The 69,491-nt window shown below is 32.1% G+C and overlaps 5 protein-coding genes and 1 long non-coding RNA gene across 10 annotated transcripts; 4 read left to right on the top strand and 2 right to left on the bottom strand.

Annotated features, from left to right (window-relative positions):
- Positions 1 to 10,159: 10,159 nt before the first annotated feature.
- LOC141688947 (uncharacterized) lies at positions 10,160 to 11,590 on the bottom strand. Its single transcript, XR_012562197.1, has 3 exons — positions 11,462 to 11,590; positions 10,856 to 10,977; positions 10,160 to 10,706 (listed from the first exon to the last, which is right to left on the bottom strand). It is a non-coding gene; the product is annotated as an uncharacterized LOC141688947 (long non-coding RNA).
- A 5,107-nt stretch (positions 11,591 to 16,697) lies between these two features.
- LOC141690119 (protein REVEILLE 8) lies at positions 16,698 to 20,748 on the top strand. The gene is made up of 8 exons (XM_074494769.1): positions 16,698 to 16,984; positions 17,242 to 17,299; positions 17,755 to 17,878; positions 17,968 to 18,078; positions 18,257 to 18,382; positions 18,780 to 18,889; positions 19,177 to 19,236; positions 20,533 to 20,748. Exons 1-8 carry the CDS (start codon positions 16,854 to 16,856, stop codon positions 20,614 to 20,616), a joined length of 804 nt encoding a protein of 267 aa, XP_074350870.1. The 5' UTR covers positions 16,698 to 16,853; the 3' UTR covers positions 20,617 to 20,748.
- A 1,584-nt stretch (positions 20,749 to 22,332) lies between these two features.
- LOC141693197 (heat shock factor protein HSF8-like) lies at positions 22,333 to 32,506 on the top strand. Of its 4 annotated transcripts, none has more exons than XR_012563032.1 (5): positions 22,333 to 22,633; positions 22,751 to 22,785; positions 30,489 to 30,748; positions 31,031 to 31,268; positions 31,356 to 32,506. XR_012563032.1 is itself a non-coding variant. In XM_074498217.1 (5 exons), exons 3-5 carry the CDS (start codon positions 30,584 to 30,586, stop codon positions 31,941 to 31,943), a joined length of 666 nt encoding a protein of 221 aa, XP_074354318.1. In that variant the 5' UTR covers positions 22,367 to 22,633; positions 22,751 to 22,785; positions 30,489 to 30,583; the 3' UTR covers positions 31,944 to 32,501. The 4 variants fall into 4 exon arrangements, 3 of the variants coding, with proteins under 3 accessions (XP_074354318.1, XP_074354316.1, XP_074354317.1); XM_074498217.1 differs by lacking the exon at positions 31,031 to 31,268 and having other exon boundaries at positions 22,367 to 22,633; positions 31,356 to 31,779; positions 31,867 to 32,501; XM_074498215.1 differs by lacking the exon at positions 31,031 to 31,268 and having other exon boundaries at positions 22,371 to 22,633; positions 31,356 to 32,498.
- Positions 32,507 to 32,877: 371 nt separating this feature from the next.
- On the top strand, positions 32,878 to 34,785 carry LOC141691726 (uncharacterized). Its single transcript, XM_074496481.1, has 3 exons — positions 32,878 to 32,955; positions 33,306 to 33,356; positions 33,775 to 34,785. The coding sequence occupies exons 1-3, from the start codon at positions 32,878 to 32,880 to the stop codon at positions 34,783 to 34,785; spliced, it is 1,140 nt and encodes a 379-aa protein (XP_074352582.1).
- A 6,305-nt stretch (positions 34,786 to 41,090) lies between these two features.
- On the top strand, positions 41,091 to 53,728 carry LOC141689407 (putative LRR receptor-like serine/threonine-protein kinase At1g67720). Its single transcript, XM_074493686.1, has 15 exons — positions 41,091 to 41,774; positions 43,105 to 43,636; positions 44,377 to 44,882; positions 45,164 to 45,296; positions 45,471 to 45,542; positions 45,649 to 45,717; positions 45,793 to 45,864; positions 46,154 to 46,222; positions 48,533 to 48,687; positions 48,772 to 49,007; positions 50,590 to 50,716; positions 50,788 to 50,856; positions 50,985 to 51,171; positions 51,666 to 51,801; positions 52,865 to 53,728. Exons 1-15 carry the CDS (start codon positions 41,699 to 41,701, stop codon positions 53,198 to 53,200), a joined length of 2,775 nt encoding a protein of 924 aa, XP_074349787.1. The 5' UTR covers positions 41,091 to 41,698; the 3' UTR covers positions 53,201 to 53,728.
- A 1,431-nt stretch (positions 53,729 to 55,159) lies between these two features.
- LOC141689061 (putative DNA helicase MCM8) lies at positions 55,160 to 66,262 on the bottom strand. Of its 2 annotated transcripts, XM_074493236.1 has the most exons (17): positions 65,990 to 66,262; positions 64,820 to 64,960; positions 64,610 to 64,727; positions 64,286 to 64,508; positions 64,027 to 64,190; positions 62,542 to 62,805; positions 61,383 to 61,478; positions 61,073 to 61,225; positions 60,603 to 60,673; positions 60,405 to 60,523; positions 59,782 to 59,911; positions 58,725 to 58,776; positions 58,491 to 58,647; positions 58,227 to 58,401; positions 57,106 to 57,276; positions 56,920 to 57,033; positions 55,160 to 55,423 (listed from the first exon to the last, which is right to left on the bottom strand). In XM_074493236.1, the coding sequence occupies exons 1-17, from the start codon at positions 66,203 to 66,205 to the stop codon at positions 55,382 to 55,384; spliced, it is 2,406 nt and encodes an 801-aa protein (XP_074349337.1). In that variant the 5' UTR covers positions 66,206 to 66,262; the 3' UTR covers positions 55,160 to 55,381. The 2 variants fall into 2 exon arrangements, with proteins under 2 accessions (XP_074349337.1, XP_074349336.1); XM_074493235.1 differs by having other exon boundaries at positions 56,920 to 57,276.
- Between the last annotated feature and the right edge of the window lie 3,229 nt (positions 66,263 to 69,491).

The following is a 69,491-nucleotide window of genomic DNA, read 5'->3' as shown; positions in this document are numbered from 1 at the left end:
AAAAAAGTTGAGTGCGATAGAATAGAAATCAAGTAGGATTATCATTCAAAGAATTTGTAATTATATCAAATACATGATTTTTTTTAATAGAATATATTTACTTTAACTTTGTTTTTGAAAGTGTTAACAACCATTTTAGGAAGGCATTAACTAACCACCGGCCAAACGAATCCATGTTTCGTTTATAATATTATAGTATAGATAGATATAGATCACATCTAGGTGTCAGGTACTTGACAATTTCAGATAATATGTAAAAATTATTGCACTATAATCTTGTATATCCCTAGCACAAATTATATATATAAAAAAATTGGTTGGCTATATTTCTCAAATCAAGAAAATCCTCATGTATAATATTATATTATCAAACCCTTGGTTAAAATTTTACAAAATAATCCTAGTCAATCATTTTATATTTTAATATTGGAGATACTCTTGTATTAAACGAAATTGATGATAGATGCTCCCTAAATTCAAACCAAATACATATTTTGTATGTGTATTACTTATAGAATCGATTTAAGCTTTTCTTAAAAGTTTTTTTTTTCTAAATGAGATGACACACGAAAAGTTTTGATTTCGAAAATAACCAATTATATATGTGACACATGTTGAGAAAATTTTTGAGACAATTTTAAGAGTGTGTAATAATTTTCGAAAATATATGAACTTCAATGTCACTTAAAATTAAAATTGAAAAATTCAACTACCACGGTAGCCACTTGATAATGTTTCCATAAAAAAATTTAAATTATAGAGCTCCTTTTACTGATGAGCGGGGAAGGTCATACCGTTTACTAAGGATGAGCGTGGTTCGGTTTCGACCGGCAACCAAAATGTAACCAAATTTATGTGGTTTATTGAATCAAAATTCAAACCAAATCGAACATCGTTGGTGCGGTTTCGATTTTATAATTACGATTTTGGTTTGAAATGATTTGGTTTCGGTTTTATAACCAAACTAAAAAAAATAATTCTCTATTTAATTTTAGATACATGTTAAAATTTAGAAAAAAAATATGTGCAAAGAAATAAAATTTTGCAAAATAGCATAGTATAAAAAAAAGCAGCAGTAGATTAAAAAAATAATAACAATAGACATGAACATTTCAGTTGTTGATGACTAATATTGTGTCCTTCACGGGCCTGTGTATCTTAAGTGTTACCATGTATGATTGTTGTACCGAGTCCGGTTATCAAATTTTACTTTCAGGCCAGCTCTTTACGACATCATTAAAATGGTTTTTGGACTTGCAAAATAGCTGGTTCTTAAGTTATTTTTTTACAATAAAATTGTTTTTATTTAAAATCACAATATTCATAACAGAGTAAAATCAATAAAAAATATATTTAGCAAGAGCCGGAGACCGCAAACATGGGGGCTCCCGGTTGAACCTAGAAAATGATTATTATTATTATTATTATTATTATTATTTTAAAAATATATAACTAAATTTATTCGGTTCGATTCGGTTTGTATTCGGTTAAAAAAAATAAATTTAAATCACAACCATATTAATGGTTCGATTTTATTCAGTTTATTATTAATTGGTTGAATTTTTAATAATGCGATTTCATTTGATTTTTTGCGATTTTGATTTTAGTTTCGATTTTCGATTTAGTTTTGCTCATGCCTACCATTTACAACTTACTTATAAATTACGACTAATTATAAAATTTAAGACCTAAAACTTGCTGATAATGACAACAATTATGGAAAAAGTAGACAAAAAAAACAGGTAGGCAATGTTGATGCAACAAGGAGTTGCAATTTGCATTCGGTTGTTACTATTATCATCTTTTCGTTTCAGGCCCAATGACTACCTAAATAGTGCAACAAAAATTGACATCTTAAATATGCGGCTAGTATCTCACCACGTGTCAAACGATGCTTACTCCAAGAGTTGGCAAAAGGTCAGTGGGCCTGGCCCGTAACAGTTATCCACCGCTAAAAATTGGATAAACTCCTTGTAGCGCTGGCTGGTTTATGTGATCCACTAAATATTTGGTAAAACAGGAAAGGAACAACTACGGCCGGCCCCCAAAACTGGTGGACTAAATAATCTGGCACGTATTATCACCAAATTGAGGGCATGTGATTCAGCACGCTTTTTTAAAACCAAGTTGACGTTTAGTCTTCCCCGGAATTTATACCCTCCCTAATCCTATTTCTCTTTTTAAGGCCGAATTTTTACCACTTTCAAATTTTAAAATTCAGCGGAGCTTATTTGACTACTCATATTATGTATAGCAAAATATTGAATTAAAACTAAAATCGATCCGCATTCAGAGAGATCAGAGAAAATCGAGTCGAGAAAAAATCGATTTGAAACCGAGATTGTAAAATAAAAAATCCAACCGATCTAAATAACTCGGTTCCGATTATACGTTTCAACCGAATCGATAAAATCGAACTGAACTGATTATTAATATTAATAAATAAATGTACCTAACTTAAAACTCGTGCGATGCACGGATTTTATATTATATATTTTTTTGTAATGTTAATTTAAATTGAATACTTAAATTTTTTAAATTTTATGATTTCATGATATATATATATATATATTAATACATATATATTATATACATTATTTTTTTATTAGAGATATTTTAAAAAGATAATATAATTGAATGAACGATATAACTTTATTAATATTTTTATGTGTGTTCACAAAAAAATATTATGATTTAAGTAAAAATTAAGTTTAATTTAGATTAATAGAATAGAAATTATGATTAGTCTTATATTAATTTTATTTTATTCTAGATCAATAGTTTATATTATTGTGATTTATCCCGGATCAGGAGTTTACATTAATTTGTTTTAATGAAGACCATAATCGATACTTTACATTATTATGTTTTAACCCAAGACATGTTACACTAACCAAATTCAACTAATTACATTTTGTTTAATTATAATTTTTTAAATCCCGATTAATAGGATAACTTTGATTTCATATGAATAAATAGTATATATGATGTTGTTTTAGTTGGTTGAATTATATTTTGATTTTAATTTTTTAGTTTGGATCTATTGTATAATATTTTTTTAGCCTGCATGAATTGGTTATGGTATTTTGTTTAAACATAGTTCAATATTTCTTTTAGCCACATCAGTAGTTTTTATTATTTTATCTTATCTCGATATATATTAGTTTCAACCAAATATAACTATTTATATTTAGTTTACTTTTAAATTTTATTATATCTCTGATCAATAATTTAATTTTATTTTAACCCGTATGAAAAATATAAATTATTTTATTTTATTTTGAGACAATAATTATTTATAGAAATATTAATTAAATCGGTTGTTATGATAAAGTTTTTTTAGAAATTACTTAAATAAAAATTAAACTTGAATAAGTTGATTTAAACATCGATAACTATAATAATATATAGCTGTGTATGAGTTAGAATTTAAATTGGTAGAATAAGTTGATTTAAACATCAATTACAATAATATAAAGTTTAATATAAATTAGAATTTAAATTGTCAGAGAAAAATTTCAATATAAAATAGGATTAGAATTGACCGATCGACCAATGAAACTATTAATGTTTTGTCTATTCAAATATAAATTAGTTTAAAATTCGAACGATGCACAAATTTTATATTTTATTTTTTTTGGTAAAAAATTATTTGAATTAAATACTTAAATTTGTTCACTTAATATTGTAAAAAATAATAAATATAAGTTGTTGAATTAAATTTAAACTAGTTTTGTTTTTTTATAACTAGATGGCAGAATAAGCGCATATCGACTAATTCTACAAACGGTTAACCTATTTGAAATCAAATCTAGACTCCTAGCCGATTTAAAACCGAAACCAAATTAAAGCCGAAAAAATTCGAAAAAAAACCGAGCCAAAACTAAATCGAAAAATAAAAAGCTGAACCGATTTAAATGGCTCGGATTCGGTTATGCCTTCAAACCGAACCGATAAAAACTAAACCCATTGCTAATATTATTATTAATAAATAATTATTATATTTTATATATATAATTAATATATTATTTCAGAATTTTTTAAAATTTATAGTTGTATAACTTGGATGGAAAACAAGTATTGTTGTTATTTGTTAATGCACCGTCCCTCAATTTTATTAATGCCTGTTCCTAAATTATTCTATATTTTTCTTACAGGTACTTTTAATGTCTTTCTCATTAGATAGCAATGTAAGAGGCAGTTGAGTCTTTTCAAAATTTCTTAAATAGTACAAGTATTAAGTTATTTGTACTTTTTCATTATGTTGAACATTTATCATAAAGTTAAATCAGTTTTTGGTTAATTATATGTTTGTTATGATTTTGGAGAGGACTTTCTTATCCCCAGGTCCTGCAAATAATTTATGTTTGAAGTAGAATCAGTTTTTAGTTAATTATATGTCCGTTAGTTATAAATTTGGGGTACACTGCAATCTCGTATTATTTAAATTGTATTTAAAAATAAATTTGGGGTACACTGCAATCTCATATTATTTAAATTGTATTTAGCAGTTTTATAATCGGAACTGAATGATTACAATTGAACCGAAATTTTTTAAACAAAAACCTAGTTCAAATGGGTTATTGCAATTATTAATTTTAAAAATCAAATATATATATATATATATATATTTTTGCGGTTCCGGTTTAATCCTACGATTAGACAGAACCAGAGCGTGCTCCCATACCACAAGGTGAACTACTAAAATTACGGGTTCTAACAAGCTGATATATATTAAGGGGTTGTTTGGTTTAAGATGTGATATCGGGTTGCAATTAGGAATCAGGTTATTATGGGATGAGGATCATGTATCATATCTCATATCATGTGTTTGATTGAGTGATTGAATCAATATTTTAAGTCAATAATTTTAATTTAATTATAAATATTAATTTAATTATAATTTTAATATATTTTTGGTTCATACATTGATTTTAGTATAAAACATTTATATTTAATTACTAAAATACAAATTAAAATAGTTGATTTAAAATTGATATTTATACCACTCACTCATATCTACCTTCCTACTTGGGTTGGGTATAGGTTTAAGAATGAGTATCAAATTCATTTTTAGTGAAACAAACACTAGGTATGGGGTTACGTATTAGACTTGAATGGTTAAAACTCATATCTGACTCTAAAATTTGGCGAATCAAACTACCCGTAAATGGGTGCCCAATACAATTTTTAGTATTCAATTTTTAATAAGAAAGATATCCAATTTTTAATTTCAAAAATCTTATTCTATATCAAAGGGTATTAGTCACCTTTTTATGGAGAAAATTTGAATAAATTTAAGTACTTATGAGTACTATTTTTTTATTGTTTCAAAAAAAATATAGTTAAACTGTATTAAATTAATATATTTGGGATCAAAATAAAATATTTTTAATGTATTTATTATTTCATTAGAATTAAAAATATACCGTGACCTCTACATTGGGACCTAAAAAAATTATTTTTTAACGAGTTTATTATTTTTACGAATTTTATTTTATCGAGGTACAAATGTAATACTTATAACTACTCACTCCATCTCATTCATTTAATATGTTAATTTAAACATTAATTATAGTAATTTTATTTAAATATTATATTTTTAATAGCTAATTTATTTAATGTGATCGAATAAAACTTGGAGATGCGATTGTTTAATGTGATGGAATAAAAGTTGGAGGCGTGATTCACGACGAAATGTATAGCACCGGATGATTATGTTACTCTCGCCGCCTCCTTTTAATTACCACATTTAATTTTTTATAAAATTAAATTGATCAAAATTTGATCGACGTTTATTAATATATTATACGTAAAAAGATAAAAAAAATATATGCTTGAAAAGAATATTTGATTTATTTTAATATAAAATTTTCAGTTTTTTTAAAAAAAAATATATAATTAATATTTAATCAAAAACTAATTAATTTAACTGATAAAAAATAATGTGATAACTAAAAAAAGAAGGAGGAAGTACTTATTATTTAAAATTAGGGACATTTTGCCTGCGCTACGCACGCTCCAAATTTCTTCAATTTTTAATTTTTTCTCGATGTTTGTCTTTTTTATAACATAAACGGTTATCTTCTAGTTTTATTTAATTTATTTATTACAGTTATTTAGGTTCCGTTTATTTTGAAATATAAAATTGATATTATAGTTTAACGTTAAATCTCATTATTTTATTTTAGTTTTCTTTCTCTCACATTTTAATCAATTAAAAGTCACTTAACTCATATTTTAATAATTATCTTTTACCTTTTTAATAGTCAATATTTTAATAATATGTACAACAAAACTGAGTAATTTTTTTTTAATTAAATACTTTTTAAAAAAATCCAGTAAATATTACATAACATGCAATTTATTGCAATATTTTATTTTAAAATCAAAATAATACAAAAACCCACTTATATTAAAACATAATATATAACACTATTTTGTAAAAATCGTTTTTTTTAAATTATAAAAAAGGAGAAAATATCAAAAGAATTAAAAAACCCAAACAACTCAAATAAGTTGACTTTGAGATATGTTAAACTCCTATCTTAAAAGAAGCCCACATAAAATCAAAGTCATGTCTTATAAAAAGCCCAGATAAGAAAACTACTACTACTCTGACTTTGGATTCTCAACTTCTTCAAGCAAAAAGTAACTTCTTTTCACCAACGAGACAACACTCTCGGTAGAATCAAACTCTTTCTCTACAATGGAGGTATGAATCGATTTTTTGTCTATAGTGTATATTTTACAGCGTTAATTTATATAGTGTCAAATTTATGTTTATTTTTAAATGTATTTGATTTAATGGTACTTGATCAGAGAGTGCCAGAGGATTTTAAAAGTTTTTGTGATGGAAGAATTCCAACTGGCTTGAAGATATATTGTAAAACACATAAATGGCGTGCTCGATATGATTCAGAAATCGGAAAAATATGTGGTCTTGCTCGCTTTATGGAGTTTTATGGAATTACGATATATGATCTTATTTTATTTGATTATCATGGAAATGGGGTCTTTAATGTCAAGATATATAAGGAAGCGACAATTGAGATAAACTACTCGACGATAGAACCAAATGAGTGGATGTTAAATAAACCGGAATGTAAAGACGAAGAATTCATGGTTTTCTATGGAAACATTCAGTTTCAGAAATCTGTCGCTTTGTTATATGATGGTTTCCTGAACAAAACTGAAGTTTACCGTATTAGCGTAAATTATGCAGACTTGCAAGGTGATGGGATTGATCTGGTAAGAATTTATTTGCAATTGTTTTCCATATCAGGTCGCATTCATACTTTAATACCAGTGTGTATATGCTGGATACCTGAACAATTTTTTGCATATATGATAGACAATGAAGTCAGGAACAGAGAATTTCTACAAAAACTTCAAACATGGAAACTCTGTCAGTCTGAGGTTCACCACTAAGGAATGGAAATGTGAGGTGGAAAGGGTTGGAGGCCATTGCAGATTTAGGAAAGGCTGGTCTGATTTTGTATCAGACACGGGACTTGGAATTGATGATTCTATAGTGATGTACAGGATGCATAATGATATAGAAAATGTGAATAATGTGAATGTTTGCATCTATAGACATGATGTTTATGAGAAAGATCTTGATAGAGATAATGTGATAAATTAACTACTTTAAATTCTATATTTAAATTGATTTAATTACGGATATTCTATAATATTACAAACTTATAAATTATTTTATTTTTTGTGGTAAGAAATTTATTAGCGCCAAAATCATTTTTGAAAATCGTCTCTAAAGATACTCTGACATGTGGAGGTTTTGTAAGTATTGTTGTGTATTGATTGGATGAAAAATTAATTGTTATTCATAAATGATGTATAGCTGTATTGTTAGATGAATATGGACTACATAGTGGTTAAAAAGATATTTAGCGGGAATGCTTAGTAATCATGCATAGTAATATGTCAACAAATAATAATTGATCTCATTTAAATTAATAATTAGGCATATGTATTATTGATCTTGTTAATCATATAATTTATAATTAAAAAACACACTTAATACAAATAGATATAACACGGGCTATATAAAATAGTAAAATTAAGATAAAAAAATTACGTGAACTAATCATATAATTTTTCTTTTAAATAACCAAAACTAATGCAAAACCCTTGATTTATATTTAAAAAATAGTTAACTGCTAATAAATATGTTTTCTACAAAAATAAAAATTAAAACAAATGATTACTTAAGTTCAAAATATAATTTTTTTAAAAATTAAACAAACACCATATACACACCAGAATAACAATTATACCTTAGATTAATAATAAGTAAGATTCAGGTTCTATACATTGTAGGACCTGATTTTTTTTACAATTAATCGGTTAAATACGTTTAATCCCAACTTAACCGAAAATATAAAATTGTAAGGACTTTATTTTTAAAAAATGGATGATTAAAAATTTATAAGACTAATTTTTAAAACATAACTGTTGCAAATAATACTTGAAGCTTATCAACCTCATTAAAAAACAATATTTTAAAAATATTATGTTAAAATATACTAAAGTTATAATGAGCTTTGTTTATACTACTATATTTATTATTGCAACAGTATACCTCTACCGAATTTAGAGATTTTAAGTTATGATAAAATGACAATTGTAAAAACTCTATAATTTAATAAACTTTAAATGTAATGAAGATATATTTATAAAAAAAATTATCTTAAAATAAAATAAAATTGTATGAATTGAAAAAGATTTAATAACAGTACATATTTTAGTTATTCTTAATACTTAATAGTTTATGGACTAAACATTTATATTAAAAAAGAATAATAATTATTTTATTATACAATTTACTTTCTATTAAAATATTTATTCTTCATTTGCAAATTACTCCACCTTAATTACTTAAATATAGTATTTTAGGAAAATAAAACTATTTTTTACGATTTACTAAATAATTTACCATTCTTTAAAATTTAAAAATATTTTGATGTGTATTGATATATGTTGTGCTTGTAAAGGTATAAACAAATTCTATTCAACTTCATAATTTAAGGCTAATAAAAATGCAAAGGCGGTTTATCTATTTAAAATCTGTACCTACTAAACTAACAATAATATCATATTTATGGGGAAATACGCTATTAAAAATATAGATAACTTGAATTTCTACCGGTATAAAGAATTTATTCGACTTCTTTTATTAGTTTTAATCAACATGATTCACTGTATAATAAGAACAACATGATTCACCCAATGTTGAGTTTGCAGCTTATATACTGGAATTTGCAGCCTTAGCACCATTTAAAGCTAATAAGTGGATAAAACAACTTGTTTGTCAATATTGTAGATAATCTTTCTTCCTGGAAACAGAGAGTTATATATTTGATGCCTCTTCGAAGAAATACAAGCTGAGTTAATTAAGGGTATTGCACTTAGAAGATAACCGTTTATATTATAAAAATTACAAACTTCATGAAAAAAAAATCAAAATTGAAGAAATTTAGAGCGCGCGTAGCGCGGGCAAAAAAATTCCGTAGTACTTTGAAATGGGTGCAATGGGTACTAACATGGTCGTAACAACGGGATCAGAACTAAGTGGTCTATGTGTCAATTATATATTAATCGATAAATCAAAAATCAAATATTAATCAGAATAAATATTAATATTTTAATAAAATTTAATATATTAACATCAATATTGAATAAATAATTCATATATATTGATTGGAGTTCAAAAATCGAATGAATTAAATATTTTATAAGAATTAATCGGAGATTTTTTGAATCTCGAATATTAATAGTTAACGTTTTACTTTTTACATATTGTCTCTTTACAGATTAATATTAAAACTAAAATAAGTAATTAACTAATAACTATTTAGTAACATATATTTCTTTTGGAGTTAAATCGGGATATAGACACCAACATATGTAAACTTTAATATATCCTCCTGATGCAATATTACTATGTAATTTGGAAATCAAAAATATAAAATTAAAAGATAAAAGAATAAATAATGCTAAGTACCTAAATAAGAAAGTAATAAACACAAAATTTTTGTCACTGCAAAATTGACAATATTGAGTTGCATACATACACATATTAGTTTCCTTAGCCAATTCTTAAGCAAAGAATATTCTAATTATAGAAAAGTTATTACAATTAAAGAACAAAATAATTATCAAGAATCATTTCTAAGAGGCAACTTGTGCTATGGAAATGGACATCAAACTGGACAATTCTTTGTGCAGGTTGAGCATAAATGTACTTTTAGACTTGTTCCACTTAAGATAAAATGATCAAAACTTACCATGGATCAAGAAGCTCCCGGACAAAAGTAAAAGCACTGTGTGGTTTCCTAACATTTAAACTTTCAGTAAAGCCTTGCTCTTAAAAAGCTATTCTCATACATCAAGTCTGATAGCTATAAGTAAGGTATGGACCTTTTAACACCTTTCTGCAGCTTTGCAGCTACCGCAGTAAGAAAAAGGTCTCTGTTTGTTGGATGATGTAAACGCCTTTTAGATTGCAAGACCACAATCATATCTACCTATTACGCACCACAGTATAACCACTAATCCTTTTGCGTAGATCAAACAGTGAAGTCTTCCTTCTGAACTATTATCGAGTATCATGTCCTCTCCAAGTCGAGGTTCTCGATGATGTTTCCAAGAACATGAAGACCAACCACGCATGTTCCATCTAGCAGCTGTCCAATAAATTTATGAATGACACACAAATTTTCAAGTTTTCTAATTTTCAGAACAAATAGGAGTTTGCTACCATGACCATGAAAAGCAAATACAGCATCCATGACATGCCTAACAGCGATAGGTGAAATTAAAAACAGTATTTTACCTTCAACAATATTGCATTTCAGACTCTGGCAATGCAAATTCAAGGCCACATGCTGAAAGATTGCACGGGTGGTCTGGACAACACTAATGATAACACTGAGTCCTGATCTGCAAGCACAATATCTGAAACCCAAAAATCAGTTTGCTATTTGACAACTCGTAGCCCGCAAAGCTCTAAATCACATTAAAAAGATATATTATTAGCAAAAAAAGATACTAATGATTCTTAATAAAAAAAATGAAACTGCATATTTACATCTATAAAAGTTTTATATCAACTAGACCCATATAAACATATAACCATATGTAATTTTAAAATTGCTACCACAAACAGAGAGGGAATTTTTCAATCTGATATTTTAAATAGAAACAAATATAGAGATGAGAATTACACAACCATTATTTCGGAATGATATCATTGCACATACAAAGAACATTACTAATATACATACATGACTTAGGTGAAAAGGGTGATAACTGGTTGGAAGCAGGCCTCCGCTAGACACATACAACATGTTTGAAAATTATAATACAAAAACTGAACAATACATATATAATGAGAAAAAATAACTTTTCATGAACAAAAATGATATGAAATATTCTTAACCTGATTTACTTTTAGATGCTGCTGAAGTATCAACATTTTCTCCATATACGATGATATCCATCAAAAATATAATGATTCACACTATTGAATATAGACATTGGTATATTAAGAGAAAGAAGACAACAAAATTAGAAACTACCTGAATTCCATTAAGCATCACATATATATATATATATGAAATAAATGAATAATAAACGAGGTTGCAGGAATTTTGCAATGCCGCACAAAAACATACCTGAGAGTGGACTGAAAAAAACTAAGAGCTGGCATTTCCTAATATAATTTTGATTCAATATAACAATAATAATCCTGAGCAGACAATAAAAATCTAATTCTGTATATCAGAATGGTGAACCACAACTTATTTTTAACGGGAAACATAGAACGTTTAACATTAATCAGAACCTCTGTATTAATAATTTTGTGATATATAAATACTGAACTTGGAAAAATAATCAGGAATCATTACAAAATCAACACAATAATCCATATGACACATAAATAAATTACTCTGATAATAAAAAGTTAAACATGACTATCAAACAGGTCTGAATAACAAATGAGGTTGCATGAATATTGCAATGCCATACAAAAATATACCTGAGAGTAGACTAAATGAAAAAAACTGATTGCTACATTACAAAACATACTGGGCCTATCATTGTAGTTTATCAAATTGATCAACAAAAAATATATTAAAATAGCAAAACATTTATTATAAACCAACGCTTGATTGAAATAGCTCTTTGTGAGAAAGTCTCGGTAACATCCGATTCTGTTTCATCTGTTGAGAATCAACATACGAATCGAATTCCAGAATAGACAGGTAAAAAAACACAAATTTACCTGATCGATCCATCTGATCCTTATCATGAAATACCTCTAAGATTCATCAATACATCATCATCTCCTGCTGAAACCAAAACAAATATATGTAAATAATAAATATACAAACATATTAAAGTAATACAAACAACAATGCTATAATCACAAAAAAGGGAGATTAAAAAGACGAAGAGTAATATAAATATGCTTTTCTGCAACTCCTTTTGATTAACACCGGCCAAAACACACATTCGATGAAAGATCTTGGATTTAAAATGGCCATTAACAGATACAAACCAAACCAAAATGGAGTTTATCTATTAATTGCCTCAACAATTTAAAGATGTTTATCCATTAATAGCCTGCAAACACCATACGATTGTCGATAAAATTTATACATATATGAATATGGAGATTTAAGAAAGTAGTATAACTAACCAATTCGATACAGAGAGGAGAGATCTTTGGTATATGAAATTCCCAAATATTGAAAACATAATTGAATTGATATAATTCAAGATTAATAATAATTTCAAGAATTGAAAGATGTTTATCAATTAATGGTCTGCAAACACAATACGATTGTTAACGAAATTCGAAATCCTGAGAAAATAGTATAACTAACCACTTCGATACAGAGATATGAAATTCGAAATCATGCATCATTGATCAAAAACAGGTTAGACACACATACAATGAATTCACCACGATTTTGTAAACACTACTCTAAATTTTATCAACACATCATCATCTTCTTCCAAAACCAAAACAAATATAAGTAAACAATAAGCATATAAACGTATAAAATAAATACAATTAACAATACTAAAATCACGAAACACGGAGATTGAAAAGATGAAGGAAAAGAAGATGAGATGAGACATAGATACTAACCCAGATTCATTGTGTTGCATTCATAGATTAAATATAATAAAGATAAATATTTGTATAGCACATATAACCTGCAAAAAGAGAGAGAAAAATGAGATTCAAAGATTAGAAATTTGTATAAAGAAGAAAATCGATTCATTCATCATGATGAAACTGGGTACGTGTTTATATCTATATATCTATCTAATTCAAATGAAAGGAAAAATTAAGGAATATATTAATTAGTGATTATTTTGATAAGAAATTTGAAATTCAAAATATAACCAATAAGGATTAGTAAATTGCTTGATTAGTTGCCTAAATAGTGGATCTGGAATAAGTAGAGTAGTGTGCACACTTGGTTAGTAAATGGATATATCTATGAATATATAGATTTTATATTTAATATGGGTCATGGGTAAATTTATTTACCCATCAGGTAAATTTTGTGGATATATGCATGGATCTAGTGATTTTATACTTAATATGGGTTATGGGTACCCATTTGAAAAATGGGTAAATTAAGGAGTAGTCATTAAGAATATATAGATAACACCAACGACAACAACATCAGGGATGACAAATTAATCCGACTAGAGGGAGAAAGAATGCTTAGAATACACTATTTTTCACCTTCAACTGCCCAAAGTACTCAGATGCGCGTAAACCGCCTAAAATACCCACGAAATACGCATTTAAGGGATGCGTAGTCAACCTTGTAAAATTTAATAAAGAATACGGATGTTGAACATGCGTATTCAAAAAAAAAAGTGGATACGCATGTTGAACATGCTATTCTTTATTAAAATTTTAAAATCTAAATATGCATCTCTCACGTGCGTATTAAGTGGTTAAAAAAGGCGGAACATCGCGCCAATAAGCAATTTGGGCAAATCTCCCAAAATGGTGGGTATTTTGGTTTTTCACCTTCAGATGGATAATTGATCCGAAAACTAAATATTGAATATACCGAATTTTGAATTTGGATTTTAATATTATCGAACCGATACCCCATTCCAAAATCCAAAACCCAATCCAAACTTAATTCAAACCCGAAATTTGATAAAACCCGATACATAAAATGGTATACAATATTTCCATAATGTATTATATATAATATTTTAGATGTAAGACATATAATTTACATATTTTTATTTTATTATATTAGTAGTAATTGATTGATGTCAAGAATGTTAAGACTTATTTACTCAATTATAACCTTTTTTAATCTTAACTTTTTATTTTTTAAGATGTACTTTTTATCATTTACAAAGTAATACTAGATATTATGTTATTAAAATATCTTAGATTTTACTCAACGTGTCAACCTGTGCGGTATAGTTCTTTTAACTACTTAATAATTTATTTATTTTAATTTTAGTAATTATGTAAATGTAAATAATGGCGTTGTCATGTATCCATTATATTAAATTTTAATGCATTATTGGTAATTTTGGATACCCAAAAAATATTCGTTTCGATCCAAAACCCGATAAATTTGAATTTAAATAAGCTTAAATACGGTTTACCTTGGTTCACGTGATTTGAAGGTTATTGCGTGAGCCCGTAGGGTTTAGCCAGTGCGCACCCGAAAGATAGCGGTTGCGGGTTACCTTTGATAAAAAAATAACATGAAAATACTTGAATTTAAATTTAATAATATCGATTCGAATCCGACTGGTTACTCGTGAATATCTGAATTATGTAACATATATGAAGTTATCTTCTAAAACTAACGAACTTATTTTGTATATACTGTATAAGAATATCTTTAACCATCGCCACATGTTAGCTGGCACAGTTATTGGCACAGTTATAAACATATTAGCCAAAAAATAGAGTACTATGCATCTTCTATATTTGTGGATCATGTATTCATTAACTAGACCTAGCGAACTTATTTTGTATATGTAATAATATCTCCAACCATCGCCACATGTTAGCTGACACGTTTATAAGCATATTAGCCAAAAAATAGAGTACTATGCATCTTCTATATTTGTTGATCTTGTAGCCATTAACTAAAACATCCACATCACATTTCTTCTAACTTTCTGCCTTTTTTAATCTAACTTTGCCCATCGTATTACATATACTTATATTATATTATATTTATATTCAATATATATATGTTTAAAATTTTTATTTTATATTTATTATTTTAACATTACGTTATATTAAGTATCAAAATATGATTTTCTTATTAACCAGTTTTATTAATTATTTTAATAAACATTACATATTTATAAAAATACTAATAAATCTGGTTTAATCTAATATAATAAAATGTAATATACTATAAATATAAACTTTTATAATACAATATATGTGTTTTAACATATATAAGTGTCTTATTATAAGTATATAATTATATGTTCAATATTTTTTCATTAAATTAATTTTTTATTGTTACTTGTATTTAATTAAATATTTAAATTTATTTTAACATGTGAAATTTCCAATATATAAAATAATTAAAAAACATATAACATAATATATTTGAATATAGATAATCAATATATGTATATTACTAGAACAATAAGATTATAGATTATACCAATTTAAGATGATGATAATTTAACTATTATGGTTAGAGATGCACAAAAAGCCCGAACCCAAAAATCTGGCCCGACCCGATCCGGTCAAAACCCAGCTCGGGCTTCGGGCCACGACGGACCCTATATTTTTAAGCAAAACCCGGCCCATCCCGGCCCGGCCCGGTTAAAAACCCGGGTTTCGTCCCGGCCCGGCCCGATTAAAAACCCGAAAAAACCCGGTTATAATCTGATTATTCTAATATATTTTCTTATATATTTATAAATTCACATTTACTATAAATATAAATAATACTTTAAACACATATATATTTACATGTTTGTGATTAATAATATTATTTATATATACTTCGTTGCATAAATAATGAATGAATATATAATAAGTACACTATATATAATATTTGGATATCATTGTTATAACAATGATAAAACATATTATTCTATAAACATGTTTATTTTTTGCCGAAATTATATGTTTTCAACGAAGTAATGTTTTCATAAAATATTCCAGGTAAACTAATATACTTTTACGATGATCTAGTCGCTAACATATGTATTCCTGAGAATCTCTAATAATACTCGATCCGATTTAAATTAGAAAAAAGCTCGGCCCAATCCGATCCGTCCCGAAAAAAAACCCGGTTAGGCCGCATCGAGGGCCCAAACGGGTTCTGATATTTTTGGAAAGTCCGGTCCGGCCCGACCCAGTCAAAGTCAAAGCCCTAAAATTCCGGTCCGGCCCGGTTCGGTCCGATCCGGTCAAAGCCCGAATTTTTTAAGGTCCGGTCAAAACCCGACTCGGTGGGCCTTTTGTACATCTTTAATTATGGTTGAAGATGTTCTGACTATACTAATTCAAGATTAAATTTTGTAAATTTTAAATTAATTTCAAATAAATTTTACTTATTTTTAGTTAAGAAAACGGAGAAAGCACCGGGGTCCACAAATGTTGGGCAAACGCGAATAATTCGGGGTTAGGGAGTTGGAAGTGTGCAAAGTAGGACGATAAATTGTGTGGTTACGAATTAGAGGAGGCCGCCACACATACATACATACATACATACAGTAGAAAAGCCTACGGCGGGCGGGAAGAAGCAACCGCTTATTTCGAATTCTCCATTATTTTATTTGGTTATGCTACTATGTCTCACTCATCATCATCTTCTCCAGCTGACGCCTCCAATAAAAAGGTCCGCAAACCATATACTATTACCAAGTCCAGAGAAAGCTGGACCGACGAAGAGCATGACAAGTTCCTCGAAGCTCTTCAACTGTACGTCCTCTCTCTCTCTCTCTCTCGATCTCGATCATGTAATCATTTAACTCTTTATATTAACACGACAAGCGTTTGTATGATCAAACTATTTTTTTACTTTGCTGTGTAAATTTCTCTCCAGCTTAATTGGACGTCAGTATAACGTATACTTTGCTATTTCTGTATTTGTACGGTGTACGCATGTATGTATTAGTTTTTGCTGTTTTTCCCCAAGCAATATGTAGCAGATAAAATTTTTGTGTCAATTCGATCAGGTTTGACCGTGATTGGAAGAAAATCGAAGATTTTGTTGGTTCCAAGACCGTTATTCAGGTGCCTGCCCTAGATCATTGTTCTTAACTTAACCTTTTATATTCACAATTAATTAAAATGAAAGATAATCAAAACAACCACCAGGCAGCGATTACTCGATTAGTTGTAATAGAATTGCATCTGTGGCGTGTACACTTGTATCGACTTTAATACATTTCTATGCTACAGAGTTAAGTTTTGTATTTCTGATCTATCTTCTAGCTGGTGATGTCAATTTTTTTTATGTTTTTATGTAATTTACTTACTTGAATTTTTGCTGCAACGAGTTTGAGCGATTTTTTTAAGTAACATATTACATTTCTCACCTCTTGACTATTTCCATATGGACAGTTATTTATACCATACTTTACTGATACTATTTTTGCTTATCTCAAAATGATAGCATATTATTTGTTCAATGTATTAGCTCCTGTTTAACTTGAAGCTTCAAATTTATTCCTAAAAATAAATTACAGATTCGTAGTCATGCCCAGAAATACTTTTTGAAAGTCCAAAAGAATGGAACAACTGCACATGTCCCACCGCCTCGCCCCAAACGCAAAGCTGCTCATCCTTACCCACAAAAGGCACCTAAAAATGGTTCGTCACATATTAAAATAATTTCTTAGTAATTTTTATACTTGAATTTAAGTGTCGTGACATTTTATTTCTGTGTTAAAATTTGTCAGGCTTGCTGCCGCTGCAGGCATCCATGGGATTTCCTTCTTCATTGAATTCTTTTGGACCTGGATATTCTCCATGGGACGACTCTTCCATGCTCATAAATACACAGTCAAATGGTATTACTTCATAAGATGAATATCATCTTCATGGAGCTGAAGGCATGCATAAGTTTAATATGATGTTTCTCATAAATGTGTGTTGATATCATATTTTATACTATAATATTATAATTATGTATGTGACATATGGAGACTAGAATTACGAAACTTAATATAATTCAAAATTACTGTTCAGCTGATATTGGATCAGACGATGCGTCAAAAATGGGAGTCAGCTGTCTTAGTGGCAGAGCAAGCTCAAGTCAAACTCTACCTAATTCGGAGTTGATAGAGGAAGGGAAACAAAGTTCTGTTGCTCATGGTATTATTTTGATCAAAAATTTGCTTCACTAACAATTTGTTACTGTAATTTTTAGCTGCAGGGTCGAATCTGTTGAGTACAGTAGCATGCTTAATGTTTTTGTCAGCGTGCTAAAAATTTTGCTATTCATTATAAATAATATAATAAAATATCCTAAACACAGAAGTGCTGAAATTTTGAAATCAGAATTCACAGGAGAACAAAAACTGTTTTTGAATCAAAATTCCAAAATACTTGTGGCTTCAGAACTTAAGAATTACTGGTCTGTTGTCATCTTTCTGTTATCCAGCCATTGTGCACACAGCAGAGTAAATGTAATTAATCATCGTTATTAACGGACTTGCTTACGTAATCATGAAAAATAAATTGATGGTTCAATTTCGATATGAATTTCCAGGAATACCAGATTTCGCAGAGGTCTATGGCTTCATTGGGAGTGTCTTCGATCCAGATACCAGCGGTCATGTGGATAAACTCAAGGAAATGGATCCTATAAATTTTGAAACGGTGAGTTTGCTGCAACTTTTTACTTAGCTGTGCTCTAAAGTAAAGTACTGTGAACTCGTAATTAGATTTTGTGAAATATGGAATTTAATAGGTCAGTGAAGATTCGACTAAGAAGACTTCTTGTATAGTGCAACTTCTGATTACTGTTTAATAGATATTTCCATTTAGTTTTCATCTTCCTCAGCAGATATTTAAAGTCTGTATCTATTTGTTTTATCATTTTAATAATATAATTCTCACTGAATTGACAAGTATGTAGCATTAATATCATGATTCTGCACATGCAGGTTTTGTTGTTAATGAGAAATCTCACGGTTAACTTGTCTAGCCCTGACTTCGAGCCGATGGTAAGCTTTGCATCTGTCTCGTCAATAGTGAATTTAAGTTAGCAGTTCCATAGTTTTTACTGCTGCTGCTTCTTTCTGAAGCAAGGTATCCGATCTTGTAAATAATCATCACATACGCCGACATTTATTTATGTATCTATGCAATGGGAGTGATGTTTCCTGGGCTTACTTGACCTAAAAAGCTGTTTAAACTACATTGTTTCTTTACCCTAGTAGTATTTGCATATTTTCCTATACCATTTTCAGCTTTGTTCTGATATTTAACTGGAAGCCAGATCTTAGTAATTATTGTTTACAACTTGACCATGTTTTACTCAACTGTAGTGATTCATAATCCAGGACTTCATGGTATAAAACTTTTACCTTAGGATGTGTCTGTCATCATAAAGATATGAGGCATATGTTATCGTTTCAACAAAATAAACGATGAGGTTCTCTCTGCTAACATCAATTCCTTGACATTGTCAGAAATCCTTCTGGGTTATACCACATTGTGACATTGGTAATGAGATTTATTGTCAATATATTGGTTGAATAGGTTCAGTTTCTGACTTTCCGTTGCTTGATTTGGTTGCTCATTATGGGTCAAAATTTTCAGACGCTTGTACTTAATAGAGTGACATAGCTGGCGAGCGATATCCATGCCACAGTTCTCTAAGTCTAGATCTAGAGTCCAAATCTTTGGCATGATAACATTATGATTATCATTAGAAGAGACTAAGAGCAAGTCCGTTAACTCGGTCTTTTAAGTACAAACTGGCGCTTATGACTTTAGTAACTTAGGCCATAAATAACTATTTCTGTCTCCAACAGAACTTCTTAAACTTTTTTTTTGAAATGTTCTTATACTTATTTCTTGTTTAATATTTTTTTTTGTCAAAAGTGGAGTGGGTCAATATAAGTACGATATACAAGAGAGAGAAAGAGATAGTGGTCTCTATAATTTTTATTATAAAATAATAGTTAAGAGATTCCTAAAAAGAGGGGATGTTACTTAAAAATAAGTTATGAATCAATGATCCTAGTAATTTTAAGGAGTCACTAGGAGATTGTTGTAACACTCAATTTAGTGTCATTTGCAAAAATAGCTAGTTTATTGGGCTTGCTCTAACTAGTTGGAAGTTTACCAACCTTTGAGCTACATATACAATTATAGTGTAGTTACTAAATAAGAAGACTTCATAACTTAAGGGATCTAGATTCGGTTGTATGAATACAGTATGAAACATCCGTGAATGTATAATGTATAATAATTGACTAGCCCTGACCTATAGATAATTTCATTGGTGGATGCAGAGAGAAGTCCTGTCATCATACAATGTCAATGCCAAAACTGTAGGAGTTGCTGCTGGCAATGTTTGTCAAGAACCAGAACAATGACTCATCGTATTGATAAGCATGCCATATATATTTCTGTTTTGTATGCCTCTTAAATTGTAATATCTTGTACTAATATATTCAACTGTCCTTGCAGTACGTTGTAGTAATAAATGCCATGCTTTTTGAATTCTATTACTTGGGTTTTGGGTGTACATTGTGACTTTACCAATTACCGGTCACATCTAGGTAACATTCTATATTTCTTCTTTAGCATTATAAATGAGATATGGGAAGTGTGTGCACCATTTCTCTCATGCGAAACCTGGAAGCCTATAAGTTGAAGGACAGAGCAACAGGTCAATGGCTAGATAACTGGAGTGAACATCTGGATGAAAGGGAATTCCAACCAGTTCAACATCTTTAAACATATCTATTTCTGAAAGCTTTTGTATAGCAATGTCTCTATTTATGGTCTAGGTTTTCTGGAATATGATGTCTATAATGTGCAGTTGCTATTGGAATTTTGTTTATTCAAATTACTCTTGGGGCCATTTTAAATTTGATTTTGCAGCATGCAATTCCGGGGACTGTGTGGCCATGAGATTCTTGGCATAGACAACAATTCAGCATAGGATTAAAAATAAATTAGCAGTATGAAATAAAATTGTTATCATCAACTATCATGCTGCAATTTGTCTCATTGATTCTATAAATGTGCATGTTTTAATCCTTTTTGAAGTTTCTCAAGTCATTCTAGTGTTAAACCTATGATGAGACATAGGGCCTGTTGGGCCACCCATGAATAAGTGACATATCAGCTTTGTCGACCCAATTTATAAGTTGAATTTACAACGTATGATAAATTGAATGTTAGTCATGACATACTTCTTCTCGACTTATTTTGATTTTGATTTTTTTATTAATTTTAGTTTTTAAATTTTAGTTTTTAAATGTTAAATTAATTTAAAAGTCATGAATTAAGATAATAATATTTAAAAAATAATTATTTTAGTCCATTTAAGTTAAAAAAAAAATCTGGCTTATAAGTAAAATTAACCAAACACTTAACTAACTTATAAATATTATATACTTATAACTTTTAAGCCACTTATAATTTTAAGTCATAAGTAACTTATTTTAAGATTTTCCAAACGAGTACATAATCTCTGTTTTTTTACGAAAGACAGAAACTCGTTCCCATTTTGTTTTTGTTTTATGGAGTATATAATTTTTGACAACTTCTTAACTATTTAAGCCACACTGTATGGTTTAATGATAATGTACATCAATTCATTATATTTGTCTTTGCAAAATAGCTAGTTAGTTGATCAACAAAACTTGTGATATCCTCACGCAACCCTGAAAGAAAAATATATAAGTGTGTAGAATAATTGTGATTTTTCCAGGAGCATCAATACAATTAGGAAATAATATATTTGTCTTTGTCTTTGCAATTTCAGTATTATAACAATTATTTTATATTTATTAAAATAATATATTTTATATATACAATACAATTAGGCTAATGATATTGTTCTTGTCAAAAAAAGTCTAATGAAATTATTGTGGTCATAATGATATGGTCATTATGAAAATTGAAAACAAAAAACACATTTAAAAAAAATCAAAGAAACAAAGAAAAGGTAAATTTTAAAATTTAAGCAAATACCAAAAAATTAAGAAAATATTTTCTACAAAAACATCGTCTCAAAATATGTAAAATTAATATATAAGCTAATTTATAATTTTTTTGACAGCTAATCACCGGCACATGAAAGAAGTCGAACTCATGAATTCTTGTGGTGGGAGGAACACGTGCTCGACCAGAGCAGCTTAACTAGAAAATAAAATTCTAAATTCTAAAATAATATAAAAAATATAAATATAATAGTTTATCAAAATATTCCAAAAAAGCAACCTTCCGAATCCAATTTATAATTTTGGATACAACACTAACTCCCGGAAAAAAGAAAGGCGAAGCATATATACACACAACACAAGATTCATTCTTCCCGGCGGATACATACTGAACCATGGCGAGCTTGTATGCGTTAATCTTAAATAATTATCTCAATAGGTGCGCATATATGTACACACACACAATACTTAACTATGTGTTTTGGGTTTCAATATCGTTGATATTCTTATATGTGTTGTTGTGGTATTGGAATTAATTTTGTATCTATATTTGCAGGCTATGTATATGCGTAAGTGCTGGATGAGGTTCAGGTACCAAAATTTAGTATCACTTGTCAAGCTAGACAGTTTATCTTTAAATTATATTGTTATGATTGACTTTATTGTTGATTTATATGTTATGATGAATTTGTTATGTTTCATAGTATCAAAATCGATGCTTTACTGCTCAGATACATGTAAAGTAGTTACCCTGAAGCATCCGAATTTTGGTTGAGGTGAATTCAGTATATTAGTCGTGACTTGTTATGCTAGGCCTTAGGCCATCTTCAAGAGTGACATATTGGATTGGACCGATTTCGGTCTAAATCTACCAATAGCTATGTTACCCGGATTCGGGTATGGGTGTCCGACACGGTTTCAGGTGTCGGACTATTTTGAAAAATTTACATGTTTTTGGCCTAAAATAAGTGTCCAAGTGTCCATACTCATATCCGAGCGTCGAGTTTTCAACACGGGTACTCGAAGCAAAATGAAGAGTTTGGGTAACTAAGACCAATAGTGGTCAATTGCCCAATCCTAATTTAGGTCAGTTAATAGTGCCAGTCTATATTCACCGGCCTAAATCTTTTTAAGAATAAAATATTAACATGTTATGTTTTATATATTGAAATAAAGAAGCTCGTATTACTGTTGGAGATACATTATTTGAGCATTTGTGGGAACAATATAATAATTCTAAGTAGTTTTAATATTTGTTATTTTTCTTTTAGTTATTTGAATGTAATATAAATTTTTCTTGTTTAAATGTAATTTAAATGTAATGTTTTTCTAATTTTATTTTTTATTAAGTTTTGTATTAATATGATATCTTATTCATTTTGGGTCCAATGGAATTAATAGGTATGTGAACATGTATCAAAATATTAAAATAATAGTATATAAATAGTTGAAAGAATATAATAGTGATATATGAATTTGTACCAAAATTTAGACCAAATTGTTGGCATTGAAAATTGTCTCAATCCAAATTTAGGTCAAGATTTACGCCAAACACCTTGGACACTCTTGGAGTTGCGCTTAGCACCGATTTCTTGCTTAGATTTCGTCCTTTTTATTGGTTCATGTAATCGTGCAGGAATCATGTAGGTTATAATTTTGCAAAAATTTATATTAGGTAACCTTGAGGACTTAACAAGATCTTATATTTTTGAAAGGGAAAACTTCCCCGTGTTTAGGTGAAAGAGTTAGGGCCATGTTTGTTTTATGGTATTAAGTAGGGGATATGATTGTAATCTTTTGATTTTCCAATCCCATGTTGGTTTTGTAAAAGGTTAGTGAATTGTTATCCAAGGATTATAATCCTTTAAATTATTCTATCTCATGTTTGTTTTGTTGGAGCAAAGGATAGTACTATAATCCCCTCCAATACTTGGTGGGTGGAGGCATTGTTTTATCCACTCCTACAAGTCATTTTTTAAAGGATTATAATCCCCTCATTGTTATCCTATGTGAAACAAACATAGGAATGGAAAATTTAAAGGACTATATTCCAAATCAAAGACTACCCTTAAAACAAACATAGGATAAATTTTAAAGAATTATAATCCAATCCTACACTTAATATTTCCAAACAAACATATGATACAATTATTTTATTCATGTGACTAATTTTGATGGGATTAATTATCCCCGGATTATTATCCCGGGATAATAATCCCACGAAACAAACATGGCCTAAGGGTAAAAAAATAGGGGTGGACGTAGGATCAAAAGTTAAAAGAGGGCCAAGAATAAATTATTAACATATAATTTTTTTAATAGTCTTTTAAAGATAAAGATTACCTTTCTATCAAGTCACCAAATTTATTTGTAACTATATCAACACTAGCAGGACGAGCAAAATTGACGTGCAAAATTGACGTGCAAAATTAACGTGCAAAATTAACGTGTAGTTGTATATGCATGATTACTGAATTTTGGTTTGAAAATAAATAAAAATATGATCAAACTTGTGCTTCGTATTCGTTTTGTTGCAATATACAAATTACTTTTTCCCATTCAATTAAATTTCTTTTTGTTTTTTAATTTGCACGGGTTTGTTAATTGTGGATCCTTGTTAATAGTCTCCTTTTTTCTCCGTGTGGTATAGGTTTACTTAGTTTTTACATATTTTAATCAATCTTATTATGGGCCAATTAAAAACTTCTGGTGCGAGCCAGATGAAAGTATATTGGACTTCAGAGCAACACGACTTTAGTGTAGTTTATGCATGAATCATGATATGCATGTGTGGGAAGGCTGGGGTGGCCAAGGCCTCCCGTTTCTATGTGAATACCCCATCGCAGAGGGGATCAAGGACGCACATTTTTTGGCAAATAATAGTGACATTCGTGTTCAAGGTAGGTGGGAAGGAATTGAACTCGATATTACGTTCCGGATCTTCGGAGTAGCATGAACTTATATTATTTTAAAAATATAAAATTAGTGCTAAAAAAAGGTGCTTGGAAGCAGGATATTATATTATTCTAACCATAAAAAAATGCATATTCGCCTAACGAGCATGGGAATTGATTATAAAAATCTCAAACTATAGGTCTATTATTGAAGTTTGGACATGGATCCCAAAACAAGTAGGACTCCATGAAAGCTGAATGAAAGCGTAAAATAGGATATATTATCAACTTTCTTTGTATATCTATATGTTTTTAATAGAATTTCATAATTTGCGCACCGGTTGAATGATATTCACCCCATTTAACTATTGTCAAAATCAGCCAGGAATGTCATCATTCACTTATTCAGAAATTAGAACTAAATTTAAAAGATGCATTCCGGCCAGGAAGTTTACGTGATACCAAAGACAACACCGTTTGAGTTCATAGTACATAATGGAGCATTGTGCATGGAGACTACTGTGGTAAAAAATTATTATGAAAAAAAGAATTCGGCATGAAATTTGTCTCATAATTCTTTCTACGGAGGTAGATATTTGCCTGTTAGCGTAGTAAAGGATAGCTCTTGCGGGACAAGGTATTAAAAACAATTAAATGATAGATAGATGTGAATTAACCACAGAAAATCCCGCCTAAGGTGATGCAACCGAAGAAGAATCACCACCCCTAGGATCTCTCAACTGCAAAAGAGAGGTTTGTTAGGATTGCAACCCATAACAAGAGAGAAACAATTCTCAATTCAATAATCAATCAATGCTATTGAATAAAACACATTACAATTGTTTATATAAACTCCTAAAACTTGACCAACAAGTAAAATCTTCCTAATAAAGGAAATAAATCCTTTTCTTATTTTCTACCATAATATAGAATATTCGTACTAATACTTATATATATATATATATCATACTATATATTAAATTGCAATAAAATCTATTTCTATCTAATAATATGAAATAAATACAAATCAATATTCTAATCTTTCGCTCCGCGTCATTCTCCTCGCCTTTGAAAAAAACTTGTCCAAGTGTTTTATAAAACTTGATAATGAACGAACAAAGAGATGATGTGTCGTGGGACTTGAAGACATCAAATTTCAACTCGATAAGCAAAACCTTTGGAAGCAAACTAGAAAGGATATGATATTTTGATATAGTAAGAGCTCCTAATATTTTGTCTTCTCGAAGAAAATCAATGTGCTCCACCATAATGATGTCGGTCTCCCTCATCACAATTTCTTCAATCTTTGTAACCTTATCTACCTCTTTTTTAATATTTATACAGTGAACTTTTGGAGGTTCAAGGACAAGCTTTTCTTCAAACAATTGAAATACTTTCTTCATGACATCAAATTGGTTATCTTCACATTTTCTCTCCGACCCATTTAAGTACCAAGTCATCAAACATAACAAGTATACTCTTGAGTTCGTTGTTGATGCTTTTGGAGTCTGCTATCATAACATGAAGAAGCTTTATAATTTTGGCCATGGATTTTTTTTTGCTGATGAACAGTTTGTTAGATGAACAATACCAGTGAATAGTGCCTGACTGATGAATAGTCATTGTGAACAGTTTTTTTTTGGTTAAATTGTAGGGAAGGTGTTCAATAAAAGGTTTAGGCGAAGGGTTATGGAAATGGGTATACAAGCAGTGAAAAGGCGGGTGTTTGGGGAACGGTGGCTCTGACACCACTTGATGCAGGACAAGGTATTAAAAACAATTAAAGGATAGATACATGTGGATTAACCGCAGTAAACCCACGCCTAAGGTGATCCAATCGAAGAAAAATCACTACCCATAGGATTTCTCAACCGCAGGTCCGCAGGAGAGAGGTTTGTTGAGATCACAACCCATAACAAGAGAGAAACAATTCTCAATTCAATAATGGATCAATACTATTGAATAAATCAGATTATAATTGTTTATATAAACTTCTAAAACTTGACCAACAAGTAAAATCTTCCTAATGAAGGAAACAGATCCTTTTCCTATTTTCTACCATAATATAGAATATTCCTACTAATACTTATATATATCATACTATATTAAATTACAATGAAAATCTTTTTTAAACTAATAATATGCAATAAATACAAATCAGTATTTTAATCTTTCGCTTCGCATCAGTAGCAAGTTACATTTTGTCTCGGTAAGAGATGGATATGAAGGTGATACTTAGTGATAGTTATAGTGATAACAAATAAAAATAACAATAAAAAATTAATCTTAGCTTGAGCCTACGTTAGCATACCTCATACTCTTTAAATGGCAGTCACATCCGGTCTTACTTAGATGTGAAACTTACAAATCTCATTGGTTGTAATATTGGTTTAAAAGGGAAAACCTTGACGACCCCTCGTATAAAAGGCAAACGTTATATCGTCAAAGTGAGTGTGTTTGTGATGAGGAACATAGGTGGGGAATTTTTCTATATGTTATTTATAGAGAGATTAAAAAAAGTGGCGGCCAAAGCATGCTTGTTAAGTCGACAATTCGAGCCTAGGCGCTCGTGTACCTTCAAATTCACTAGTCGATAAGTCGTCCGACTAGTCGTAAAAAGTCGATAAATGGTCGACATACATATATTTAGAGCAATTATAATATATTATGTAAATTAACACATATCAATTCCATAATTTAAATAAAACTAATAGATAATAAGTTCAAGTACCCAAAGTCATATAGTGAAAACAACTAAAAACACAATAATGCATCAAACAGTGAAATAGACTAAACAAACACAATTATGCATCAATAATCATCCATCTCATCATCATGATCATCATCTCCCTCTCGAGTATTCTCCTCCGGTGGTAACCATAATCATCTTCAACTTCCTCATCATCATCGAGAGGAGACAATGTAAACTACTAAACTCTCTGTAAAATTTTAAAAACAATTAATAACATAACGGTGTAAATTTTTGATTTAGCAGCTTTGAAAATTTGATTCATGAGTTTTGTTCATGTTTAAAATTTTAATTTTTTTTTGAAGCTGGAACTGGAAAAATGGATAACAAGAGAGTTTTTTTATTATAGAACAAAAAGTAAAAAAACAATGAATTTAAAGTAAAGTTTTAAAATAAAAAAATAAATATAAATTTGTAAAAAATCATTTTTTATGGAAAAGAATAATCAAATTATAAATAATAATAACAAAAACAAGAAAAGTTAAAAAAAAATATTTTCTCGTATAACGAGAGTAAGAGTAAAGAAAAGATAGAATTTGTTTTTAAAATAAATAAAAAAGTTTTGAAATAAAAGAGAAAAAAGTATGTATATATACACAATGATTGTGTGTATATTCAATGTCTGGAAAAGGAAAGACCGAGAGAAGAAGAATAGACGAAGAAGATTGGAGAAGAAGAACATACCAAAGATTAGCCACGGGAGAGCAGATCGAATTAGCCGCCGTCGTGGGATGAGATTGGAGATGGAGGCAGTGATAATATATGATATGAGATAGACTTTAGGTGATGACATCAAAAAGTCACGCAAGTCATATTAAAAAACCCCTAATTTTTAAGTTCGGGTAGTGTAACTAATTGGGTATTGGGCCCCGTTCCGGGTCGGATCCGGGTAAAACCCATGGACGACTAAATGAACAAGTCGTGGGTCGGGCCTGTGTCGACTTGTCGACTAGTCGCCGACTTGACAACCCTAGGCCAAAGATCTACCTTCGTCAAAAAGAATGATGAGACAAACTTCGTCATCGTCTATTTAAGTGGCAAGCAAAGGTCTACCTCCCTAGAAAGAATGTTGAGACAAAAAGAATTTGACGTGAAATTTTCTTCGTCGTTGTCGCCGCTACTATCCCTAGTACTAGTAGTAGTACTAGCTAGTATTATTATTCTTGTTGTTGTTGTTGCAACTCTATTAGTTTTGTAATATTCACCTTTTTATAAAGTGATAGACTGTGTTCTTAATTAGTCCCCCAACCATCAAAACATTCTAGCACATTACGCAATTGGTTAAAGTCTCAAATCCGAACCTTATAAAGTATCACTTTTATAAACATATTTTTCAAAAGCTTCACATGTGTATTTCCATTCCACACATTCGCTTTTGTAACACACTCATTCACATTTTAATACAATCTTTCACATTTTTATCACCTTGAACCTTTAAGCTGAAAGACGGTACAAGCTTCATCATCAAATTTTGAGGTTGGTAATTTATATTACTTTGTTAGTCTAGCTTACATGAATATAGTTTGCATGATTTGTATATAAAATTAATAGTATAACAATGAATGTTAATATCTATTTTAGTTCTTTGTGGCAAATTTTTAGTGAGGTTCAAAGGTAAATCATTACCTGAAGTTGAGAATTAATCCGTGAGTATTTTCGGTATTTACAACATAATACTATCAGAATTCTAAGATTTTAATAGGACTTAGATTTGAATCCTAGGTAATACACTAATGTCTAAAATACCACGTGTCCTAGATAAGATTTTGGTTCTTAGATATGGATTTTGATCAAATATGCCTAAATTATTATGTGACTTAATTACGATTGGATAAGTGACTTGAACATCTTAGATTATTAACAAATTTCTATTTTGACTTGAACATCTTATATTTATAACAAATTTTATTTTTTATGAAAAATCATTTACATATAACTTTACTTGTATGTTCTTCCATATTTATATCCAAGTTAGAAGACATAGAATGAGAGTCATTTTTGGAAAATACAAGCAAGATAGTTGCGACTATATTTTTATAAATGTTTCACATCAAGGTTTTGCACTCGACCTCTTTTTGAATTTATGGAATATCTTTTTTTGGTTGTGAATCTAGTGATTTTCATCAAATAAAGAGTAGATCCGATTTTTTTTACGATTTTTTTTATAGAACTTACAACCAAAAATCTTGTTTAAATATCTAAATATATATCATATAATTATTATTAAGATCCTTTATAATTTTAGTGGGGTCGGCTATTTATTTGTAAATATATAAATTACATGCTTTTGCCTCTGTACCCATGATAACCGGCCTCTTCGTAGTCCCTTCGTATAGTAGATACTCGATAAACAAATTATTATGCCAATACTTTTTCCGGTCCCAACATAATATAGATAATGTATTTTTTACCTCGATAATTGAATAATCTCGATTAATGAATAAAATATTTCGGTCCCAAGGGTATTCATTTATCGAGGTTTAACTGTATATACAATATAAATTATCACTCCAAAGACGAGAGTTTTAATATCCATTCTTCATTTTCTATTTATTCAACGTGAAACCTTAATCAAATCCTAGTCTTTCTGGACCTTCAGCTATCCATTTGTTAATTTTCCCGCTATCCATTCTTCATTTTCTATATGGCAGCCACTGACAGCCAAAGGGCCTCCGCAGACAGCAGCGATTCGGTTGTGGTTCCACCTCCGCTGCCATACGTGATAGCACAGGCATTTCTTTTGAAAATGTATAACATGGTGGATGATCCTGCCAACCATAGCCTTATATCATGGCGTCCGATGAATAGTGGCTTCATTGTGAAGGATGAAAAGGAGTTTGCAAGAATTCTTTTGCCCAAGTATTTCAGGCACAATAATTTTTCAAGCTTCCTTCGCCAATTATATTATTATGTATGTCATTTTACTATTCATCTCTATGTTCTTTCACTAATACCGCATATAAGTGTGTGTTGGGGGGAGGGTTATTTTCTTTGCTGTTTATTTCTAAAGTGAGCATCGATAAACAAATTAATCGAAAAAATTGGAACTTTTAATATTTAGAATTGTTTGGTTCTGTTTTGACTGCATAGCGATGTAGGCTACCATTTTGATTGTTTTATTGCTTACAATTGTCACTGGAGGCTGATACTTGTGTGGAAAAACTATAATTTTTTTGACTTTGTGTTATGTAAGATCTTAGTGAGAGACATAGACACTGAAGGCAGGAATGCATGTGAACTTGATTATCAAACCAAATATTAGCCTAATTGAATGTGTAACGGATTGGACTAACGTACGTGAGCCTTATATTGAGAATCTGGGGAAAGTTGTACAGTTTCTTTCATGGTTACATCACTGTACTACATAATGGCTTTCACTTAAGAAGACATGACAGGACACAATAAAATTGCGAGTTTTATATAGAGTTTAGGTAAATTCTGTTGATATTACTAATAAAAGTTGATCCATTTCCACCTTTTTCGTATCTAATTTGTTTTGGGGTGATGTGACCAACCAGGGGTTTAAGAGGGTTGATCTTTACTGGTGGGAGTTTGAGAATGAGGGTTTTGTAAGAGGCAAAAGGCATTTGCTTAGTAGCATTGACCGTCGGGACCCTGCTCATGTGCAAAAACAACAGCTGCAGCAGACACATGGACAGAGCTCAAGAGTGGAAAAGTACGATGCAATTGGGAAATTGGTCCTCGAGAAAGAGGTTGAGAAGCTCAAGAGGGACAACAATGTGATCATGCAGGAGCTTGTCAAATCGGGGAAGCAGCAGCAGACAACTGCTACACAGTTGGAAGCAATGGGGCAACGCCTTGATGTAATGGAGCAGAAGCAACAGGAAATGGCGTCAATCCTATCAAAGGATGTGAACATCTCTGACTTGTCAGCACAGTTTGTACAGGAACAAACTGAGAGCAGCATGCTCAATAGTGCAGGTAACAAAAAACGGAAACTTAAACCGGATGTTGTCCCAGATGATCATCCAGTCACTCCTGATGGACAGCTTTTATCTCCTGATACAGATTTCGTGTGGGACATCTTTTCTATCGACGAAATACTAAAATCAAGTGATCTTTCAGGGGGACAGTTTCCCCTATAAAGTCCATCGGCTGCAGATGCTGACGAGATGGACTCTACCACAGCAGCTGCACTGCAACAGATGTTTGTTAAGGAACTATCAGAAAATGGGGATCAAGGCCTCTTTCCTCCAATACCATAAACGTATAAATATAATTTTCTTCAAAAAATTTTTTGGAGAATGTCTTCACTTAGAACCTAAATTGTGCATGGGTGCAAGCAAAAAAGAATGAGTGAAATGAAATTAATATAATAATGTTGGGGAGATAATGAAACATTTAGAATGGCAGTGAAGTGCCTTTGAATATTGACCAGCTTCATATAAAATTTGTTATCTGATAGACGTAGTTGAATTGATTATCTGCTATCTGATAGATGGGATATTAAAGAAGACTGTGCAATTTGAAAGAGGCCAAAAAGAGTGATTAGAAAAAAGATAAGAGCCCCGTTGTACAATTAGATGGGAAATTAAAAAAAAGAGACTTCCATTGACTTGTTTTATGTATGTCAGATTGTCAGGATTGGTCCACAGTTTATTCCATATACTTGCTCACTAAGAAATTTTTAGTATGTACACTTTAGCATTATATACTTGCATGCATTATATATATACCATTCGTGTTGTATACATGTTAACCGAGGATAGTTCAGGATAAACGATTTTTACAGTATGCGATATTGTAATAAATTTATAATATGATATACGTCCATGAAAAATATGGGCAACTCGTATATTTACACAAAAAAATCATATTCATAACATGAAATGTTGTACTATACTCTGCTATATATAACGTCCGTCAATTATGTTAGTATTTTCGATTTTGGTTCAACAGATTTGGTCTCCTGTAAATCTTTAAACTTAAATATGTCTAAATTAGAAAATTAAAAAAAAAAATTGAAATAAAAAAGAAAAGGCGAGATCTCAATCTTAAAGGGATATACTGGTGTAAATCATGGAAATGATGCAAGCTCACGTGGAATTGCGTGCAGATGGCATGGCACAGTGTTTGTGGAGAGTGGATATGGAATATGTATTCCACTTACTATTAGGGAAAAAAAGCAGGTACGTACGATACATAATTCTAAGATCACAAAAGTTTAGTCTCCACCACTTTTTTAATATGAATCAATCAATCCGGTCTCTTTTGTTTTGTAATATAGTGATTGTCATGCATGTGGTCAATGAATCAAATAGTAGGGCTATGATTTATAGGAGTAGAATTTGTGTATGCATTTAATGTTCTTGGCTTCTTGCAAATTCACATTGGCTATAAATAGCCACACTCGGTAATGAAAAAAGATGCACCCGAGCTTTCTTTCTATGCTCAGCTTCTTACCTCCTTCTGTTAAATTTAGTAGCTCTCCGGTTGTTCTTATATAGCTAGGATATTACAATACGTTATCAGCACGAAGCCCTGCCGGAAGTGAGAAGGTATAATTTTATTTAAATGTACATATATATGAGTAGACGTGGTTACACCCTCTACTAATATTTTAACTACATATGGCCGGAGCACCGCCTATTTACGGTACCATATAATTTTGGGTAATACCGAAATATAGTGGGAACATTGATTTATAAATTGTCTGCCTATCGGATAATAATTCTTTTGTGCCTAACTAACTTATGCAGGATTTTCCACTTGGTTGGAGATAACCTGTATACGCAGACGTCCGTATGGCGGGTGAAAATCCATTTGTCATTTTATATATAGATCTATTTATAATATCGATGATAATAATGATGTACACATTTATTATTGCTTACTTGTTAACGCACCAGATTCAGTAGGATTGTATGTAATATTTATATTGAAAATTTAAGTTAATAATTTTGGTGTTAAATTCAGATTAAAATGACAAATCTTACAAACTTGTCGTTCGTTGCATTGGACATTTCTGGGGAGAATTATCTATCGTGGGTACAAGATGTAAAGTTGCATTTGGGTTCAAAGAAATTAGGCAACACAATAAAGGCAGAAAACACATCCACAATTGAAGAAAATTTTACCTCTATTATTTTCCTTCGACACCACATGCATGAAGATCTAAAATCTGAGTACCTAGAAGTCGAGGATCCCTTTATTTTATGGGAAAATCTAAAGGATAGGTTCGATCATCAGAAACTAGTTTATCTACCTGCAGCTGAAAATGATTGGGCTAATCTAAGGGTTCAAGATTTTAAGAGTGTTCAGGCATATAGCTCAGCACTATTCAAAATAAGTTCTAGGCTCATTATGTGTGGTGAGATTGTTACTGAGAAAAGAAAGATCGACAAAACATTATCCACTTTTCATCCCAATAATATCAACTTAGCCGAGATGTACAGGGAGCGCAAGTTTACCAAGTTTGGGGATCTCCTTTCAACCCTCCTTGTTGCCGAGCAGAATCATGAATTGGTGATTAAGAATCATCAATCCCGTCCAACGGGATCTGCCCCTTTACCAGAAGTAAATAACACGACATTCCAGCAGAATGTACGTGGAAAAGGGCATAGAGGTGGACGAGGCCATGGTCGCTACCGTGGACGAGGTCGTGGTCGTGGGCATTTTCGTCCTTATTATAGCTTTGGTCACCAGAAGTGGCAACCTGAAACACAGAGCAAAAGAAAGGCACCACAAGGAGGGAAAACTAACAATTTATGTCACAAGTGTGGAATGGAAGGGCATTGGTCACGTAATTGTTATATCCCACAACATCTTGTTGATTTATATCAGTCATCTAAAAGATCAAAAGGGAAAATGGTGGAAACCAATTTCGCCAACAACTTAGATGATTCTCTTATAATATCAACCGGGGGAATAAGCGTTAATGGTCCTAATGAGACTAACGAAACTCCCATGTGGGAGGTTGAGGATTAGTTTTCATAAAATTATTAGTAACCGGAGGAATGAGCATTAATGGTCCGAATTACTATAGTTACTAGTGCGTACTGTGTGCTTTATTTTATCTATGTAATGTGTTATGTTCTTATCAAATAAATCATGTTTCTTAATTATATACAGAATGGATTATGAAGATATATGCATTGCTGATTGTGGTACAACTCATACGATTCTACAAAATAAAAAATACTTTACCCATATAACCAAAATTGAAGCTCAAGTTGGAACGATTTCTGGCGTATCTAATATAATCGAAGGTTTTGGAAAAGCTAGTTTCGTCTTACCTAATGGTACACACATACATATTCTAAATGCATTATTTTCTAGTAAGTCCACTAGAAATCTTCTTAGTTTTAAGGATATCAGATTTAACAATTTTCACATCGAAACCACTTCTGAGGCTGGTAAAGAATATCTCCTTATTACTTCTGCTAATTCTAGCAACAAAAAAATCTTAGAAAAGTTTCAGTCACTTTCCTCAGGATTATATATGATGAAAATCAGAACCATTGAGTCACACAATGTCATTGCTTCCAAACTCATAGATCCAAAATCATTTACCCTTTGGCATGAAAGATTAGGTCATCCCGGAGTCTCTATGATGCGTCGTATTATAGAGAATTCTACCGGACATCCTCTTAGAGATCTTAAAGTTCTTTCTAAAAATGACCTTCCATGTTCGGCATGTTCTTTAGGAAAATTGATTACTCGGCCATCTCCTACTAAAGTTAAGCTTGAAAGTCCAAGTTTTCTAGAAAGGATACAGGGCGACATATGTGGACCGATCCACCCATCATCTGGTCCATTTAGGTACTTCATGGTACTAATAGATGCCTCAACTAGATGGTCTCATGTTTGTCTTCTCTCAACTCGTAATGATGCTTTTGCAAAATTACTTGCCCAGATAATCAAGTTGCGAGCTCAATTCCCAGACCATTGTATTAAGTCAATTCGTTTAGATAATGCCGGTGAGTTCACATCTGCAACCTTTGTTGACTATTGCATGTTTGTAGGAATTTCAGTTGAGCACCCAGTTCCTCATGTACATACACAAAATGGGTTAGCCGAGTCCTTTATCAAAAGACTTCAACTTATTGCAAGACCGTTGTTATTGAAAGCCAAATTACCTACATCTATTTGGGGTCATGCAATACTTCATGCTGCTAATCTTATAAGGATTAGACCAACTGCCTATAATCAACATTCTCCACTACAGATGGTACTTGGTCAAATCCCTAATATTTCTCATTTCAAAATCTTCGGAAGTGCTGTATATGTATCGATTGCTCCACCACAGAGATCGAAGATGGGAGCTCAAAGAAGAATAGGTATCTATGTTGGTTTTGATTCAACATCTATAATTAGATATCTTGAACCACTAACTGGAGACTTATTTACTGCACGATACGCAGATTGTCATTTTGACGAATCTTTGTTTCCTCCCTTAGGGGGAGATAAACATGTGAATAAGATTAATCCTGACATAACATGAAATGCATCGGGGTTACATTTTCTAGATCCACGTACCGGTAAATGCGAACTTGAAGTTAAAAGAATCATACATATGCAAAATATCGCAAACCAAATGCCTGACGCATTTAACGATTCTAGAAATGTAATTAAATCTCATATACCTGCAGTAAATACTCCAGCTAGAGTAGATATACCAATTCAAAAATCAAGTACAAATGAATTGGTTACAGATTCAAAGCCACGCCTGAAGCGTGGTAGACCGGTCGGTGCGAAAGATGTTGCACCAAGAAAAAGAAAGACAAAGAAAATTGCCCCTGAAGTGGCACATGCTCCAGAAGAAGCAAATACCCCCGAAGTGGTATTATCTCCTGAAGAGATTCCCGTCCCTGAAGATTCGGGATTAAACAATCATGAAATTTCAATAAATTATGTGCATGATATGAAATTATGGGATCGAAGTAAAGCCATAATCGATGATGTATTTGTGTATTCAGCGGCATTGGATGTCGACATAAATTCTGATCCTGAACCACAAAGTGTGGATGAATGCCGTCAAAGAAAAGACTGGCTAAAATGGAAAGACGCAATTCAAACAGAATTAAATTCATTGCGCAAAAGAGAAGTATTTGGACCTGTTATCCAAACACCAATCGGTGTGAACCCTGTTGGGAATAAATGGGTATTCATAAGAAAAAGAAATGAAAAGAATGAAATTGTGAGATATAAAGCCCGACTTGTAGCACAAGGGTTTTCTCAAAGGCCTGGCATTGATTATCATGAGACATACTCGCCAGTAATGGATGGAATTACTTTTCGTTTTATATTAGGTATGGCATCTAAAGAAAAATTAGAAACACGTCTTATGGACGTTGTTACTGCATACCTATATGGATCACTCGATAGTGATATTTTTATGAAAATCCCAGAAGGATTAAAAATGGATGAGTTCAAGAAACCTCGTCATATATACTCCATTAAACTTCAACGATCATTGTATGGATTGAAACAATCTGGTCGTATGTGGTATAACAGACTTAGTCGTTATTTACAAAAGAATGGGTATATTAGTAATCAAATTTGTCCATGTGTTTTTATCAAAAAATCACAATTTGGTTTTGTGATTATTGCTGTATATGTGGATGATTTAAACCTTGTAGGAACAACTACAGAGGTTGATGAAGCTGTCATATATCTAAAGACAGAGTTTGAAATGAAAGATCTTGGGAAGACAAAATATTGTCTTGGTATACAAGTCGAGCACTTGTCATCAGGAATTTTCCTCCACCAATCTACATATACAGAAAAGGTTTTGAGCAGATTTTACATGGATAAATCTTATCCGTTGACTACTCCAATGGTGGTTAGATCTTTAGAACCAGATAAAGATCTATTTCGACCACGAGAAGATGATGAAAAAGTTCTTGGTCCTGAAATCCCATATCTTGGAGCAATTGGTGCACTTATGTATCTTGCGAATAATACAAGGCCAGATATTGCCTTTGCTGTCAATTTATTGGCTAGATTTAGCTCTGCTCCGATGGCCAGACATTGGAATGGGATCAAGCATATATTTCGTTATCTTCGTGGAACCGTTGATTTTGGGTTATTCTTTCCAGAAAACTCGACATCTCAGTTGATTGGATATGCAGACGCTGGATATCTATCAGATCCTCATTTTGGAAAATCACAAACTGGATATGTATTCACATATTGCGGTACAACCATTTCATGGAAATCCACGAAGCAAACTACAGTGGCAACCTCAACAAATCACTCAGAACTAATTGCAATTCACGAAGCCAGTAGAGAATGTGTTTGGTTGCGATCTATTATCAAGAACATTCAAGAATCATGTGGATTGCCGGACATCACGAGAAGTCCTACTGTTATGTTTGAGGATAACACTGCATGCATTGATCAACTCAAAGAGGGATACATCAAAGGAGACAAGACGAAGCACATTTCACCAAAATTCTTCTATACTCATGAGCTTCAAAAGAATGGAGAAATTGATGTACAACAAATTCAATCATGTGACAACCTTGCAGATTTATTCATAAAATCATTACCAAATTCAACCTTTGCAAAGCTGCGACATAACATTGGAATGCGTCGACTCAAGAATATGCTGCAACAAAATTCCAGTGATTGATGTTTTCTTCCAAGGGGAGATTGTACTCTTTTTCCTTCGTTAAAGTTTTTATCCCACTGGGTTTTTCTTTGACAGGGTTTTAACGAGGCAATTGATGATCCACACTATCATGACAATCAAAAGGGAGTGTTGTAATATAGTGATTGCCATGCATGTGGTCAATGAATCAAATAGTAGGACTATGATTTATAGGAGTAGAATTTGTGTATGCATTTAATGTTCTTGGCTTCTTGCAAATTCACATTGGCTATAAATAGCCACACTCGGTAATGAAGAAAGATGCACCCGAGCTTTCTTTCTATGCTCAGCTTCTTACCTCCTTCTGTTAAATTTAGTAGCTCTCCGGTAGTTCTTTTATAGCTAGGATATTACAATAGTCTCCTCTTTTTTCCCTTTATATTTTCATCACACTCTGTATAAGCCTTTCTTTTTGTTGTCTGAAAATTTAAATTAATCGATTGAGATATCAATAATTTATTTAAAAATTGATTGATTTATCGATGATTATTTAATCGGTCAATTATTTTTAATTGATTTAATAATAATTTATTGACAATTTTTAAAAAATTAACTGATTTTTATAGCAAAGCAACCCCACATATTGCAATTAGCTAATTATCGTATACTACTTCACTAATAAATTAATTGATAACCCAAGTATGAAAACATAGGTAACGTAATATTCCAAAGTTCTCGAGGGTAGTTTAGTTCAGAAGCCGGTATTAGTTTGTGGAATCAGAAATCGGGTTAAGCATGTACCAAGATGATGAATGATTTCTTATATATATATTTGGTTCAGTGTTGGAATGAGTCTGTTTAATTTTAAATATAATCGATATCTCAATTTTGAGTTTATAATTATATGTATGTATACAGTATACATTGAAATTAAGTTTCTACACTATTTTAAAAAAAATAATAAAATGTATATGATTAGTATAATATAATTTAATCATTTAGATAATAATTTAATAGTTTTTAATAAATTAAATCTTACTAATTGGCATTAAATAAAAAATATTATCATTTTATTAAATAATTAAATAATATATCAAATTTAAAATATGTGTACTAAAATTGTATTTAATTGTAAAAATAAAGATGAATAATAAGATGAATCTTATATCTCATATCCTTTTGGATTTCGGGTCTGAGTTTCAGCAAATAAAAATTATGAACCAAACATTATGTGTGAGTTTGAAATGGACAAAACCCATACTCGATATCCAAATTTACTGGACCAAACGATCCCTTAGTTATTTGGAGAATGTATTGAGTGTCCGTTTGAGAAATTTTAAAATAGGTAACTTTTGACTTAAATGCATAAATTACTTATATGTGATAAGTTGATGAAAACTTATGAGTTATACAAGTGTTTGGATAATTTATTTATAAGTCAGAATATTTTTTTTACTTAAATAAATTATAAAAAAATAATTTTTAAATACAACTATCTTAATTTGTGAATTTTAAATTCAAATAATATTTACAAACATAAAATTAAAACTAAAATTAATAAAAAAATGAAAACTCGAATAAGTTAAAAAAAAATATGTCCCTCCTAACATTCAACTTATCTATACTATACTATAATAACCGGAATGAAATATAATTTGTAGTTTGGTTACCCTCATTTTAGTTATCCCTTTCTATCACGACCGTCAGATTTTTTTAATCAAATAATCAGAGCCGTTAGATCCAAATACTAAAAAATACACTACACAAGGTCTCAGGTTCGAATCCCGTCAACAACAAACATTTATATTATTATTTATAAGATACATATAAGTTCTAAAGTTCGAATACCGTTAACAACAAACATTTATATTATTATATATAAAGATACATATAAGTTTTCAGGTTTGAATCTTACCAACAACAAATATTTACATTATTATTTATGAATAAGATTCCATCAATCATATATTATTTATACTATTTGAACTTAACTTGAAATTATAAACAATAAAATTATAATTATATAATCATTATTTAGTATATAATTACTTATATAAAATTTCAATAAATTATATATAAAAAAAAATATAAATATTAATCAAAACCCGTGCATCGCACACCGTAAGCTAGTTAACTTATAAGTTATAAATCCAATTTATAAATTATAAATCCAATACACAAACACGGGTCAATAAGGCCAGAGTTTATAACCCCTAAATTTCCTAAAAAAAATTAGTTAAGTACTCGTATTTAAATAGATAGCAGTTTTCCCTCGATCATTCCTATCAACTGAAGCTTGCAACTCTCCCTTATATTTTATTTAAATTCTTATGAGATTAAAATTTCGGTATTTTGATAATTTTTTCTTTGAGATATTATTATACCCTCTAAATAGTAGATAACAACCCTGTTATAAAAGTCGTCTGATTTATAAAAAATTACTGATAAATTGCTAAAAAATTTATCAAAAAAATTGTCCAATTTAATCGATTGCTGATAAATCGCCGTTAAATTATCTAATTTTTTAAAAAATTATCCAATAAATCAAAAATCAGTATCTCAACCGAGATATATCCGAGATGTAACCATTTTCATAGGTTAAAGAAAGTATTGTAAAACATATAATAATTTGGAAAATGATAGGGACAAAAATCCAAAATAAGATGGGTATGCAAATGCAAATGATGTTAGAGTGGGAGCTCACTCACCTGCAAATGATCTTGGCGACTCCGGTCTTCTCCTGTTACACATAAATTATAAAAAGTAGTAGTAGTAGTATCCTCCTATCGTTGTTGGTCGACGGAGTCCAATTTAAGGAAATGATGGGTCCCACACTCCCGCTTCACTCTTGGGAATGCAGTTGAGTTAAGTTACACAAACACACCCCTTCCAAACTCCTTCACTTGACAAACCTCTTCTCTTATTAGATCATCACCACCCCCCAAATGGGACCCATTCACTAAAGCAAATGCCTCTCCTCTCTCTCTCTCTGTTTTAGTCCTATAAACCCCTCACTTTATTCATCTCTCTCTATAATTTTCCATAAACATCACTTTTTTACTCTCTCTCTCTCTCAAATTATTAAAGGGGCAGGCACTGGGCACACAAGAGTGAGAGCAGCAAGCTGTGTTTCTTGATTACCCCCCCCCCCTCCTCCTTCGCTGTCATTTCCCAAATTTTCAACCTCTTCCCCTCATTTTTTACATTATTAGGTCCCTATACATTCAAAACACTTTTACACTACATACCCACCCCCATTTCACTTTATTTCTCTTCTTCTCAATCTTCATTCTGTAAATTTTAGTAATGGAGTGGAGGTTTATCATGTTGTTGCTGCCCTTTTGCTTCTTTCTCATTCTTCATATCTCCTTAGCCCAGCCAGGTCTCTCTCTCTCTCTCTCTCTCTCCCTCTCTCTCTCCCTCTCTCCCCTCTCCGTCTGTCTTTATTTTGTTAATATAGATCAACTTATTGCTTATATATATTATGTTACATGATCCATTTTTGTTTCTCTGAAATTGTTGATGGTTTGGTTTGTAATGTTTTGAGATGATGTGAAATATTGCACACTATGATTTACTTTTTTATGTAATTAAAATAATCTGTAGTTGTTACATTTGGTATCTAGTTGATGGCTTGTAACTGTGATGCCATTACATTTATTATATATTTACATTGACCAACTTACTTCCTTAGATACAGGACAAAATGTATGTCTCTTGACTGTGATTCTCTTAAATACATTGTTTTTTTGTAGGAATATCGTCCAATTTTATAATCCAAGTTTAGTGTTGCTAAAGATTGTGTAGCCTCTTTATTTTTGGTATTATTGCATTGGAAATGTTGCGAACCTCTGCAATTCTAAACATTTTCGGTGTTGATGTTTTGCTGAAAATACATATGTCCGAGTGTCCTGAGATTAACTCCTTTTTTCCTCCAATTAATGATTATGAAGTTTTGGAAATTGTGTTAAACTTTTGTGTAAGATTCTTATATTCTAAATATATTTAAGGCTTTTGTGTAAAATTTTAAATTGTCCGTATTACACAAGAATTGAGAACTACATGGTATATATATATATATATATATATATATATATATATCACATGACTAAATTAAAATGTTCAGTTACGGACATATTCAAACTTTGATTCGCACTTTACATGTTTACAACATAATTAGAATGATTGCTTGATGAGTACAAGCTCAATCACGTTTTATTGTGTTGTTTAGTTTACTGTACTTTGACATATTCTGTTGGCCATTAACATATATTGAGTATCAAGGTTACGCCAACCTTTAGACATTATTTCCTCACTAATAAAACCTATTATTCGAATTTGACCTTGTAGGATCGCCAAAAGAAATGTATTCATTCAGAACACACACACACACATTTATGTACAGGTCAGTCCTGCATAAACCTTAGTATTTGGCAGACAAGCGATTCTCATATCCTGTCATGGTGTGCCAGTTAAATCACATATATATATATTTCCGGTCCCTATACTGTAAAGAGTGTCATTATGATGCCTCTATGGAACTTGTTTTGTTAACTATAAGCGTTTTCTTCATTCACATGCGTGCGGAAAGTTTACATAGAAGTTGAATGCTATGACGCAATACAAATTCCAACTGTTTGTGTTTTGTTTTTGCTCTCTCCCAACTTTCCTTTATAATGAATTCAGCTGACAGCATTACCAATATAATTCAGGTTTTGTAAGTTACGATTGTGGAGGCAAAGACAATTTCACTGACGAACGTGGGCTTCTGTGGACTCCTGATAATCTGGTCAAGCATGGCGAAATTGCAAATATATCTGTTGCAGATGAGACAAGAAAGCAATATACTAGTGTGAGATATTTTCCAGCTGATAATAGAAAGTATTGTTACACCTTTAATGTCACAAGTAGGACAAGGTACCTTGTAAGAGCAACCTTCTTGTATGGCAACTTCGACAAAAATAATGTGTACCCAAAGTTTGACATCTCCCTAGGGCCAACTCGCTGGGCAACCATTGTCGTTTCCGATGCTAATACAATAGAGGTTCAGGAGTTGATCTTTTTGGCTTTAGATTCAAGCATCAGTGTCTGTTTATCCAATGCTACTACAGGGCAGCCATTTATTTCGACTCTAGAACTACGTCAATTCAATGGTTCAATTTATCTCACGGAATTTGAGAACCAGTTCTTTTTAAGCGTCTCAGCAAGAATTAATTTTGGTGCAGAAAGTGAGGCTCCAGTTAGGTACAGTCAGATTACATACAATTTTTCTTACCTTGTTTTAAGTAAATGTTTCTTGTCTTTGTAGTCCTACTCAAAGGCGGAGGGACTGTGACCTCATGCGGAAACCAGACCCCACGATAAATTGTTTTAGCTACCTGCCACACACACACGCACATGTATAATATTATACATGACAAATAATTTTATAAAATTAAGGTCCATCTATGCAAATAAAAAAGATACAGATATGAATGTGTATTCGTAACATTCTTGGCTAAAATGCACAAAAGAAATGAGACAAATGTGATCAAATTTTAGCTTGATCTCATATAGGAAAAAAAATTACTTCCATGCCTCTACTTCAACAAAAGGTGGCCACTTAATTCATCAGCCTATTATAAAAACCCTGTTGAGAAAAACAACGGACATGAAGTGTAGAGTATATATTCTAAATGCATTTATAGCTAATTAAAATATTATGTTACTGACTGGCGCCATGACATATATGTGCTACTTTGGCCACATGATTAAGTCTACTGTTCTGTCTGTCTTCCTATGATATCTGGGCCCAAACATTTTGTCTCCTTTTTCTTCTGCAGTTTCTTATAAAGAGAAGTTACATTTATTATTTTAAAAAATGCAAGAAACGAATACTCAGTATTGTGTATGTAGAGTTGCATTTGGCAGGTAGTTATCTGTAGATTATAAAACAATTTTCTTCGACAAGAAGTTCGAGCAGTAATCCTATGTTTTTAATATAGGTATCCCGATGACCCATTTGATAGAATTTGGGAATCTGATTCAATTAAAAAAGCAAATTATCTTGTTGATGTTGCTGCTGGAACTGAAAAGATATCAACTAAAATGCCAGTCTTTGTTAGCAAAGATGAGAGTCCACCTCAGAAAGTGATGCAGACAGCTGTCATTGGTAGAAATGGGTCTCTAACGTACCGCATGAACTTGGATGGGTTTCCAGGATTTGGCTGGGCATCCACCTATTTTGCAGAAATTGAAGACTTGGATCCTGATCATGTCAGGAAATTCAGGCTAGTACTACCCGGGAATCCTGAAATCAGCAAACTTATTGTGGACATAGAAGAAAATGCTTTAGGGAAATACCGTATGTATGAACCAGGGTTCACCAACTTATCCCTTCCTTTTGTTTTATCTTTTAAATTTGCAAAGACACCTGATTCTACGGAAGGGCCACTTTTAAACGCAATGGAGATCAATAAATACCTGAAGAAAAGTGAAGGTTCTTTGGATGGTAAGAAGAATTTACCTTTTTCAGTGATAGTGTCCATTTGCTACCTGCATCTCCACTGATCAATCCTCAACCTCCGATTCTTTTTTTTTAATAGAGCTATGTATTTTAACTTATTCCTCTAGTGTTTTTTATTTGGTATTCAGCAGAAGCAGAAAATATACATCTCTTTCCCGTCTCCAAAAAAGAAATTTCTGTAGCATTTACTGAGTAGATCCTTTAGTTGAAAAAGGACTTAATTCCGATTTGAATCATATCTCATTGTATATTGGTAAGAATTTCAGAATTGGCTATTGCTGGGGTAGTCTCAACATACTCATCAGCAGATTGGGCACAAGAAGGTGGTGATCCATGTTTGCCAGTTCCATGGTCCTGGGTACAGTGTAATTCAGATCCTCAACCCAGAATAACTTCAATGTATATTCTTTTCCCTTCTGTTCATGCAATTTTGTATTGAGCCTTTTAACACCAAACAACATTATGCCCCAAATAGAACTTATTGTTTTTTTCTCATCGTTACATGCAAATGCATAAAATTTACTAATCTTATTTCTTCCTACTCTAACAAGTATATTTATTGTAACCTATCAGCAATATGTCGGAGATGAATTTGACTGGGAGTATTCCATTGGACTTGACAAAATTGGGCAGCTTAACTGAGTTGTAAGCTTTAAATCTCATTTGCAATTTGCTCCAGTAAAGTTTTCCTTTGCTTTCTGCTTAATTTTTTGACGTTCTCTATACTACATCTGAACTTTTTTGGTTACAGATGGCTGGATGGAAATTCTCTTTCTGGTCCAATTCCTGATTTTACTGGAAACACAGGCTTGAAAATAATGTAACATTGATAGCCAATCAAACAAAATATAACTTTTTATTGAGAACTTCGACTAACTCAAATATTTTTTTATAGACATCTTGAGAATAATCAGTTGAGCGGGGAGCTGCCTTCCTCATTAGGTGACTTGCCCAATTTGAGAGAACTGTAAGTTTCCAAAATAATGTTTGCAATTGTTGATAGAGTCAATTTGTTTATTATTAATTTTATTTTGACCTGATAACAGTTTCTAAGGGATTACATTTTGTTTCTACTTTCAAAATAAATTTGTTTTTGACCTCTTGACTGGCCTATATTGCAGTGTCTCTACTTTATAACACAAACCATATTTTTGACTTTATGGGTTTCTCTTAGTTTTTCTATTCATTTATCACTCTTTTGTTCAGTCTGTTGTCTCTTGAGTACATGTCTGTATAATTTCTGATATTGGATGCAGGTACTTGCAGAATAACAGATTATCTGGAGCAATACCGTCATCTCTTTTAAAAAAAAATCTGGTTTTAAAGTGAGTAGCTTTCCTTCGTTTACAGTTTAGTCTGATGAATTGTTTAGCATCTTATACTATTTGCGATTTTTTTTTGGTTTAATGCGTTTGACTTATACTTAAATGCAAGTCAATTACCACTAGGCCTTTGCTTTAAAAAAGAAGATTCTACAAGAAACCAGAGAACCCATAATGTCTTATTTTATGTAAGAAATCCTCCTAATAGGATATACAAAGATGTTACAGAGGTCTGTCTTCCAGTTTTCCTTTCAAATATTAGATTTGGTAAACTAGTTGTACACATCCCGATTCCTTTCGTTGTTTTTGTATTGTGCTTTCTTCCATTATCAAGAATGGGTACAATTGTTTTTGCCATCAAGATTATGAAATTCCTATGCTGTGGTGCTTGAAAAGGTTTGTGGTTTTAACAAGTCTTAATAGAGTATCTTACCTACAGTTTTGTAATCAGTAAATGTGCTTATGTCTATGTTTGCGTTTGGATTCCTTTTCGTCTGTATTGGTGCTTTGGTTTGTTTACTCAACTATTGCAATGGACACTGTTCGCCTGTACACATGCAGGTGTGTCACAGTGAGCTTATTAGTCTGTCTTTCACTCTAGGGTACATGATTTTCAGCTTTAGACAACACATTAATTAAATAACACCTTTCTTTAAAATAAAATGAATTACATAGTTATCTGGCTTTAGATGTGTCATACTTTTTCATCTTTTTTTTACCATTAATATAATTATAACTTTATAAGTAAAGGGGGCGGTAGAGATGAGAATCGAATTAAACTCTTGATGAAACATAGTTGTAGGAGTACCTTCGCCACCTCTGAGGAAGTCCTTGATTCTCCATGTTCATCCTTTTTAGTTACCAGTTAATTAGAACATATTATTTGATCTATCACTGTACTTTAGTATGTTCATTGTTTCCTTTTACCATATTTCCCATAGGAAAGCGTACAAATAATATAATTCAGGATCAGGATACCCAACCTCGAATATACGGAGAAGAGAATAATACATGTGAAAGTGCAGCGAACTCGAAAAGAAGCAGACTAAGAAATAAAGTGAATGAAAATCTTCATTTCAGTAGGATTCACATTATCACATCTACACTCCGATAAATGTTTCACTATTGTTTTTTGACAGACACCAAGAATGTAGTTTCTATGAGCATTAAGTTGCACAACTGCTATATGATTAACACTAATTTGTGAAAAAATATTTATTAAAGTGTATTGCAGCAGTTCACTTCTGAGGGTACATTCTGTCATCCCCCACCCAACTTCAGACAAAACCTAGGAGTAAAGAGTTAACACTGAGTTCGATTCATTCAAAATTAAACTATCTATTTATTTATTACCTTGTTATTAAAATTCCATCTAACATTGCGAGGAATACAATCTTCATTCCTACCAACCTTGAGCCGCAATTTTCATGCAATATGAATGTAAGAGATTTAACAAAGACAATTACATATGCAAAGCAAGACGCGAAAACTAGAGAAGAATCAAAATATACCTTGGGTGCCTCAAGGACACAACCATCAAATTTAGTAAGCTGTTTTCTAAGAGAGGGTCTTCATCATATCAGTAATTGAGCATAGACTGACATTGTGTTTTCAGTGACAAAAGTTTTAGAACTAAAAAGCTACAATAAAAAATAATAAAAAAGACAAAAAAATTATTTTTAATGTCATTGAAAATTTTACATCAGTGAGAATTTTTTTCCTCTCCAGAGGCTTCTGCCGGGACTTCTCCACTAATAATGCTTTTTGCATAGAAGATAGTGATTTTGTATATCTCTGAAGAGAGACCATACTACAAAGCTAAAAACAGAAAGGGAAAGTAAAAAACAAGAGTGGCAGTAATATATCAATCAAACAGAGCAAGTAAAAAAACAAGAGTGGAAGTAATATATCAATTATGTTTGCACTTTCCTCCTGTAGACATGCAGGTGTGTCACAGTGAGCTTATTAGATTGTCTTTCACTCTAGGGTACATGATTTCCAGCTTTAGACTACACAGTAATTAAATAACACCTTTCTTTAAAATAAAATGAATAGATAGTTATCTGGCTTTAGATATGTCGTACTTTTTCATCTTCTTTTGACCATTAATATATTTATAAGGGGGCGGTAGAGATGAGAATCGAATCAAACTCTTGATGACACCTAGTTGTAGGAGTATTTTCGCCACCTCTGAGGAAGTCCTTGATTCTCCATGTTCATCCTTTTTAGTTACCAGTCAATTATAACATATTATTTAATCTATCACTGTACTTTAGTATGTTCATTGTTTCCATTTACCATATTTCCCATCAGTTATGCGGGAAATCTTGGTCTTCACAAGGGAGGAAGCAGTAAAAACCACAGCAAAATTATCATTGGATTGTCAATTGCAGCTGCAGTTCTGGTCATAGCTACTATAGCTTCTTGCTTTTTGATGAATAAAGGAAAAAAGAAAAATCCTAAGCTAGGTTGAATATATTTCAAAGTTGCTTCTACTTTGGTGTGTGTAAACCCTGCTTCTCTAATTTGGGGATAATGTTTGCGTTTTTCAGACCCATCTCGACAAAGTCTCAATAGACCTATAAATTCCTTTGGTGATGCTGCTACAGAATCCGCACAATGCTTCACATTATCAGACCTAGTGGATGCTACAAAGAATTTTGAGAAGAAAGTTGGCTCAGGTGGTTTTGGAATTGTCTACTACGGAAAACTAAAAGATGGCAGGGAAATAGCAGCAAAACTTCTAACTAGTAATTCTTTTCAAGGCAAGCGAGAATTTTCAAACGAGGCAAGTGATCCTATCATCAAACCTGTTTATGTTTTGAGTATCAAGTATTTATCAAATTGCTTGTGCTTAATTGAGCGATAGTGACACTTTAGAAGAATTGTGATCAGTCTTGCTAGCAGCATATTAAAACACTGTAGGATTTAATATTGACTAAATCAAATTTCACATACCAAATATGTCTCATTCGTAAGTAATCTTTTGGAGGGTGAGATGTACACGTGCCTTAGCTTTACTCCTAGAAGGCTAGTAGTAGAGAGAGGTTGCTTCGGCTTTGATAAATGTTTAAATGAATTTTGGAAGATGTTACTTCTAAACAAGCATATTTAGGCATTTTCAACATTTTGCGAACTTAAATTTTTTTTGCTACAAAACGGAATTTTGAAGGCGAAAGACAATGCGGAAACAACCTGCTTAGAAATTAGAAAGTCGAGGCATGCAAAAAATAGAACACATGAAACAACATGTAAACAGTGCAATAAAAAGCAGGTCTGAAAAATGCTACTTAATGTATACAAATGCACTCTTAACCAAAAAAAGGCTACCTTACCCTCTTCCAACCCAAACCTACAAAAAAATTGCTGCCCTAATTCCACAGTGATCATGTCCTACAACCTATGTGGCCTACCTGTTCTCCTCACTTCCTCAATGGAGCATTCTCTACTCTTCTCACCAGCGCAATCCCTCTATATCCTGCAGATGTGACCAAACACCTCACAATCTTCTATCTCTTACGTCTGTCATAAGCGTGACTTCTAAATCTATCAGAAAGACCTAATTTGGTATATTGTTATTCAGTCACTTTATGTCACTCAATTTGATATAACCGAACTTCTTGTAGTCCGTGTGAGTTGATTGGGATCTGCTTGTAGTTTATTATTCGTACTATTATTGGACTATGTTTTATCAGATTGCTAAGTTAAGTTATTTCTATTTCAGCCCAACTGTTTGTGGTCTTTACTCTTTAGTCTGTTACAGTTCTATTTCTTTATTTATCATCTCATGTAGGATAATTACAATTTTTGATTGCTTCATTTCTCACTCTGATTTCCTCATTTCCCTCTTGTATTGGTTGAGAATTGAGATTAGTAATTTTCTTCCCGTGGTTGGAAATCTTTTAGAGTATAAGAATTGTGGTTTCTCCAAGATTTAGTCACCTAAATTTGATACTTTGGGGCAGTGATTTATCAGCACTTCAGGCACCCAAGATTAGTCACCCTTAGTCATTTTCTCTTATTGTTTTCATTACTGTCAATTATTTCAATACATCGAATGTTTGTTAAAAGACTTGATGGGTCTAGTATCAGTTTACGCAAACATTCAATTATAAGTTTTGTTATTCAATTTATGTTGTCTTCTACGAAAAAATTATTTAAGGTTTTGTTCAAGGAAAAACTTTTTTATTAGTTATTTATGTAACTCTACAGTATATTAGTATCTAAGTAGGATTGCTTCAATTTTCTTTGCGCATAAAGTTTTACATCCTTCGTCAGATAGTAGTAAATGCTGGCATAGAAGCGTCTTTGGCTCTGTAGTTTAAATCAGATTTTGAAATTTGTTAAATAACACATGTTTCAATTGATAGGTGACTCTTCTCTCAAGAATACACCACAGGAATTTGGTACAGTTTCTTGGGTTTTGCCAAGAAGATGCAAAGAGCATTCTTGTTTATGAGTTCATGCATAATGGAACTCTTAAGGAGCATCTTTATGGTAAGCATCACCTTCTAAGTGCAAAAGAAGTTAGTTTATTCATCATGGGTAACACGGTATGGTATTTTTAGGACCTTTAACACGTGAGAGAAGTATTAGTTGGATCAAGCGGCTGGAGATTGCGGAAGATGCTGCCCGAGGTTCAGTTGAATTTTTTTCTTTGTAGTTCAATTATTTGTTAAGAGGATCAAAATTGGAGAATGTTAAATTTCTTGATTAGTAAAAAAATTATTAAAGTTAATCATAATATGCCTTATTATTATTTCAGGTATTGAGTACCTTCATACCGGCTGTGTCCCCTCCATCATCCACAGGGATTTGAAAACAAGCAATATACTTCTTGACATGAACATGAGAGCAAAAGTTTCAGATTTTGGTCTTTCAAAACTTGCCATAGAAGGAGCCTCCCATGTATCCAGCATAGTTCGAGGCACTGTTGGGTATCTGGACCCGGAGTAAGGAATTTTTCTCCTTCTTGAATATTGTTGGGTGTAACTTGTAAAATTGTTGAATTAATTATTTGGTGTTTGGAATTGTTACGACTTGAAGAGTTTCATTGAGTGGTCGGAAGTTTAATAGATATGTTGAAAGATTCTTAAATATAAAGCATGGATTTTTGCATTTTAATTCACTTGGCTGTAGATAACAGACAGTCACTTCAGTAAGAATTAGCCGAGCATAGTTCTCAAACCAGGACTAAATAAAACAACATGATATTATAGCACTTTCCTCTTAGAAACATTTTGTATTTTTTTGTCACATTGCAGGTAGTAACTAGTAAGCATTCATAATTTAATTGCGACATTCTTATATCTGTCGAATCAAATCAATTTTAGTCTAAGGATTCTGTAGTTGCACGATTATTGACGTTTCAACTTACTATTATATCGAGAGTGAACAAAATTTGGTGATAAGCTACTTTAATTAGATTATTCTTGATGTTGTGCAGGTATTATATATCCCAGCAGTTGACCGATAAGAGCGATGTTTATAGTTTTGGGGTCATACTTCTTGAGTTGATATCTGGCCAAGAAGCCATATCCAATGAAAGTTTTGGGGTTAATTGTCGTAATATAGTCCAATGGGTAAGCATCTTGAACTGTAAGTTACATCTTATATATTATAAAACCCTGGAAGTTAAAAAGCATTATTGGTCATATTTCATCTTCGTTCAATTAAGATACAGTCATGTTGTCCTCATATTTTATAAAGAGACTTCAGGAATGTCTGACATACCTCAAAAGACTTTAAAGCTTTTTTAATAATTTATTAGTAGAAGTAATTTCTAGAAAATTAAATTTTCATCTGTTTGTTTAGTTCAATTTCCAACTCACTTGTGTTCGATGTATAGCTCATACATGTGCGGAGGTATAACTTATACATGTACGGAGGATTATATATATGGATTCCATCCCATTCAAACTATCAACCAGAAAACCCACAACCTTGAGTAGCTCCCATCCAACTTTTTAAAATTCGTACTCAAGGGTTTGTCGAGCATGATCAAACAGACCCTTGATTTGTGAACCTCATTTTAAAATGATAGGGAACAGTCAACTAGTCAAAATGCATCAGTTTCAACCTTAAAACCATCTCCAACCCAACTTCAAATCGAAACTTTTACTACATTTTGGTGTAAGATTTCTCTCCAACCCAACCCTAGAGATTCCACTAATTTTAGAGTTTTTGTCAATTCCAACATTGCCCTTGTACTTCTTACCATAAACAATTTATTCCATTTGTGTTTCCGCCTACACTTTTTTGTGTGGGTGTTAAGTTATTTCCACCAACTTTAATTTTTCACTTGCGCGATAAATTAAGCTATAAGCTATACAGTACAAGAAAGATTCCTTTAGGTGTAAAATTAGTGCAACTGAATAGGAGTTTTTCCCCCCAAGTTAAATGGATTGGAATTTATCTTGAAAGTAGTGTCATTTCTAAATCACAACAAAATAGTGTAATGGGTTGGAGTCGATGCTCTAAATTGAAAATAAATATTTCAAATGTTACAAGATATCACGTGAAATCTAGTACATGCATAGCACTTCTTACGACTACTAATGTATTTTATTCCTCCCTCGTTTTTTTCCTTGCCATTTTTATACATAAACAAGTCATCCCTATATTTGCTTGTAATTTTTCACACAGGCAAAGCTGCACATTGAAAATGGGGACATTCAAGGAATCATAGACCCTTCGCTACAAGGTGACTATGATATTCAATCGATGTGGAAAATAGCCGAGAAAGCATTGATGTGTGTTCAGCCACATGGAAATACAAGACCATCAATATCAGAAGTCATCAAAGAGATCCAAGATGCCATTGTGATAGAAAGGGGTGCCGAGGGGGTAAGACATGGTAGCTCTGAAGAAATGTCGAGGCACTCAGTTCATTCTTCGTTGCATGCAGGTTCACTGGATTTTGGTGCCAGTGAGCATTACTTGTCCATTGATGACTCCATAGCACGGCCAACAGCTCGATGATTCTTGTGATTCATATTCTTTTTAGATGCTTGGAATTTTTTTGTTTTCATGCAGTTCTAATCTTGGAAGTCAAATTTTTTTATGAGTCCAGATTGGTTTTAGTAAATTTGAGATATTTGGTCCCGAGTCCAGGTCATGCTCTGTTTGTTGTATGATTACTAGAAGTAATTTGTTACAACACCTGGAGCAGACAAGGTAATTTTAGAGGAGTTTGCATGACATAAGAAGTTTATTGAAGTGCTGAAAAAAATGGATGAAAGTCTTGCTATTGTGCAAAATATCATAGTAGTTTTGTCCATGGGAAGTTAGATTTGTCATATATTGCACAAAAAGCTAATCGGGCTGTGCTTTTAAAAAAACAACCCGGGTTTTATAGAAACAGATCGGGCCAAGTTTTTTTGAAAAACGGACGGAGCCATGCTTTATCTAATATATGACGGTCCTTTTGGGCATGCGGACCGGGACGGATTGGGCCTAGTCAGTTTCTTTTATTCATATATTAATACTAATTTATATTTTGTGCCTTGATTGATGAGTTGTTTCAAAAAATATTATGTTGATTCTTGAATTATGAGTAGTTTAGATATCGAAAAAAATATATTTTTTTATATTACATTCAAGTATTCTCATTTATTAATTTTTACATTATACTAATTATTGTTATTTACCGTAGCAAAATAACAATCAATCGAGTATAACTTTTTCTGCTTTTAATTGTACATTTAGTTCTTAAAAACTATTAAAAATGTTGAATTTATATAGAAAAAGATGAATTTATATTCGGGCTTTTCTCTGGGCCAGCCAGACTTTTATCATGACTTTTATCCGAATTTTTTGAAATTTGAGCTAGGTCGGAATTCCAAGAAAAAGTGCATGGACTTTTAACCAATTTTTTTGGAGTTCAGGTTGGGTTGGATTTCCAAAATAAAAGGAGGTCCATTCAGAGAAATAGTATCAACAAGGGTTTCAAAATTTCTAGAGAAAAAGGTGTCGGATAAAATAGTAAAGAAAACCCCAATTGAAAGTCCAAAGAATTAAATGTATGTAATCTAAAATTAAATGAAAATATATGTAGACACAAGATCAGGGCCGTGCGGGTGTGCAACCTGCTAATAGGAACAAGAACCTAAAAGTTTTAGGGGCATATTTTTTTAGATAATATATATATATATATATTATATTTTATAATATCGTTTTAATGAAAAAAAATATACAAATAGCTATCGTGAATTGTTATTAAATGTTAAATAAATATAAATTATTATCTTGAGCTAAACTAAAAATATTGTATTAATTTCAACAATTTAATTAAGTTATCGAATTTTACTAAGTAAAGTATTTGATAAGAATATTGATTATCTTGACAACTAGTTTAGACTACTATTCTTAACTATAAAACACTTTAAAACTTTGTTTTTTTAATGACTTGTGCAATATATTAGTTTTTAATAATTCAATTTCTAGTTTATTAATTTAATTTAAATTATATCTATATTTACATATTTAATGAAAGGGGTTATTTAAGATTTTATTTATTAATATATAAATTTAAATAGGTTTACATATAAATTAAGTTTTATGTGATATCTTTTTGTTTATAATAATTATATCTTACTATTTACGTACTTGTAAGATTTTTTTTACCAACCTTAATTTACTATAATACTTTATAAATATAATTATTATTATTATTATCAATTATTATTATTCAATAATATACTTAATATTTTTCTTGTTCTTTGGGGCACAATTTTTTGACCTAGCTGGCATGAGGCACAAAAGACATACAATGGACTGAAAATAATTAAAGTATCGATTTTAATGTATGATTTTCAAGTTTGCTGACTTGGGGATTATTAGCTCAAAGAATTGTCAGATTTCTTTTGTTGATTTTGTTATTTGGTTTAATCGTTGTTTAATGCATCTAGAGGTAGAGTTGTGGAATTTGGAAATCGCATGCTTATAGAAAATGTATAGCTAGAGACATTCTCCCAAGTCCCAACGAACAAGAGGTGGAGATGCTTTCTTAGTTTCATAGCAGTAACAATTTTTATATACACATAATTTCCAACAAAATGTAGTGGGGTTGGGGGTTTTTAGGCGACAAAAACAACAAGAGGAACTATAAGTTTGGGATATATCTCTACCAACATTTTGATGCCAAAAGGTACAGTACAGTCTTCATTTTGATGCCTGGCTCCGTGAATAAGATGATGATAATACCTGCATGAGAAAGATTTGTGATAATCAATAGAACTGATATTTCATATGGGTGATTAATGACATGATGATAATGTAGTCGAATTTTTTGCTATGTCAAGGCTGCATCAACTAGCTCCGCGTCTGTTGACATGAAAGACCCCTTAAATATTTGAATCCCAAAATATATACAGAATTCTAATAAATCTACATGCCACTGGAAAAATAGCTAACTTTTATCTTCTTGAGTCGGTCTTGAGCAGTTGAGCAGCTAAGAATGTGGAGAAATACAGCGAGCTACTTATTTTTGAAAAAAAAAACTGTAGTTGTAGGCACGCTCTGCGACTGACATAATATATCACTAAGCCTCCTTTTCTGTCATCATTCATGAGATGACGTGAGAGGGAATGAAGGGAACGATTTGAGGAATATAAGATTGATTTCCAGGTGGAAGACATTGCAAAACCATCCAGACCTTGTATTGAAAAATTAGATTTTCAATATTATCAAGAAACGTCGTTCTTAAAGCAGAGGGCGAAGCATGCACAGTGCACTTAAAAAATTCCTTAAGGGATCAAACAGGATCCGAAAATCAAAAAGTAGGGCTGAAAAATTGTTTCGCTTTTGTCACCCAGACAAAGGCAACTTGATTATAAGCTACTGACCTTTATGCCATAAAATATAATATTTCAATTCCATCCAGATTATGTATACTTCAATTTTGGAGGCAGACTCGTGCAGATGCAGCAAAATATCGAGACAGAAACTAATACATGTATAGTAATACTCAGGCCTTAAATGTGAGGATGTCAGAATTTTATTAAGCGTACAACCAGCTCATGAGTATTGCGAAAGGTAGGTATGATGGACCAGCAGGCATGTATAATTAATTAGCTATTGTATGCATGGCAAGTCATTTTCTCCATTCTACAAAACTCAAATTCCAAACATTACATGCCATATACGTTGTCTGCTTCTTGTTATTTGCACTTTGAACTTACACAAGTCTCACTACCTTAAAGCTAAAATTTCATCATGCCACAACTATAAAGAATTAATCTGCTTAGGGCAAAGCCAATGGTGGTGTAAAAATCGGTGTAGCTATTGCTATAATTTAGCACCAAAAAGTGACTTTTGGTGCTAAAATAGCACAATGTCTTCAATGGTTTGTTCTAAATTTAAATAACTTACAAATACACTACACTTTTAAACACAAATTTAACTACCTTCCAAGTAACCCACACTTTTAATTACCTACTCTATCGATTACCCCGCCATTTTTTACTTTTTGATGAGTTGGCAAGTATACCACCATCTATAGTTTGTGCTAAATATAGCACAAACTATAGCATATTGCTATTTTAGCACAAAGTTTAGCACACCATTGGAGTGATATTCTATGTTTTTTGTTCTATAATATAGCTATAGCACAAGATATAGCACACCATTAAACATGCTCAAGATATATATTGAAGAAGAAATCTAGGGTCAAAATTTACGTTATGAAACAGAGTGAATACCTGATATGTCTTTGGTCCCTTTTTTATAAGATACCCGATGCTGTTTAGGTTATCTATAAAAGTGTCCACATCTGGAACTTTCAGGCCAATCCGATCTGCCAAACTGTATATTTCCTGAGAAAGAATCACCGAGTTAGAAATAATATCAGTGTGCAAAAGTGGCCAATGGATAAAAAAACTGCCTACAGAGATTGTAAAGCAATCTTTTTGCTGCAACTCTGATTGTTTATTTAAGGCACTCAAAAAACGTTTCCCTTCTTTCTGTTGACTCATTCCCCCACTCCGAGCAAAGTCAACAACTCCATACTCATCAACATACTTATCATACAAGGATTCTTTCATTATTTCAACAACATCCTGTAGATACACAAGATATAACGTAAAATTCATTTAGAAAATCATATATTTTAAAGAAAATAAATATAAAAAATCCTATATCAAACAAATGTGTACTACAAGTCATCATACCTCTTTGTTTCCGTTATTTTTATCTAATGTCAATCAACACATAAATAGATTATTTTAGGTATCTAATAGTTTATTACCATGTACCTTCCACTACCAGTAACATGGTGAACCATAACAAGGCAGCTATGGCCACTGAGTTTGTCTAAAGAAATAATTAGCTTGTTGACAACCAAGCTAATTATTTCTTGAGACAAAGTCACATCTGTCATACTTTCTTCAGTAGCAGTAAGTATAACTCTAGCACTTAATCAATTTAAGGAAGTGATATAGTATACTTGTAGAGGGGTGAGTTCCGCTAAAAACTTTTCTTATGAACAATCTTTTTTTCCCAACACATGTAACTTGGGTGCAACATCAATTATCAAAAAAAATTAAAAAAATATCAAAGACGTATACTTTATAACAAAGACATTATAATACTACACCTAGCAATATAATAGCATGAAGAGATTCATTACATTCGTAATTAACTTTAATATGCCCATAAACTATGTACGAGAAAAAGATTAGTTAGAGCTTTGAAGCTATTTGTAGGAAAATCAGGTGAAACAAATTAGATTCATATCTAATATATTTTCCTTCACATCCGTGATGGATAGGAAACATGCTCTTTATTGACCTGGAAAAACTTAACTTCGTTGTATCACAGTCATAAGGATGTTGGATCAAACAAGGCCATATATTCTCTATTCTAGTTAATGATCCCCCCTCCCCCCCGAACATGTGCAGAATTTGTCCTCGAACAAACAAATAAAGTGAAATAGTCATGCAACTAGAATACTGTTATCCGCTTCAAGACTGCCTAACATGAGAGACTATGAAATGAAAGTTGAACTTACCAGAGCATCTTGGCCAGTTATTTCTTCCCTCAAGTCCACTCTAGCACGAGCTTCTGCTAACCTTACTAGGCTTTCTAATTGCCTTGCTGTTATTGGTGTGCTATCAGCTGAAGTGTTATGGTCTCTCAGTTTCAGGTAGAACTTCTGGAGGATCTCTGCTGCTGGTCTTGACATCCTTACAAAATTACAAAGTGTCTGATTTAATTTGTTTCCAAATGCCGAAATTATTATGATGTGTAAACACTGAAGCACATTATATCACACCTCGGAGTGACGTAGGTTTTTGCATAAGCAATATATTTACGCAGAAGTGGACCAGGCAGTGGAACAAAATCGCTGTCTTTCTTTGGGTCAAGTCTTAGCCTGGATATTAAGGAGCCACTTTTTTCTTGCAAATCTACATTTATAGTATTGCTTGATGCTGCAGCCAGGAAGAAAAACTTTCCATTTATGATCAAGAGTCTCTCACAAGCTCACGTTTAATGGGTACAACATTACCTGTACGGAGCTTCTTGGCAGCTGGCAACTGTTGTGCAAATCCAGCATGAAGCTGCACAAGAAAAGATTGGTTTAATGTGATAAGTTTGTGGAAGTCCATTGTCCAGGAAATCAGGGTGCACAATGAACACATAAAAAAGGTTTCCTTGCTCAAGAAAATCGGAATAGGGCCTTCCAAATACATTCTGTGGCTTAAGTTAACACTACCAAGTACCAAGTGGCCACAGTTATTGTCAGTAATTCATTTTCAAAAAGTTAGTATGTCGATATTAAAGTTTACGAAAAGAATTATACACCCACATAAATTAAGGTCACAATGGAGTACATATATTTTTCCTCTGTGCTAATTGAGGAGTACATATTGGGAAATCCGTAGGCGATAACTCGAAAAATTAGTCCTTTGTTTAGTTTTTTCGTATGTAAATTTTACCTGAAATTTCTTGAAACTAAAATAAATGGTTAGACAGATAAATTAGAGGTTACGACTGATTGTATTCTAATCAGTCCAGCGATAACTCTATAAAGTAGTAGTCCTACTATAGTTAGCTAATTCTTATAAAGAAGTGAACCTAGTTATTGATCTAAAAGATCAGTGAAATGACCCGATAAACAAGAATATATTTGTTGAACAATTCAGGGGTTAAGACTGACAATATCGTCAACTAAGTACTCAAGCTTTAGATAAGCACCAGTAGGCAGACGATAGCTTACCAATGTCCTAAATAGTTTTGATGATTGTAAATTAGTAAATTTGTATTAGTAGCATATAATATAAATTGATAAAATTCTTCACTCCTAGCACATACTGATCTTGCCCATTCGGTCACATTCAAAGTGGGAAGTTTCAAGGTGTGTCAACTGTCAAGGCAGCAGCAGCAGCAGCTAATTCCATATCCTGGACTACTGTTTACAATGCCTGACAATAGTTCTGCATAAATTCTAAGCATCTCATATTTAAACTGACTAGAATCGTCTTTAGATATATTACCACACAATCAATTGATATATGCATCACTGTAATATATGCACATCACTGTATAGTACAAAGACTACTTACTGAAATAATATGATCCGACACTCGCTTATCCAGTAGTTCATCAGGTTTGTCGAGTAATATGAAAACCAGATCAAAGCGTGACAACAGAGCACCATTCATTTTCAAATTTTCATTCACAGTTTTTGCCCGGCTGCAAAACAAGTTTCAAATTTAGATGACTGTATTATGAGTCTATAGTCATAAGTTTTATAATAAGCGCTATATCGGATATCCAATTTAAAGTTCTTTCCTTTTAACCAATCTGAACCCAGAAAGAAGATTAAAACTGCTGCGTACTTGAAATAAGTACCAAGCAGGACATATGTCGAAATATAAAACTAGCTGAATCATCTTGCTAGGCAGTTGAGAAAGAAGGAAAAGTTGCAATTCAATAAGCTGATGTTATGAGGTCTATGCTAAAACACATGCCATCTCTATAATTCAATGTTGTTGTAAATACATTTAATACTCACTACTATAATGGACGAATGACTAGTCACTAGATAAAGTTTAAATATTTGTGAGATATTTTCGTAAATGATAATCCAATAAAGACCGCTTCAAACATGCCATTAGGATCAGAATCATTTTGTCAGAATTAATATAAAAAACTGGGCAAAAGAAACACTTTAGTTATGTAGTACTTGTAGTGGCCACCAACTGGATTCGCTGCTGCTAAAACAGTTGTTCGAGCTGATAAACTGGCTACAAGTCCTGCCTTCGCAACAGACACACACTGTTGCTCCATGGCTTCCAATAGGGCCTGAAACAATCTTAAATTTGTAAGTATTAACAGACTCTAGAAGAGATCAATCAATAATGTGATTCATGAATCAGGGTACCTGGTGTTCTGCCGACATCTTATCAAACTCATCAATACAACATAATCCACGGTCCGCAAGCACCATGGCACCTGATACATAAATTATGTTATATATTTTTTTATTATTAATTTCAACGATTAAATTAGTAGTATAATAAATCAAAGCTTTACTTTAACATTTTAGTTATTATATAAAAAGAATACCAGCAACATTCAATGAGTGACTGCTACAGTTTCTGCGTATATTTCTAAATGTCTAGATAACAATGCAGTGATAAAAAGAAAAACATTTTAGCTCTCCCCTATGCCTGTAAAAGTTCTAATAGTTGGCACCCTTGAAGAGGACACACATTCAAAGAGTTAGATAGTAATCAACTAAACAGGATAACAAAGAGATAAATATATAGAAAACTGTGTTCATATGATGGCATGATCAGTAGCGCCATAGTTTGTTGTAAATGAGGAACCGAGAAAATTTCGAGAACCCACCAGCTTCAAAAGCATAATCACCGGTCATAGAGTCTCTCACCACAGCAACAGTGAGACCAGCATTGGTTGTGGCATTACCACATACATAAATGCCACGTGGAGAAACTGTGGCTGCTGCCTGCAGTAACTGACTCTTTCCTAATCCAGGATCACCTGATACATGACAATAATTAGCTCCATTCATCTAACACAACTTCTTGATATCACTGCATATTTTTGAATGGCCAACATATGTCTAATTTAATGGAAAGTCTCTTGCAGATATTTCCGAGGATTGGTTCATAGATAGCAGGAGGAAGAAATTGCATACCTACAACTATGACATGGATGTCTCCTCTAACAGGAACCTTGTTCTGATCCATAGAGTGCTTGCGTACACCTCCAAAAAGTGATAATGTAATTCCAGCTGTTCGTGAGGAGTAAGAATAAAATTCAAATCGAACCTGATTGTAGTAATGACAAGCAAGTTCATGATGGAAACCAATACTTGAGTGGCAAACCAAGAAATAATGAGGTTCACGTGTGATTGTTTCTGATCAGTAGCACCAGTAAATTATGGAATCTACCAATATTATTTTTAATATCATCTATATTACCCACCTAACAAAAAAGTTGCAAGCTAAATATCACTTGACGTACTTTATAATATGCATGATACGTGCCACATCAACATGCAATAAATATACCACCCTCCTATACCACCCTCCTATAGTTTCTATGTTGCTATTCCTATACATTAATATATAATATACATATACTTATACATATCAGGAAAAAAAAACCAAACCAAACATACCTAGTATGTCCGACTTGGAATCAGAGTACAAGAACCTTGCCCCCTCAGTAGAGTATAGAGGGTATTTCTGTGAAAACCCTCAGCTTAAAGAAACATCTCTAAAGTTTCAAAATATGCTTAAAATACAACTACGTAATTTATTTGAGAAAACATAGAAATAGTTATAATAAGTAGAAATTCTATAGAGAACTGCAACAAAATTATCAGCAGGCAAAAGGCAGTGTAAATAGAAGAAAATATAATTCTATGGGCAACAAAATCCATGACACTGCCTAGAAAGACAGATTATAATGAAGATTAGGTACGCAATAACACACACATAACATATTACTACCTAAAACACCTAGTAACCCTCCCCTCTTGGTCTATCCAAAACACTGCTATCAGAAGAACCAGCTCTAAACCCCCAATTTCCCCAAACCCCTCTAAATCTATTATAACATGTAATCCAGTTCTTCCAATATTTTCTTTTGGTGCACAATTTGAACAGGGTTCAGGGTTGCCTGTTCAAATTCAAATATAATTTCTCTCCTTTCCTTTCACTTATAAAGTTTTCTCAGCAAAGGGCATACAAAAAATAGGTCCATCATAACACGATAGAAAGAAATACTAAAACCAGAATACTAAATAAATAATGAGAAAGAAAAAATGAAAAACAAAATTAGCACAATACCTTTAACAAGCTCATGCCCGTAGATGGAAGGGCATATAGATTGAAGTATCTGACGAAAAACATCCGAACCATGCTCTTGAGAGAACTTTACAATAAATTCTAGATCACGTGGAGAAAATGAAAAGATATCAAACAGCTCTGTAGCTCTAACATCGTCATTAGTATTCTGCGAATTATCGGACAGGGACTGAGACTTGGAATTCTTAACTGAAACAGCTTCTAGATACAAATAATATAAGCCTTGGTTTTTGCCTTTTGATTTTCCTGAAATATTTCATTCGGTAAGATCGCATTACATTTACACTGCAGTAACGAGGCAAATTTGACATGCACAAGCTACAAACTAAAGCAGCCCTGTAAAAGGGAACAAAAAGGTCGCATTTGCCCCGGGGGTTGAGGGGGAAGCATGAATGCATGTCTTTAAGTAGCTTTTGGTTAAGTCAAGTATATGAAATAGTTATGAAATGCAAGTTTACGACTAGTACAGGGATAAGGTGTTCTATTTTTTTGTTTTACTGTCATATTCACATTGCAGGGCATATCCATGTATACTGAGTGATGCATTAAGCAATTAAGAATTAGTACATAAGTCATTTATTGGGTTACTGCGATAGACGTAAAAATCAAAACATATCATCAACATTTATTAATTATTAATAATCTTTTCACCCCTTTATCCACGTTAAATTTTCCAATACAAACAAATGATAGTCTTTGTTTAAGGAAAAACAATATTAAAATTTTAGTTCTTATTCGACATTCTTCGCTTTAATATCTTTTACATAAATAAATAGTAAAAGGTAGTCGATTGAATATATAGATATAGATCAAACCTGATAAATACTACTTAAAAAAGGAAAATATTGTTAGAACATCATAAAAAAATTATTAGAGCTTTTATTACAAAGAAAGTTTTAATGGCAAAAGTATTTTCAGTTTCCTACATTCTTCTGTATGTTAAAAAGCATGAAACCATATTTTCTACTCTATTTATTCCATGAGAAGAGTACATGTGAAGTACAAATATATGTGCATAGGAACATTCATCGAGTACTCATATAACCTCTAACGCCTTGGCATTATTCCTTTTGATTTGTGGACTACACAATAATAAAATTTATTCATAGCAAAATATCCATCATTAAAACATCATGCTACCACGAAGGGTGACAGCAATATAACAGCCAAACTGTCGGTCTTAACTTCTACGGTTCTACCTGTTCTGCTTGATTTTCCTTTCCACTATAATTTTCTTTTTAATATTTGACCTAAACATGAGTACAGACTAAAAAGTAAAATTATGTTACACTTCCGGTCCCAGTCACTCCCAGAGAGTGAAAATAAACAGAGGACTGCATGTGATATAGATTTCAAATTATATAGCAGTTCATAATCATTATCCTAGGACTACAAAGGATACTAAAACAGGTAGTTACAAGCATGCTGAGAAAAATGATTAGTTCACTACAGTAGAAGTAAATTTACCTCCACCAATATCCATGTAATTATTCATCACCTTTATAATACCAGTTACAGTTACAGTATCCCCAGGGATGCAAGCATCTACAAGATCTTCGGTAAGCTCACAATCTACTGTTCGAGGCACCCGACCTTCCTCATGATGTTCAGATTTGAGCAACTCCTGAAGTCTGGATAATAATTAGGTAAAAAGTCCAAATAAGTCTATTTACAGCTTCAGAAGTGGGTAGAACCACAGTGAAGACAAAGATCACTACAACTGTACCGTATTTTCTGAAAATCTATAGGTATAGCGGTAGATCTAATTGGACTGAAAGTTCTGCTTTTGCAACCAGAAACATCACAAATTGACGGAGGCGAAAACTTTCCGTCCGGAAAGTTACGCCTAATGCTAGCTCCACACTTAGTACAGGAAAAGTCCATATGCATTACCAGAGGCCTGACGGTGCTAACTTTTACCACAGTACCACGCACAGAAACAAGCCTGTCTGTCATAAAACCATATCATTTTGTTAATTAGTTTGCACATGATAAAATAGCTTCATCACTCATCAGTACCTAAAAATTTTTAAAAACTAATATCAATCACCAATATAAGCCGCTTTGAGGTTCTTCAAAGCAATCATTGATTTAGGATGGTTGTGCAGACGGATATTTATCTTTGCAAAGTCATCCATACATTTGCCATCGCCTTTGAAATGTTGAACCTATTTCCAGTGTGTAATGTTTGATAATTAAATAAGAATATTATATGTGAAACATAGAAAATTAATATAGCATTCCATTTAGAAATTGGCACCTTGTGCTCTGCAGCAGCACCAAAGCATAATAGAGCTTCTTTGGGCTTTTCTTCTAAGGTTTTATAAAAGCCCTCTACTCCGCACACTTTCTGAAAGTGTTGAAAGTCAATTGCCAAAAAGGACACATCTTCATCTTTGACCTATTTATTCAAAATCATATAAAAGTTTCTCCTGATCAGCGGAAGACAACGTTGGTGCACCTGCTCCCAAAATAAAGTAGAAAAAAGCTGCAGAAAAGTACTAGTCAAGTAAATTACAATTTTACTCCATCTAAAACTCATTCTATGATACTGTTCTTTCCGTTCTAGGAGGCGGATTTCGTGCACCCACTATGACCTGTTAAATTCGAAAATGCCTACTTTTCCTTGAAGGTAAGCCTATGTGTTCATAATAAATCTTTATAACACAACAACAATGTGTCTGTGCTCGTTTTTTGAATCAGTATTATTAGAACAAGTCAATCAAACCTGATATGTTTGTGTGTACAACTTATGGATTTATAGCAATAGATATGTAGGGTTCCATACAACAAGTTGCTGGTAGCAGATAAAATCTTTGTTGGTGAGGCCTTGAAAATAGTTTTAATAATGGCCGAGATTTGGGTTGGTTTGCTAGAAGCCAGATTTGATTACTAAAACAATTCCAAATTATTATCACCTACTCCTTTAATCTGAAAATGTTCGAGCGAAATGGCTGCAAGTCTGTATTCCTCATTTAGTGACTAGCAGTTTTGTTGTAAACAAAAGGTAAGGTCTGCATCTGATCGGAACAGTACAAGGATGCGTAATAGAGTAATGAATCAAATATCTATACTACGAAATTAACAAAAATATAACAATCCTAAAGCGGAAAATAGAGGACCGAGAATCCTAGCCAAATCTGTGTTTTCCAGCAATGATGTCCAGAAATGTAATCGAAAACGAAAATACACATAACTGAAAATATCTGTTCTGCACCTTTTTCTTATGTTGTGTACTGCAAATTTATCAATAAAATAACAAAATTACTGACAACAAATGTTAAAAACAAATATGCAGAACAAATAATAAGGCGGCAATTACTAATCGCAAATCGACAAACACTTAATGTGCTACTACAATTTGTGAGTAAAAAAGCACCAAATACAAAGTGCGATCGTATATTTATATACGCGTGTATTATAGTAAGACCTGAGAGACAAAATGTTGGCCAGGTGGAGTGGAGAAGAAGTTACAGAGATCGGAGATTAGACGTAACTTGGACTTGCCGCCGTCGGGTTCGTCGCTGATTTTAGGAAAATATTTGGTTATAATATGGTGTTTAACTTGGTCGCTCACCGCCGACCGATTAGAAGTCCATTCTTTTCCGGCGAGATTGTAGTCGAATTGAGACAGCTCTGCGTACATTTTTTTCCCGCCAATTGCAATTTCTTCTGAAGCGGGACAAATCAAATTTCCTAGTTATTGGCGTTTCAAAAATGTTATTTCAATATTTCATCCATCCTTTTTAATTGTCTAACATTTATCTGACCGAAGTTTATTATTAATTTATCAACGGGTAAAATTGAAAATATATACCGTTGGAAAAAAATTTCTAATCAACTTTAACACGTAATTTTCAAGTTTTTTTAAATAATACAAAAATAACTTAAAATATTTGATAAAAAAATTAGTCAATTGAACTGATAAAAATAAAAATGTGATAACAGGACGAAAGGAGTAAAAAAATCAAAGTTTTAAGCTTAAATACGTGCATTTGCAAATTATATGTATCATATACGTATGGTATTTAGGAACAATTTTTTTAGAAAAAAACTGATTTAATTATATACTATTTTTTTCCATTACTCGATGTTGAAGAGTTTTAAAAAACATGTCAATACTGAAACACTGTCGTAAAAAAATATAATTTTTCTCTCCTAAACCTTGAGGACCGTGTGTTTTCTCTCACTGTCATCATGTCAAACATGGATGATATTGAAATGTCAATAGCTGATATGGATATTGAGAACGAGGAGAATGGGGAGTTGATTTTCGATGATGGTGTGGAGGAGAAATGCAATCGTTTTGATTTATGTACCGTGGCCAAGTTCTTGACGGAAAAAAACATCAGAACTAGCGGATATGAGAAAACTGACAATGGGGATCAATATTAAGAATTTGAAGCCTGGGCTATTTCTATTTTAATTCTATCACAAGGACGATATGAGTTGGATGATCAACAATGGTCAGTGGACATTTGAAAATGCATTCTTAGTGACCAAAACCATCAAAGTAGGGGTAAATCATGTTAAGGTGTCGTTGTATGAAGTGGATTTCTGAATTTAAATTCACGACCTTCCTACTTTGAGATTTTACCTCGAGATCTCCAGTTTGGTCTATAGAGAACTTGACATCTCGATAAGTATATTGACTTACGAGATCTCTAGTACTCTATAGTGAATTTGGCTTGTAGAGATCTCCCAGTTCTCTATAAGAGAATTTGGCTTGTCGAGATCTCTAATCTTCTTATCTTCACTTTGACTTATCGATATCTCTAAGTTTTCTAGTGGCTTCTTGACTTGTCGATATCTCAGAGTTCTCTAGTCAAATTTGACTTGTCGATATCTTAGAGTTCTCTAGGGAATTTTGACTTATCGATATATCTGAGTTCTCTAGTGGAATGTGACTTATCGATAACTCTGAGTTCTCTAATGAATGTTGACTTGTCGATAACTCTGAGTTCTCTAGTGAAGAAATGACTTGTCGATATCTCCAATCTTCATGTCTTCCATTTGGCTTGTCGATATTACTGAGTTCTCTATAAGCTTTCCTAAGTTTTGTATAAATCATTCTGGAGTTCTCAAATGACTTCTCTATAACATTAAATCTGTGACTTGTAGAGATCTTGACTTAGAATATTTTTCCTAAAACAGATTTATTCAACTACAAGCTTCTTCATAATTCTTCTGAGGCATGATCTTCTTGATCTTCTTTCAGATATAATTCTTAGGCTTGACACTGTTTATAGAAAAAGACTCCAGTATGCTCTTTTGACATTTTTACAGACTTTAAGTGTTACAAGTACAAAATATAAATTAAGATAATAATACAACTTACTTAGAGTTGACAAATTATCTTAGTCTTGTTAAAATACAGGCATGTCTTGTACAACAGGGAGGACCGCTTCAACCTATTTTCCAAGACCTTGGCAATAATTTTGTATAGTAATTACATAATGCTATAGGTCTAAGATCCTTCATATAAGAAACATCCTCAATCTTGGGAATTAAAATAATATTTGTGCTATTAAGCTCACCTGGAAAGTTCTTTACTTTGAGCCATTTTGTACACTGCTTGAACACCACGTTATCCATAAATGCCCAAAAGCTTTGGAAAAAGCTGGATTAAGTCCATCTGGTCTTGATGCCTTATCACGATGCATTTCCTTCAATGTTGAAGTAAACTCCTCGTATATGAATTCCGCGATCAATTTTGCATTTTGGTCATCAGTCACAACCCCGTGGCTAGCTGAGATTAGCGAAACAATCGTAGTCTCCCTCGCGGTGAACAGTTTGGTGAAATAATCACGAATAATTTCACAAAGGCAATCTGATCTTCACACGTATTACCGGAATCATCATAGATGACACTTATTTTATTTGTTTTTCTCCGTGCTATAGCAGAGGTATGGAAAAATCTAGCACTATCATCACCTTCACGAAGCCAGAATACCCTGGCTTGCTGCTTTCAGTAAGACTCCTCCTGCAATAATAGAGTGTTTAGTTTATTCTTCTTACTTAAATACTCTCTTACACTCTGATCATCCTCACAGTCCACTAGTTTATCCATATTCGATTTGTGCATCATGATTTTCTCTCTGAATTTATGAAAGACGGACCTTCCCCGCCTAGCCATGAACAAAGTAATCTCAATGATTTTTGGAAGAAGGTGATGGACCGGTATATCCTTCCAGGTCACGGAAACCTCTTGCACGAAGTTTGGTTCTTTCAGCCAAATATTTTCAAAATAAAAAATAAATCTCTTGTGAGAGATCTCAACCTTTAAGAAATCCAAAATCAGTGGCTCGTGATCTAAAACTGACGCGTGCACTATTTTCTAAGAGCGAAGAGGAAATTTTGCCTGCCAACTATCATTAGCAAACACACGATCAAGTTTTTCTCTAGTCCATTCATTAGTTTATCTGTTGTGTTCCCAAGTAAATTTTCCCCCGCTAAAAATAATTCACAAACCTAACAGTCCTCTAGAGTAGTGTGAAAATCGACTAATAGATACTGAGGATGGTTGACCATGCCCTTCTTATCTGATGCAAACACAAGATTATTAAAATCACCCCATATGCACCAGGGTATAGATGACATAGCTGCTAGTCTACATATTATATCCCATGATTCCCTATGTCTATTGCGCTGCAGTTACCCATAATAACAAGTAAGACGCCATGAGACACTATTATTCTCCAAGAATTCCATATCAATATGATGAGTAGATTATCCAACTGTTAGAAAAAATAGAGTTTTAGATCATAAGTTTATTATGTTCTTGATGTTAATTCCAAAATCTAATGATTGAAGTTATTCCTTGATATGGGAATTTAAACTTTCATATATGGGTTTAAGAATTTTTCTTAATGAAATCCATAGAGAAATTGAGTTAAAGCGGGGAACCTGAAAGAGTTATGAGATTCGTTTAA

Source organism: Apium graveolens, chromosome 10, assembly GCF_009905375.1.
Source record: "Apium graveolens cultivar Ventura chromosome 10, ASM990537v1, whole genome shotgun sequence".
NCBI classification, from domain to species: Eukaryota; Viridiplantae; Streptophyta; class Magnoliopsida; order Apiales; family Apiaceae; genus Apium; species Apium graveolens.
This window is presented reverse-complemented; position numbering and strand designations above follow the sequence as displayed.

What these genes read in the sequence shown, in the direction of transcription:
- LOC141690119 (XM_074494769.1), top strand. Translation starts at nt 16,854, where the DNA reads ATGTCTCACTCATCATCATCTTCTCCAGCTGACGCCTCCAATAAAAAG. An exon ending in GTTCCAAGACCGTTATTCAG is followed by an intron (nt 17,300 to 17,754) that starts GTGCCTGCCCTA and finishes AATAAATTACAG; the next exon opens with ATTCGTAGTCATGCCCAGAA. An exon ending in ATCCTATAAATTTTGAAACG is followed by an intron (nt 18,890 to 19,176) that starts GTGAGTTTGCTG and finishes CTGCACATGCAG; the next exon opens with GTTTTGTTGTTAATGAGAAA.
- LOC141689061 (XM_074493235.1), bottom strand. Translation starts at nt 66,205, where the DNA reads ATGTACGCAGAGCTGTCTCAATTCGACTACAATCTCGCCGGAAAAGAA. An exon ending in TGATTATGCTTTTGAAGCTG is followed by an intron (nt 60,674 to 61,072) that starts GTGGGTTCTCGA and finishes TTTATGTATCAG; the next exon opens with GTGCCATGGTGCTTGCGGAC. An exon ending in AAAACCTACGTCACTCCGAG is followed by an intron (nt 58,402 to 58,490) that starts GTGTGATATAAT and finishes TAATTTTGTAAG; the next exon opens with GATGTCAAGACCAGCAGCAG.
- LOC141689407 (XM_074493686.1), top strand. Translation starts at nt 41,699, where the DNA reads ATGGAGTGGAGGTTTATCATGTTGTTGCTGCCCTTTTGCTTCTTTCTC. An exon ending in TATCTCCTTAGCCCAGCCAG is followed by an intron (nt 41,775 to 43,104) that starts GTCTCTCTCTCT and finishes AATATAATTCAG; the next exon opens with GTTTTGTAAGTTACGATTGT. An exon ending in CAACCCAGAATAACTTCAAT is followed by an intron (nt 45,297 to 45,470) that starts GTATATTCTTTT and finishes GTAACCTATCAG; the next exon opens with CAATATGTCGGAGATGAATT.
- LOC141691726 (XM_074496481.1), top strand. Translation starts at nt 32,878, where the DNA reads ATGGAAATGATGCAAGCTCACGTGGAATTGCGTGCAGATGGCATGGCA. An exon ending in GGAGAGTGGATATGGAATAT is followed by an intron (nt 32,956 to 33,305) that starts GTATTCCACTTA and finishes GTTCTTATATAG; the next exon opens with CTAGGATATTACAATACGTT. An exon ending in GCCCTGCCGGAAGTGAGAAG is followed by an intron (nt 33,357 to 33,774) that starts GTATAATTTTAT and finishes TGTTAAATTCAG; the next exon opens with ATTAAAATGACAAATCTTAC.
- LOC141693197 (XM_074498216.1), top strand. Translation starts at nt 30,584, where the DNA reads ATGTATAACATGGTGGATGATCCTGCCAACCATAGCCTTATATCATGG. An exon ending in TTCGCCAATTATATTATTAT is followed by an intron (nt 30,749 to 31,355) that starts GTATGTCATTTT and finishes GTGACCAACCAG; the next exon opens with GGGTTTAAGAGGGTTGATCT.